The 65,391-nt window shown below is 43.1% G+C and overlaps 2 protein-coding genes across 4 annotated transcripts; one reads left to right on the top strand and one right to left on the bottom strand.

The window, feature by feature from the left end:
* Positions 1-7,718: 7,718 nt before the first annotated feature.
* PCTP (phosphatidylcholine transfer protein) lies at positions 7,719-17,511 on the bottom strand. Its single transcript, XM_053960413.1, has 6 exons — positions 17,299-17,511; positions 14,339-14,456; positions 10,712-10,791; positions 10,202-10,373; positions 9,475-9,542; positions 7,719-8,948 (listed from the first exon to the last, which is right to left on the bottom strand). Exons 1-6 carry the CDS (start codon positions 17,461-17,463, stop codon positions 8,883-8,885), a joined length of 669 nt encoding a protein of 222 aa, XP_053816388.1. The 5' UTR covers positions 17,464-17,511; the 3' UTR covers positions 7,719-8,882.
* A 42-nt stretch (positions 17,512-17,553) lies between these two features.
* Positions 17,554-33,057, top strand: TMEM100 (transmembrane protein 100). 3 transcript variants are annotated; one of them, XM_053960415.1, is made up of 3 exons: positions 17,554-17,644; positions 28,509-28,679; positions 31,837-33,057. In XM_053960415.1, the coding sequence occupies exon 3, from the start codon at positions 31,899-31,901 to the stop codon at positions 32,301-32,303; it is 405 nt and encodes a 134-aa protein (XP_053816390.1). In that variant the 5' UTR covers positions 17,554-17,644; positions 28,509-28,679; positions 31,837-31,898; the 3' UTR covers positions 32,304-33,057. The 3 variants fall into 3 exon arrangements, with proteins under 3 accessions (XP_053816390.1, XP_053816389.1, XP_053816391.1); XM_053960414.1 differs by lacking the exon at positions 17,554-17,644 and adding an exon at positions 25,747-25,884; XM_053960416.1 differs by lacking the exon at positions 17,554-17,644 and adding an exon at positions 28,177-28,193.
* Positions 33,058-65,391: the final 32,334 nt, after the last annotated feature.

The raw sequence follows: 65,391 nt of genomic DNA on the forward strand, positions 1-65,391 counted from the left end.
TCTTTCCTCACTACTAAGCTCTATTTACTGCCCTTTTCCAGGTGCTGCTTTGCCCTCAGTTACTTCCCATGCATGCCTTTCTGTGCCGAGGTATTTTTGCTTTCCTTCCCCTCTGCTACATTCCAGAGTCAGTGATCCTGCTGCCAGCTGACTCACCGAGCTGCAGATGCAAGGTCATGCTGTAAGACAATGAGGCTGCCAATTTAGAGCATCACCCACTGGATCAGAACACAGCAGTTTTGTTTGTCAGCCTCCTCAAATGATCAGGATTTGCTGTCTGAAGTCTCATATTCCCTGTGCAGACATTGGTTTGCTCTCTGGGTAACTACTGAAGCCAAATTTAGGATAATGCAAAATCTATTTATTTCTATCCTGAAGCTCCCCTTTGGTTCCCAAACTGGGATGTTCCAACTCATTCTGAGTTTGCTCCCTTATGAGACAGCATCATCAACACTTTGAAGAGATGGGTATTCCTGTACCTAGACTGTGCTGACGTGTACAGCCACTCTTCAACACAGGCAGAATCCACCCAGGGGAAAAGAGACAGGATTCTAAAGGATCTGCTGGGAGGGAAGTAGAGATATGGAGCAAAGGCAGTGTTAAAACTCTTAAGCAGTGTGAGAGGGGATGAGTCTCAAGTGCTGCCCATGCCACACAACTGTGAGAGGAGGAGAGGGTTATTTGCTTCTGCAAGTTTAATACTTTGCCTCTGTTTTATCCATAGTATTAACTGCTCTGCAGCAGTGGAAAATGCTGATAGTAGTTGAAAAATGTTAAATTATTTCACAAAAGTAAAAATACTTTTTTCCTCATTTTTCAATGACAATTGGAACATTGTGCCCATTTTCTGCCCAAATCAGATTTATTTTCCTCGCTGCCATACCTTTCTTAGCATCTTTCTCTAGTTCCACTTTATTTTTAGAAATTAACAATTGAAAAGTGGGCATAAAATGAGGTGGGAAAAGCTTAAATATTTTGTATTTGCATTTGAAACAAATCCAATAACTACTTTTTAATGCATGTTTTAAAACGAGTGAAAAATTAGAACTTATTTATTAATGTAGCCTACTGTATTACAGATTTCCCCAACACTTGAAAAAAAGTAATTGCTGTTTGTGGGACAACGAAGATGAAGTAGACAAAAACATCATTTTACTTAATAATCAGCAACTAACAGGGAGGAATCCAAAATGAAAGGCTCAGCATTTGTTCTTTTAACCCACCCAAAAGCCTGTGACATCAGAGTAAGCTTCTACTGCATTTGCAATTTCCTCTGATATCCCCAGTGAAGCAGAGAAACTGTGTGGATGTTTCACTACCAAAAATAGACCCCACTGTCCAAGCCCTCTGGGATTTCATTCCTTTGAACTCTGCTGGGAAACCACTGAAGGTGTTTTACTGAAACTACCATTCTGAGGAGTTAAAAAGGAACATTTTTTGTTTTCTTCCTTGTTTGCAGCTGTAAACAAACCTAGTCCCAAACAAAATAATATTTGAGTTGGAGCCTCTGTGCAAGGCAAGGGTGGAGCAATGCAGATTATTATATTGTTTTTTACCTTTCAAAATATCAGAAGAAAACAGGAAACAGCAAAAGTCAAAGCTATCTTATCTAGAATGCCCTAAGAACTTGATGTTTCCAATAATGCCACTGTGCTAAACTAACACAGTTTTACCACTTTACAAATCAGAAGATAGTCCCATTTCCTGGGACTCTGGCCAACATTTGTGTTTCTTCATTATTTGGCCCAGAAAATGAAAACATGCAATTTGCATATTTCAAAATATGTCTCTGCTAAATGAAAAAATAGACAAATGCCCCTGAAAAACTGCCCTGTTGTTTAAATTGAAGATTTTATTATAAAATAGACTGAATATATTTTATTAAATATTTTAAACAAAAAACGTAGTCTGTCTTCAGAATGCTCTTGCCCTGCTTAACACTGACCAACATTAATTCATATTTTCTACTGTCTTTTCAGTGCAGTTTTTATCCTTTCCCCTCATTTTTCTTAATTTCAACAGTTGCAAATTCCAAAAGATGTAATTCCTATTCCCCTATAAATACAGATCCACAGATCCAAATACATGTTTTGGGAAGGCAACCACAAATCCATGCAAGATTTTTAAAATACATTAAAATGGAGAAGCAGCAACAGACATAAAAATAATAGCTGGGCAGAAGATGATCCTTGAGAGTGATGTTTGTGCTCACTCTCTGGAGCAGGAAGCAGGGCCAGGTTGGTAGCTCAGTGGGCTACCATGTCAGAAGGTCAGATCACACACTAGGATTTGGGCTCATCCCAAATGTTGACACAGTATTGAAAGGGGAAGGGAAAGGGGAAGATATGTGACAGTAAAGGACATTGTATTCATCATTGTATTGTATTGGAAATATCCATCATTGGGATGGGGAAAGTCCACTATGGGATCAACACAAAGATTTGTTCTTCTTCTGTTGCTAAATATTGAATTGGGCTGGTAATAAGCACCAGATCTGGAGAAGAAGAGTCTACTTACTAACAGTAAATATCCCTTAATATGAATTTAATTTTAATTAAATGTGATTGAATATAGATTCCCATCTGACAAAAAGATAGTCCACCCTGCTAAAATTTTATGAGTGCTATTGGCTTAGCATGCTGTCCTTCAAAACACTGCCTTGATAGTTAAGGTAAAACTACAGGATCATCATGGAATTCTTAGATATTCTAAATCTGCATTTCATCTTCTCTTTTGATTACATCTCAACCTTGCCCAGTTGGCCCTTTCCCAGCTTTTAACCTTTCAGATATGATCTGCAGCTGCTGGATGCAACAGGAAATGAGCAATAACAAATGGCACCAGTAACATTTCTGGGAGTGTGCAGCTCAGCCTCAGTTTGTCTGCTCTTGCTGTCCTTTTCCAAAGTTAGTCACTATGCTTTCACTCAATAATGTTATTGCTTATGTAATGTAATGTAATGCTTATTATGATATTGTTTCACAACTTATTTGCTTATTATGATATTGTTTAACAAAGACTCAGAAAGTCTGCCTTCATTTAATTTAGTTTAAATTTTCCAGATTTCTCACCAATTTCATACCAATAAGAAAGCAGCCTACAAAAAGCATCTTGCCAAAAATGTCTATGCACCTGTTTTGAATACAGATCTTGATTGTAGGTTTTTCATACACTTGTGTGTCTCATTGTATCTCAGTTGAAGTCAGTCTGTTAAATAACAGCATTTGGAAAGAAAAGAATGCTGCCTTCTCAGGATTCACACTGTAATCTCCTAGATTTATTAATATTGAAAATCTTGTAATAATTCAGCTTCGAAGGGACATATGGGATCATCTCATCATCCAATCAAACCCACAGACCAGAGCAGCACCAAATTTGAAGCTGGCTCTAATTTCAAGGTCAGATAAATTGCCCGGGGCCTTGTCCAATTCAGCTTTGAGTATCTCCAAAACCAGAGATTTCAGAGTCTCTCAAAGCAACTTGTTTCATTGCTGATTATCATCACTGAGAAAAACTTCCTTTGTTTTGGCATAAAACATTCTGATATCTACTGGCCATTAAAAAAAAAAAAAGAAAGAAGAGCAAAATACAAGTTTGCTACACAAGTCATATTGTCACAACAAACTGGCAAGGATATTGAGTGTACAGAATTACAAGTCTGAAGGAGAGGATGGGTTAAGCACAAAATTATGAAACATACTTTATGCAAAGGAAGGATTTATGTGATGCCTATAATTGCATTTGGTGACCTGGTGGGTACTTCTAGGCCTGTCTTTGCTGAAAGACCTTAAAAGATCCTCAGATTACTTTTTTATTCTTATTCTCTGACTTGTTCCAAATGGATTTAAAAGTCGTTTTTCTAAATGCCTGACTGTCATTGTAGTGAATTTATCAAACTCATTATTCAGTGGTAATGCTCTCAACTTCATGGTTCCTAGAACCACACCTTAAATGTTATCAAGGATCAGTTTATTCCCGTTACAAGAAAAAAATGAGTGGAAGGCAACGTACACTTATACATGCCCACCTCACACTATGAGACAATAGGCCCTTCTAGTGTCACAGTAATTTCCTGCTGAAAGCATGTTCCTACTGTTTGTTTTAATTTGAATAGTTGAACAGCATCATGAGCCTTTCACAGGGTAAATGATTGGCCAGGCAATTGGCCTCTCATGAGATCCACTCAAACGTACAAATCGATTATAAGGCTTCCATGCTGAGAAAACACATTAACTTTAAAATGCACAGCAGTAGCCTAATCTCAATAAAAATATTTAAAATCCACTCTTAAAATATAACTCCAAGTTGCAGCTGAATGTGAAATATCCATTTCCAGGCAATTACACACAATTTCTATCATGCTTTGGAAGAAATGTATATGCACCAGGAATAATAAAAGCCAAACCCCCCACAGCTCTGAGTGATCAAAACAGGGAAAGACTTAAAACCTTCCAGGATATGCAGAAATGCAGTGAGCCTTGTAACTTCACATCAGGCCTCTGGTCACATTGTGTACAGCACAGAGGAACCCTTGGCCTTATGTGTTGTAGAAGAACTGCTTCAATCCCAAACTTCTCATTCTAGGAATAACATGATTCATTCTCATGGGTTTCTCCCATACATGAAGAATGATAAGTCTATTAAGCTTGGAGCAAAACCTGATTCTTACAGTCCATCACATAATCTCTTCTGCCTTGAGAGCTGAAACAGGCCTTAGAAAAATATTAGAACTTACAGGAAATACAGAGAGTGCAGATAAAGGCAAACTCACTTAAATCTTGATATTGCAGATACTTGTGCTTACACTGCAGGAACAACTTTCAGTTTAACCTGTTTCACAGCTGGGATGCAGGAAATTTTTCACAAGCTAAAATGAATATGTGTGTTCAAGACCTTTTGACATGGTTATTAAGGCAGGTTCCATTGAAACACTAATTCACAGGATGCAGTCCTTACTTTGGAAATTAAGGTTTCCAGTGGAGAGTTCCCATTTAAAGTGTTCCTGTCTCACAGCAGGATTTCACGATACATTTATCATTCAGATTCCGAATGAGAATGATTGTTTATGGTCAAGTTCTCAAAGAACAGGGAATACTGAGCTATTATGTGTGCAGATGTAATCCTAATTAATATGTTCCTTGGCAGTTACAGAGAAGAATGAATAGGATACTTTAATGCCAGTTTTATTTACCTTATTGATCAGGACTCCAAAGTCTACAGTTGTAAACAAGAGTGGTATGAAAAAACCCAGCAAAACCAATTTTTCTGTAGAGATTTGTTCTTTTTTATTGCTCTTGAAAAAGCATTTATCTTCATGCAGTCCATCTGGATTTATAACAACTCTGCTCCTGCCACAAGCCTTCTTTTCTATTTTGGAAACTAACTTCTATGGAAGTTTTCAGTGTCTTTTAACTGAGATGAGTGAAAACAAAGTTTTTTTGTCTGAAAGTGTAGTAGTTTGGTCAGAGAACTACAGTGAGACAGTAAATTTGGCTATGAATTATCATCTTGGTAGAGGAAGGTAAATCTGTGCTTAGGGAGAAATCACTCTCAGCTGAGTAACATTTAAGTATCATTAGATCCCTTTTGAAAATGTTCTTTGTACATAGAAAACTGACACAATGGGAAGCAAAATTGTTGCTGGGAAGATGGATCATCTACTAGCATGGACTAGCATCAGCAGTCTATCCCCGTCTTCCTACATTTTTTGTTCCACTAAATTATAAAACAGACCTTCTTGAGAAGTGAAGCATCAACCAGTTGTTTCCTGAGCAAAGAAAACTTGAGCTTCCCTTTCCATATCATCTTCTAAGAGGCAGCACCAGTGACTGTGAATCTGACACAATTCTCTATATTGACTTTGGGTTACTGAGAATCTTTCCCTTACTTTGTCTTCCAACTCAAATACATTCATTTTGCAGAGATTGCATGGAAAAATGGATTTGAATGGCTGGAACACATTGTGGAAGAATGGTTTATATTCATTTTGTTACAGCATCATTCCTTATGGAAACAGGGGATGGGGAAGCAGTCATTCCAAAAAAAAAAAAAAAAAAACCACCACTTCTTTCTGTGAAGAACATGCCACAACATGTTCAGTAAGAGCTGCTAAATTTAGAAGTTCTATATGAGAATTGATCCAAAGCTGTTGATGATTTATGCAAACTCTGATATTGCACTTCCGAGCAGATGCCTGTTTGTTGACTGAAACTACAGCATTTTTCTAGTTCTATTTGGCTGCTGAGAAAACTTCATTAGTCCCTGTTAATCTGTAGTGTGATACTTCCCAATCTGTTAATTGGGGTGGATAGAGAAGACGAGAGGCTCAGTTATCACCTAACAGAAATGTTCATTCTTTTTTTATTTAATCATTTGCTTACAACAGATCAGTAAAATAATAACTTTGCACTCCAGTTTTAGGCAAGCTGATGAAACAAAACCAACTTCGAGGTGCTACATTAACAAATAGCATGGGAAGAGGGTTTCATGTTTTATAGCCCTGTGCACCAGAATTCAAAATGCATGGTGACTTAACAACTTTCACTGCAGGTAAATTCCTGCTCAAGATATCCAGAAAGGCTCACATGATACATGTATAATTTATGGAAGATCAATATTTAATCAGTCATTAATAATGTTCTAAAATTATTTAAGAATGTCTTTACATTCAAAGACTGAAAATACCAACTCTTCCAAGTCACAATCTTCCATTCAGATACGAAGCTGCATCACACAGGCTGGAACTTTTCTTCCGTGGTAATACAAGATGTGTGTAGTAACCCAGACTTCAACTGAAGTGTCACTGTATATTTATGTTACTTTAAAAGCCCACGGGGAACTAAAGACAAGATCTGATGTCACTTTCATCTCACATCATTGCTTAGTTGCTGGTAAACAGTGGAAAAGCTGGGTTTAGTATCTGCTATTTAATCAAACGTGTTTTAATTTAGAAAGTTGAGTATAGCACAAGAAGCTGCCTGTGAAATGATATCAGTATGAATATGTGAGCAAAGGCCATGTATTCTACATGCTCAGTACGGGGTCTGCAGGAAATCAAATTTTCAGCAGGATTAACAATGGAGCCATTCAGCCTCCTGAGCTCTCAGCCTCAGCACACTGCACACACATGGATACTCTGTCTTGGTAACAAGTAACTAAGACAAACTGAGTTCATGATTATGAAATGCTTTCAGTCTTCCTCCTGCTTTCACTTCCTTAAAGACTAAACAAAATTAGATTGTCTGGAGAAAAAGAATTAAAAAATGACCTCTTTTGTATATGGTTCATCTCTGCACATACTCGGCTCACTAGGCAAACTTTGCTTGTAAACATTTCAACTCAAATTTTAAGGTAGGTTTACAATTACAGGTAAGTTTTGGACTATTGTGGCACAGAGGTCAGTTTTGTTCAGAACAAACTAGAAATTAAGTAGTCTGCATCACTGTTCCAGGAAGATCCATCCTCAGACAGTCTCCTTTTAAAATTTTGTTATATCATGTTGTGTAACACTGTAATATTCAATCCAGTGACAGTCTCCAAGTCAAACACATTGAAAAATGCCTGAACTGCTGGCAGAACACAAGAGTCCTGCTTAGTTCTAATCCAACTTTTTCTTTCAAAATCCCTTACACATAAGGCAGCTCACAGTATCAGCCTGTCATTTGTGACCTGCCCAGCATGGAACTCTTAAACCTAGGAGACAGAACAAGAACACTGCATGGGCAAAATAATGTTTTATTGGAAGTATATATTCACACAAGGTATAAAGGCAATAATTTAAATTGTTTATTTTTTAACAACACAAAGCTACTCCATTACCAGACTCCTTCAGAAAGAGGATTAGATTTAGGAAAAATGTAGAATATTTTAAATCCCTGAGAATAACGTCCTCGCATTCTTTTATGCACTCCCTGCCCACCCCCCTCCCCCTGCCCCTAAAAGGTGCTGGAAATTTCATTTCCTGCTCAGTTAAGCTTTTAGTGCATCACCATCCATTCTTTATATCAGCATGAAATTTAAAAATGCAGGCAAGCTCAAGTTCCACATCAAGCTCATCCACATTCAGTGGCAGGCACCCAGTTTAAAATTATTTCCAGTTTCAAGGTGGTATCCAAGCTGCTTTGTAGGTAAGGCTACTGACTCTGAAGATGAAACTTGTTCCCCTTAAATCAGACATGCAAGAAGTCACCTCCTCCTTTTCTTCTAGCTGGACACAGCTAAAGGTTTTTACATTTCACACAGAAATATGGAGCTGTGAATGCAAGGCTTTAGGCTCACTCTTTTTACATCTGGATTTAAGGGAGCTTAGCATCACAGACTTCTACTGCACATTTCTAGTAATTTACCTCATCCCTCAGCATTTTTTAGGTTTATATCAGGCAGAGAGTTTAAGAATGACAAACTTGGGTAGCAAAAGCATTTCCTCTGATGCAATGCAAGTTCCATTACTTTCAGTAATGGAGTTTCAGGAGGAAGCCATCCTGCAAGGTAACAAAGGCAGATCCAGGCATAACACATGCAGATAATTTGCAGTCCAAGTTCAGACATTTTTCTAGTAAGATTGTTGTCTCTTGTGCAAGGATGCAACATACCCATCACAGAACTCCTCTAGTTGACACCTGACAACCAGCATAAGCAAAGCATGGGGAACAAGACTAAACTTGAGTACTTTCAAAAGCTGCAGCTGATATTGGTGCTACCTTGACAGTGGCCAGCTCTTCAGTTGGAGGTGGAAAAAAATCTAATAAAACTAATGGCATAATTCAACTAAAATAAAATTCTTTCCAATATTAGAGGTAGATTTTTTTCCAGTGTAATATATAACATCTGCTCCTGTAAGAGCAGAGATCTAGGAATTAAATGATTAAGATCAATTTCAACACCTATGTGCTCTTAGAATAAATAAGGCAAGCTTTTTGTATATCCTTCAAGAAAGCAGGCACACCACTCTGTAAAGAGAAAGGCAGAAAAGTTATTCTTGCATAATGAAATCAGTAAAAACTATAAGCAAGATGAGAATTCCCATTATATAGATCAAGGATTTCAAACAGATACACAGTTCTAAGATCTAATATACAATTGTCTATGATACAAGTCTAAGATCTGGTACATAGCATCAAGCCATTCCTTGAACACTTTGGGAACAAACTGTATTGTTGAAGTTTGCTTGTCTTGAGGCTATTCATATATAGCCTGAAACACAGATTATTTGGGGTTTGCTGCAGAAATTTACCTGCCAGGTTGACAAACCAAAGGAATTTGACAGGAATTAAAATAAGTAAATAAATTAAAACCATTGTCATGAGAGTATACAATAGTGACACTGTAAATATGGGACCATGTAAAAGCTAGGAAGGCCAATAGATCTGTTTCAGAAAAAAATAATTCTGCCCAAACGTAGAAGATGGGTATGACTGCAGTGAATTCATTGTTTGAAAGATTAGCCAAAGATCATTGTCTGTAACCTTTCCTTACCTTGGCAGCCCAGTTGACCAGCCAGGATGGAATCATGCCACCAGGATTATCAAAATAGTACATATAGACTAGAGAGGAGAGAGAAGTTACCAGATGCCAGTTACCTGAGACTCAGCTGTAACACACTGTGACAGAAGCTATCAGTGTGCATCACTGAAGCACCAACTACCACAGTTCTACTCTAAATTCTGCACAAAAAATCCACCTTTTCCTGAAGTGAAATGTGAAGTAAATATAGGCATTCCCTGTTAACCTCTGGGAAGCTCTGACAGAGCCACAACAGGTATTTAGATTACTGCAAACCATTTTTGGCACCCTGTCTTATAAAATAAGACTGTCTTTAAAAGATTAATCTCAAGATAGGAGTCAAGCTCAAGGCAAACCCTTTAATCTATACATCTGTCAAACACAATATTTGAATCATTGCTGAGTTAAGAAAATTGCAGCAGAGTCTCCCCAGCTGAACTGTCTGGCAGGAAAAGAAGTAAAGACTGGGGGTGGGATGGGAGGGCAGAAGGAATTGGTCAGTAGACTATTCTTAACCACCCAGCCCAACTGCTAAATAAAAAGATTATTCACGGTAGTGCACTGCACTGGACATTTCCAAAGGTTTAATTCATTTTATAGTAACCCTTGTCTTAAAATTTCCAGTCCCCCTCTTTGTGTGTTTTGCTGATACATACATTCTTGGCTACATGACTTGTCACACATTTTCTTGACCTCTTACCTTTACATCCAGCCTTGCCATCACTTTCAATTACCAGGCTTTGTTTATAGCTCTTAACTCTGATAATACCAGGCTTCTCAGGGCACTGAGGAACAGCCACACTTTTTGCTAACACAACCCAGATCTTCCTTCCATGCACATCCATCTCCCGGCACTCCCGGATATAGACATACTGCATTGCAAGTTGAGGAGGCATGTCAAAACAATGTCAGTTTGAGGGATGAGGAGTTGACAAGTGAATTCCATCACAAATAGGCCCTCCTTCAACTCCTTCTAGTTTCTCATGTCCCTTCAGGACTCAATCCTGCAGAGCAGTAATTCAGCTATGTGAGCTCCAGCTCTGTGTGGGAAGAGGCACCCACACTCCTCTTCATGTCATATATATTCATGTAACAGGAGGACTGCAAGATCTTAGATCAGTGCAGCAGAGTGATGGAATCAGCTCATTGTTGGGATTCCTGGTGACCAAGTGGTAAAAACTGCAAGAGGAACGAAAGCTTGAAAGGATACGTCTCTGTTTGAAAGAGGAAAAGGGTACTTCACTTCCCAGTAGATTACTTTTTCACCATCATATGTTTCCTCATACAGTTCTACAGTTGAAAGAAGAAGACTGTTAGATATTTTTCAATTCTACTGCAACAGAAATATAGATGGGATCAAGAACTGCTCAGATTTCTGACATGAGCACATTTTACATGCAACCCTGGTATCAAAATTGATATGTATGTAGAATTTTAGCAGTAAAAGACATTAAGAAGGTCTGTACCAGGATTGTTCAGGAATCAAATACACAAAAATAGGTGGCCTGTTTTTCTGAGGCTATTGGATTAATTGGTGGGAAAAAAACACCCAAAAAAACCCGCCAAAAAAACCCAGAACATAAAATCAGAACAATTCCGAGGGCAGCAGAGTCAAATTCATTTTCCAACAGTTTGTTCATTCAAAACCTTTCCATCTCATAGCTTTTTCCTCACCTGTGCATGTTTTGCACAAGTCCAAGTCACAAGTACAATGTGCTTTTTCACAGGCATGTCATTACCCTTGTAAATTATACTGAATTAACATGGAACTAGGATGAGTGCAGCTTTCTAACACATGAAGACATCTTACATGAGGGATTAATGAATTTTGGAAAAGCTGTCAGGAATTTCACATGCAACAGCAAACTAGAATCTTGAGCAGGTTATGAGCCTTCATTACACCACCTTCAGTCTGCCTAGAAACTCAAATCAGAAGGCAGCAGAATATGAAAAAAGTAACCTAAGAATAGTGCCTAAAACATGGCAGTGACTCAGTTGGAGAGTAGTCTGGCATGAAGAAGAAAAATTAGCTCTAATCAAACCACATAGTCAAGGCTGAAAACCTATCTACAGCACAGCTTCCTTCCCTGAGACAGCAACTGCCACTATGAGGGCAATGGACCTGATGAGCCATGGGGCTGAGCCAGGGTGAACTCCTGCTGGCTCAGGGCCTGGAGCAAAGACGAGTGTGATCCAGAAAGGTGGTTCATCTTAACAGTCACAGTGGCCTTTTCTTCCTTTACAGCAGACTTGTGCCTGAGGTGCTCTATATCCTCCAGAGCCAGGTTTTTGAAAGTGAGGCCAGAATAATTGGTGATCTCACTGACAAGGCAAGAATGGTGCCCCAGATGGGAGATTCTTTCCCTATATAATATATTCCAAACCAGGCTTCTGTTGGTATGCCCTGCAGATCAGATGTCACCAACGGAAACAGGTTCTCCTCTTCTCCAGCTGGAGCAGTGCTGGATGCACCTGGTGTTGTAATAGCCCACAACATTTATGTTTTCCACCAGAGGTCACTGGAGCATTGGATTATTCACTTAACTTTCACTTCTAAACAGAGATTTCCTTTTTCAAAGGCACCATGACACTGTTTTAAAGACCTCAACACAACTGTTATTAGCTACCTCATTTACCTGTGTATCTTTGCAAACACAGGAAAAACACACAATACATAAACCACATCCCACCTGCATTCACTTCAAACCAGAATACAGTGCATTTTAATCAATAATCTGATTTCATTTGGCATCTCTACAAGAGATCACAAGTCCATTCTATCCATAATAGGCATAGCAGCGCTTACTGCTTCAACAGTCAGTTATTACTGTGAAATTGTTGGGAAGTCTGATCTCAATCAGGAAGGGGCTGTAATCAGGAATAGCAAGTTTCAGTATTGCTCAGGCCCAACCATTTTGCATCATGCCACAGAAGCACGTGGTACCTCAGTCACTACTCCACAGTTCAGTCACAACTTCCCTGCTGAATTGGCAGCTGCAGCACAAACCAGGCCTCAGGATATCCACATCTTGTGGATATACAGAAGCATGCAGAAGCCGTTGCCTTTTCAGCTAAAAAGGCAGCTGCTTCTGCTCTGGTCAGGTTTTTCTTTCAGTTCAGCAGAGAATTCTCCTTTGGACTGACACTTGCATGGCTGTAAGACACCAAGGAAAAAAAACAGTAGCACCAAGAGCAAGAAGGCTCTCAATGGAAGTTTTCTGGGGTTTCTTCCTAAATGTGAAAGAAAAAGCCCAGGCTGAACTGGGGTTACGTTTAAAACACTGGCTAGCACCCTCATCATATGTACCATCCCAAAAAACAGGTGGGCTTTTGTCAATTTTTAAGTAGGAAGGAAAGCATTACATTATATTTATGCCCTGTAAGAGTTAATTTCTTTGAAATGGTGGACTTAAAACACCAGCACAAGTATAAATTAACAGCTGAACAAACCATGGTCAGCAAGGATATAAATGTCAGCTCTGCAACATTATCTAGCTTTTAGTTTAAGGGTGTAGCTTCCCCCAGCAGCTTCCTTTCTTTTCTCTATGAAGGAATTAAAAAAAAAAAAAGTGTTTATTTAAGAAGCATTCATTTCTCCTAAATACACTTAAAGACTACTGAAGTACTCAACAGAGTATTTTTACATCCAATACGATAATGTTGAGTCCCACTCTCTTTGCTTCATTAATGGCAAAATGGCTTTTGCTACAAGAAAGCTACTGAGCATTTTGACAATTAACACTTCTTAATGAAGACACTACTCCTTAAATTTGACCAAGACTGATATGAGTTAAATTTATGGGTCTCTGTATCAATGCAGCCAATGGCATTATCAGCTATCATTCAACATGGAGCTGTCCTAAACCTAACGAGCACAATATTTAACAAGTCTTTGGTTTTTAACACTGCTCTTTGTTCAGCAAAACACTTGGACCACTTTTCAGTTTTACTGGCCTGCTCTGACTTCAAGCATAGGCTTAAAAAGAAAAGGCTACCCATCTTTAAAATAAATGGATTACTAGATATCTACATCAGCTGAACCCTTACCTTGTTACTGCTGACTTAAGATGTTTTAACACCATATGGATATCGAGGTTCAAGGCCCTTTTTCAGAGACAACATTAAATAAACTTAACTAAATTAGTTATTTCTTTCTCTGTGAAAGCCTGAAGTTACCACATATTCTCTCAATACACCCATTCCTGACTGTAAAAGGTGCCAAGAACAACCCATGCTTTCAGGAAAAGATATTCCATCATGCGTCAAACTGGTGAAAGCCTGAGGAAAAATTTTCAGTGAGATTAGCCCTTGAAATAATCTCCCCAAGGACAAATTTTAAGACTCAGCTCACGATGGTGCTAAGCCATCTTGTCTTGACTGTGCTCTCACCAAGGAAGTTTGGACCAGATGATCCAAGAAGTCCCTTCCAACCTTCTGTTCCACGATGCAGTGCTCCACTGCCATATGCAAAGATGCACAAAAAGTACTACCCCCATTTTTACCAAGACATCTACTAAAATTTAACCTAAGCATTACAACTAGAAGTTACAAGGTGCTCCAGCATAACCAGTGATGCCAATCATATGCTTTAACCAACATGGAAAGAATTCATTCCAAAGGAAATGGATCCCTCCACCAATCTCTAATGTTGAAACATTAGAGATTCCATATCAGTGTTTACTTGTATATTTGCAAAGTGCAACCTTATCCCAAAAGATATTTAAGTCTGATCCAAAGGTTCTGGAGGCAGTACCTTTGAAATACCTTTGAGGAACGTTTTAGTGGGAACAATCAATGTGGACTCCAGCTTGCTCTTACACTGCCTAGATGAGCTTACCTTTAACATACTGATCCCACTCTTTTCTGAAATCCAAGTCCATGTAGACATCTGCACACAATTTTGGGGGAACGTCAGCAAGACCACCAAAGATTTTATATTCATAAAGTCCTGATTGCTGTGGAAACAGAATGGAGAGAGGAAAAGTCACACAGGAAAGGGAAGTACTCTGCATCAGGGAGAACAGCTGAAGGAAGTTAGGTGGGGCACAAATTACAAATATGCTCAAGAGCTGTGAAAGCAAATGTTCAGAAAACAATATAAGATTCAGTCTTTAACCTCTCAACTTTTTGATCTATACATGAAAGTGTAAATCCAGCCAGCCTGACCTGCCCTGCACAATGGCTGTTCCTTCCCTTACACCAGTACCCTTTTACTTCATCAGGAGTTCCAGAGGGAGCGTGTTTCTTCACAAACACAATCCCCTTTTCATCTCCAGTCATCAGTGTGGACTAAATCCTGCCCACACTGAGGTTTACCAGAAGCATTAAATTCTTGTGGCAAGTTAGTTACGCTTACACATCAGGCTGGGATACAATAATGCTTTACAATGTCCACACTTATATACAATGCACTCATATCTGCCTTGAATATTTATCAGCTATTTTCTTTCAAAACACTGTATGCACTGAAGGGCTGGGGTGCAGGATATCTCCTGTTTTAATGTTACTTTCAACATATGGTAATTCCATCTGTGCCTATAGAGCAATATTTGTACTATTGTTAGAACGAGTTCAGGACTAAGTTAAAACAATGAGAGTTCAGGACTAAATTAAAACAATGAGAGTATTTCAAATATACAGTGTAGAAATCAAATCAAAGCATTCCTAAGGAAAGGAAAGGAAGGATTATACAACAAAAGAAGGATTATACAATAGAAGGATTATCTTCTGTTAGTGAATAGATGAATTTTCTTCTTTTCCTCGCCTTCACAAATCAACTCCAGAAAATGAAGATCTGAAGTACCAGAAAATAGTAATGTCAGCAAGAAGCTTAAGCTACTCATCTTCACTGTGGCTTCACTGAAGCACCAGTCACCAGCTTCAAACCTGAACTATTCAACATCTGTGTAACCCCATGCACTCATCATCTTCGTAAGAGGCATCAACAAGAATTGCTTTCTTACTGTAAATTTTCTTGTGAGAAATTTTTCTTGTGAGCAATTTACAGAAAGAAAGTTAAAACAAAAGTGAAATGCTTCCATTTTTCTGAGGCATGTCATTAGGAGAGTCAATCAGCTTGGCTGGAATGCAGCACTGAGCAGGAAGACCCAGATCTATTTCTGCAGCCTGCAGAGAAGGTCGAAAGACAAGGCAAAAAGAGAAGGAAACAGGAAGAATAATTGCTGCTTTCAGCTTCCTGGACTACTGTTGCTACAGGGGAGTTGCAGTTCAGTAAGTGCTAAAAGCTAATTTTTCCAGTAACAACTTTAAACAAAGACCCTCCTTCTAGAGTTCATCTTCTCTTGTAGCAATCTGAAGCAACTGAAAGACAAAACAGGAGATTTATTTCCCAGGAGTCACAATATTGGACTTGAAAAGGTCCTTTGCATCCCATGTAGTCTGTCCATCCAGCCTAAACTAGGGGCATCGTATACTACACAAAAAAAAAATCACAGACACCTGTAAATGATTTTTTTTTTTAGTTTCAAATAGTCCTTTTAGCTCTACAGTCCTTCTGTATAAAAGCACAAGAGGATGAGGAGAAGAAGCCTAAGCTTCTTTCCATCTCACTAGCTGCATTCATACAATAGCAGCCCAGCCACTGCAATAAGCCAGTGTTTCCCTGCCCATGTGCCTGGCTAAATCCAGCCTCCAGCTTCCCTAAGTTCCTTTCCCTTCATTCACTGCATAATGCATTTACAGGTCTGGGCTGAGCTCTGATCCTAAAGCCTCTACTTCATCCACTCCAGCAGGAACACCCCCAGCACCCTGAACTCCATCTACTCACAAATTCTTGCATGGATACCTGGCAGGCACCCCAGCCTCACCTGTGCTGTGAGCACCTACTGATAAGCTCGTCTTGCCATTGCCAGTCACTACATCCACACTGTAAACAGGGACTATTTATCACTGAAGAAAATTCCAAGGTCTATGAAGTGATGGTTTTTTCAAGAGGCTTTTTCCATCCCATTGCGCCTTTAGCACACCCCTGTACACTTGCTGGTTTTTTCTAACATTACCATGTCTGAAATGATTTCTCAGAATACAAATACAAAATTGTCATGCAAAGAACAGCATGAAGTCCAGAAGGAGCTGAGAGGAAGCTATGATCACCCAGTTAAAAAACCAGAATATTTTTATATATATTTCTTTTATATGGATTTAGAAGTCAGTATTGAAAAATAAATCTGTGTCAAAATGGAAACACTGTCAATCACAAGTCAGTTCCTAAGCTACTGAAACTCTTTAAAGAAGTTAGTCCCCCAAAAAGGGAAGAAAATTTCATTCCAACCCTTTCTGAACTACCTCCTGATTTTAGAGGTGGAAAATCAGTGTGAAGGGAGTTCTGGAGAGAGGCAGGAAGGGGCGAGGGCTCCTGGAGAGAGGATGCTATGACACGGGCGGGGCTTGGGAGTAGATGTTTAGGGACACGCTCCCCTGACCGCAAACCCCCTCCGAGGGAGTTCGGGAGGGTGGCACATCGAACCCCCGGGAGTTCCACATGCTCGCTTCCGCGGGGTCACTGCGGCCCAGCAGCTTTCCCATCAGCACTTAATGGCATTACCCGGAAAGCTGCTTTCTGCGAGCCTGGAGAAACCGAGCCCAGGCCTGTGCGGGGAACCGGCGGCTGCGGGCGGGGTCGTGCGGGCCCAGCATCCCCGCCACCACCGCCCCTATCTCCGTTACCACTGCCCCCATCCCCGCCACCACCGCCCCTATCTCCGTTACCAGCGCTCCCGCAAACCCGCCACCCCCGCCCCCCGGCAGCCCCAGGCCGCGCTGCCCCAGCCCGCCCACCTCGTGGTACAGCCGGTAGATCCGCACGCCCATGGTCTCCACCAGGAGCTGCCAGGGCCCCGCCGCGGCCGGCGCCGGCTGGTCCAGCTCCCGGCAGGCGGCCCCAAACTGCTCCTCCGAGAAGCCCCGCGACATCGGCTCCTCCAGGTCCGGCGGTGCCGCCATCCCCGGCGGTGGCCGGGCGGGCGCAAGCCCCGGCCGGGCACAGCCCCAGTCCCCGTCCGGCCCGCCCCGCTCCGCCCCGGGGCCGGGCCCCGCCGAGCTGCGGGGCCGGGACCGCGGGCTCGGGGTCGCGGCGGCTTCAGGGGACGGCCCTGCCCCGCAGGTGCGCTCCGTGCGCACTCAGGTTAGGCCGGGTCTCGGCGGTGGTGCCTTTGAGTGTGTGTGACATCAGCCTGGTGCCAGAACGGGGACAGGTCCGTGGGTGTGACGGTCAGGACCATCCCTTTGGGGTGTTCCCCAAGGACACAGATTGAACACTATGGGCGCGTGTATTTTTGTACGTCTTCACATTTTGACAGGCAGTTTTCCTTGTGGACTGTGCATATGAGAGTATTATTATAAAAAGAACCTGTAACTGCTGTCCAGCTGCTTGGCAGGTGAGCGTGGCCCCCGCCCACCCACCGAAGCCCAGCCAGCCTGGCAGAGAGGGGGAGCAGCAGGCTCTGGCCCAGGCTCAGGCTCTGGGCTGCGCTGGAGTGCACTGGGGTGGACAGGGTGGAAGGGGACAGAAAACCTTCACTGGAATGAGCTCCCGGGCAGGAGGAATCCACTGGCAAGGACACGTTTTGCATCTTGCTCAGGCTCTGCAGTGACACCACCTATGACACTCAGCCAAGCATTAAAGCCTTTAAAATGTGACTATGGCAGATTTTCTCCCAGGAGCTGTAAATCTGTTTTCATTACAGCTTTATTCTTCTAATTCCTGTGAGATTTTCCTGCTGAACACTGTGTCTTCAGAATAAAACAAACAGCTCTGAGCAGTGGGACGTCATCAAACCTACTGACTGGCAGTACCACCCAATGTATTTGGTGGTAACCTCTGTGCAAGGCTGGAATAATGTAGTGTTTCTAGCTTCCCTGCCAAGTGGCTGAGCTCTTTGACAAAGAGTTCACTTATGTCAGCTGTCCTTTCCAGTTCCAGTCAATTGGTTTGCAAGCAGAGCATGAGGATTTCTGGCTGACTGGTTTGGACATACAGGCTGACCCTCATCCTTGCACAGTCCAGAAAACTTTTGGAGAGAGCATTTTGGCAGAAGGCAAGATTGGATCTCACAAAATTCCTCCCAGTATGTAAATTTGATGCCAGAACTTGACCTGTACTATCTTAATAGAATAATGTCAGTAATGATAATAAATATCTGTTCATGTCTTACCTGTTCTTATCTCCCCACTGAGACTGCTGGGCAATCATTTCAGTTCTTTTATTTTTTTTGTAGTAATCTTATGTGCATTATTATTATTATTACAATATTGTTATTCATATTATTACTAATATTTGTACAAGATATATAAATTTTTTGGCTTATTTTTGTTCTTCCTTTAAACATTAATTAAAATGGCATGCTCGCAGTGAGCCCAGTTGGTTCTCCAAATATCAAGGCAATACATTTCTTATGGCTGATCCCTTATGAGTAATTTCTTGGCTAAGTTGCCTTGAGTGAAGCTGTGCTGTCCACCCAGCTTAGGAGCTGGTCTTTAAAATGGAATATGAGGCAATGGCATGGAGGTGAGACTAATTAATTTTTCTTGCAGAAATACTTCTTTACTAATGCAAAGTTTTTATCAGATTGCTGTCGCACGTTTAAGTCCCATTCTTTCTCTGAAACACGGCTCAGTGAAACTGAAAGAGCTTGTGGCTCATTTGCACAAAGGTGACTTTGACCCAGTATGAAAAAGGAGGAGTTGTGAGTCAAGAACTGATCTTTAACATGCAGCAAGGGCACGTGCCTGTGAGATTACATTATCTCCTTGTTTGTGCAAAGTGACTGAAGTGATCCCAGCTCCATGTTGCGTATTATTTTAGGGTCAGTGTTTTGTATTATATGGTTGTCTACATGGCATCAGTAAGTTGGCTTCAGCTGCCTGACCACTCCCTCTTTTCCCAGCACTTTCATGGAAAAAGAGATTTATCTCACAAGGCCACTCTAGGGACAAAAGCTTTCAAAAAAGGCATTACTGTGTGACCTTTTTTCTTGGTAAATAAGGAGTGGTGATTACTGAGAAAGCACAAGCAGTTCTGAGAGTTTATTTTCTGTTTTCATGTATGTTTACGTAAGTGTTATTATTTATCACTTGTATTTCCATGTGTTGCCCTTAGCTTAGGGATAGAAGCTGAAGCTTGAACTCAAGTCCTTTAGAATCTTCACTTCTGGGTAGTGGCTGTAGGCTGGGATGAGTTCAGGACTGATTTTCTACTGCTTTGCCCCAACACTGTGGGACAGTAACTCTGCTGGGCCAGCTGGGTCTGGGAACAAAAACCCAAAGGCAGCCTGGATGCAGCAAAATCCAGTCCCACACATGGATCAGGGACCCAGAAGTGAAAATAGAGGGTTACTATTCTGGGGCAATGAGGGGGAGTTTCAAAAGTGCCCATAACTTGATCTACATACTTGGTGGATCTCAGGCTTCAGGTCAGTTACCCTATAGTATAGTAGTTAGCATACCTGGCTTTCAGCCAGGTTTTCGGGTATGGGATGGTTTAGCTTTTATCCCTGGTGGTGTTTAAGGACAGGTTGGACTGGACTTTTAGCACCTGGTATAGTAGAAGGTGTCCCTGCCCATGGCAAAAGGTTGCAATGAGATGGGAAGATCTTTAAGGATCCTTCCAATCCAAACCATTCTGTGATTTTATGATTCTGTTTAGCTGCTGCTGCTCTGAGTGGGAAATATACCTCAAGACAACTTGCTGATTTGGGCTATCAGTGGCATTAACGTACCTAAATCTTCCACCTGTTTTTGAGAATGGAAATAAATCGGCATGAATTCCCCCCTAACACCTAACCTTTCTGCTACTGAAATCAGTGCTGGATAATCCAATGAATTCTGTGGCATGGAACAAATACCAGAAAACTGGACAACTCCTACATCAGAAAATCCTATGTGGCCAGAAGTGAAACCAGCAATGAATACTACATTGTTGTTTTCAGCCCCCGATATTTGTTTTGGATATGTGCATCCATATGTAGGAGAATGTTCCCAGCTATGTTGTGTTTTCCTCTATCTGTCTCTGTGTGGCACTGGTGCACTTTGAAAAATTCTTGAAGATGAATTAAAGATGTGGGATTTTGATGAATTCAACTGCTGTACAGACATTTATATACTACTGTAATTCCATTTCACTCAGTGCATTCCAAAACCTTTGCAAAACTGCTGAATACTCCTGCCTTACCATTTATACAATTTGTACATTTGCATTTCTCATATACACAGCCAAAGCAATTATAAGCTTCTGCTGCTGTTGCTTTATTGACTTCATCATGTAAAAACCTTTCTCACAAATTGTTTCATGACTTGTACAGTTTGCAAGAAGAAGATTCTTCATCCAAAAAGCTGAAAAGTAACAGCAGCATCTCCCATCACAGCCATGCATGTGTAAGGTAGTCCATATTCTCTTCTCTTGTATGAGTCAAAGGGAAATCTGTTTTTTCAACATTTTTAGAGCGCATAGAAAATATAGCCAGTCTGCTACATAGCCTTTTTATATTTTATATATTCTATATATGTTTATATATGTTTATATATATGTTTTTATTCCTAAGTATTTAGGCAGAGAGGGTCACCTAGGGTGATTTTTACAAAGAATTAGCACAAAACATGAGCTGCTTGAGCTGTAATATGTCGTAAATGGCTATTAAATACTGGTTTATAATGGCCTTCTTCTAGAGTTGAATTTAACCCCAAACTATGACTGTTTCTGTATGGAGTATCTGGTTTCAACAGAGTTCCACCCAAATAGAAGAGGATTCAGAGGATAACTGGAGTTCTGCAGTTTTTCTGCCTTCTGATACTAAGTGTTTTCTACCTTTGGTAGATAGTTTATTATGCTGGACTCCTGGTGTCAGAACCCATCTCTTTCATTTGCCCATGTTTACTTTTGATTTACATCTTTTAGCCACAGTTTCTCTGGAAAGTAACACACTCCCAGTGCAAATAAACTGGAGATAAAGACGTACAACCTGACGAAAGAGGGGTAATTTTAAATTTCACTGTAGGAAAGAAGGGATTTCACCATTACTTGCATGACCTAAAATGACTCATTCAAAAGATAAGACAGCCTGTTTAGATCTTCACTTGGTTTGGTAAATGCTTATCACTACCACACCCTCTACTTTCTTAACTTGTTTACATGGATGTAGAAATATTTCTAAACATTTCCTTTAGCAGGTGATGCTAAAGCAGATGATATATATGAAAAGCTGTCTTTTGTGGGAACAGTAAGAATTGGTCTTACGGCAATGATTCTTTTTTTTTTTTTTAACTACCCTTTAGGTCAGACACTTGACTTACTGTAAATTTCAGACAAGTCATCTATTATGTAGGAGAAAAGCTGTGTATTTTAACTTTGTGCAGTATTTTAGATAGATCTTGTGTATAAATTTCTCCTAAGGATTGTAGTGAAGTAGGACAAAGAAAGACTCATCAGACAGGAAGTAATTCAGCCAATGGCCTGTATAGCTTAGTTTAAAACTCATCACTTTCTACTGTTGGAGAGTCATTAACAGCTGGTTGAAACACTCCATGTTTGTTAGACTGACCGTTTGCAGAGGGAACAGTGTAAGCTCTTTATACTCCACCTACTGAGAAGGGAAGCAAATGAAATGAAAATGTCTCTTGACAATACCCACTAACTTGGACTAGTCACTTTTTCAGCTTTTTGTCTGCATTTCCCTTCATGTCTTTAAGCCCAGCGCAGGTGGAAAACCAAGAAAATAGATCATTCCTATTTTGAACTTAAATCTCAGATGAATCTGCTGCATCCTACTGCAATAGTCTCTAATAAAAATCCTGGTTATGGTGAAATTACAGCGCTGGAGTTTGCTCCCATGTTTCCCCCGACTTGGCCAGAAAGCTGCCACGGTGGCTGAAGATTCAGAGGTTCTGTAACCAACTTATGCAAGGTTGAGGAATTGGCTTCTTGTGGTGTGATGCATCCCTCTGCTAATTAAAAGCACATGTCCACACAAGGAATGTAGCTCTTCAAATGGGAACTTCATGTAATTATGAAAGCAGTAGGAGATAAGAATAATTGTTTTCAGTTCCACATATCCTGTCTTCTTCAGCACTGCAGGAAGATTAAGTGAAAGTCAAGGAAGGCAATAACAAAGTTCACATACACAGCAGGATAACTGATGTTGACCAAAGCACTAGTAGGATCTAATGGAGTTCAAAGAAAATTCCTTTCCATATTCCCAGCCACCAAAGAGATTTCTCACAGATGTTATAAGCACATGCATTTCATGAGCCTGAATACCCACAGAGTGGCTGGTTTACACAGCTATCAATCAACTGGGCTGTAAACTGTGTTCATGAGAGGGGAGCTACAGCATTTTATGTGAAATTATTTACTTCTCTGGCTTAACTGGCTTTGGGCTCCTTTTGGACTCCATTCCTCATCACAAAACACATACACTGCATGGCATGGTAAGGACAATTTATAATATATTGAACATGTTGAAAGGGCACTTTTTGAAAGTTTCAGGAAATGCAGTGCATGTGTGTGGGCTTAGGGATAAAATAAAAGGAAAATTCAGTAGAGGGTTAGGGAAAAGGTAAGAAAAACGAAGTGAATAGGGAGCCCACAATGGTTGTACTTTGCCAGATTAGTGAGTCACTGTTTGCTGTGCTGTTGAGGCCCAGGAGACTGTTAGAAACTCAAAGGAAGCCATGAAGTATTGCAAGTGTGTTTCAGTCGGCAGAGCAACTGCATTGCTCAATTTAGGAGCAGAACTGCTCTCTCAGTAGGCGCCATGAGTTCCAGAATCACACACGCTTCTTGCTTATCAGCCCAGCTTTGGGGCTGCACTTCCCTCTAAGCAGCTGTGTTTAGGCCCCTGGGAGGAGATTTTGTCATTTAGGGCAGGTCCTAAAGGGGAGCTATCACTGAAGTCTGGCAGTCCAAAACTGTGAACCTGTAACCCCTCACTGCAGCTGTTGCTCAGCCCTGAAGTTTCCTCAGCTGTTTGCCCTGAATTTCTACAGGTGCCGAACATGCTGCTCCGGGTGTGGCTGGTCCTTCTTTCCTTACATCCTTGTTGAGCTCTGCTCAGAACACAGCAGGACCTTAAAAGGCAGAGGTAATCAGTCATCCCTTTTTTTAAAAGGCCAGAGGGATGGTGCCCAAGTTGTTTTAAACCCTTCAATGCCTGAGTGCTATAAATCCATCCTTCTAGGGGAGAGCACACTGATCTCTCAGCACTAGAGGAGACCTCATTCCCATCACTTTTTATTACAGCTTCTAGGCTTCACAGCAAGGAATAAGAATTGCATGAGGTCTAGCAGAGTGTGTGACTTTTTTGCCTGTTGTTAGGGCATTTATTTGTACAGAAACATGAATTCTAAGCCCAGCTTCGGTGCCTGTTTAGGTGTATTAGAATAGCTCCTAAAAAATCAGTTTCGTGAGATATCTTATGTAAAACTTTCAGTATTTTATGTAATACTTTCAGTAATGAAGTTGGCATGAAAAAATAAGAATGTACTAGTGGAGCTGTGGATGATGTAAGCCTGAGAGGGAGGTTCTCTGTCAACATAGGAGGATCAAATACTAGACTGGAAGGACTAGAGAGGAACTGATGTAACAGGGATGGGGTGAAATTTAGGTCATGCACACATGTGCAAACAGCAAGAATTTCTGATATTAAGTGAAAAATGAAACTGATACTGGAGAAAAAAACAGACATCCTGAACAATCAGAAGAAAATTATGAAATGTTAGTATTTCTAGTAGGCCAGGAAAATACTTGCACTTCCATGGAAGAAGTTGGTAAGGCATCTGAAAAAAATGATTGAAAATAAGCCTGAGAGAGTTTAATTTCTCCCTCTTAGGGCGTTAGAGGGTTAATTGCCAAAAGAGAGAGTAGCTGCTTCAGCCAAATGTTTACTTGTCCATGTATAATTGTCTATGAACCTATTCAGCTAAAAACAAGGTTCCTAGATATCAACAGAATAAGGCTTGTATTCTCCAACAGCAGGAGTAGGAAACCTGGTTGTTTTCGAGGTGGAACTTGTCAAGTCTAATAAAGATATTACAGACACGTCTGCCTGTATTGGGAAGGACCAGGCAATGGTCTGGGAGATCCTGCCTAATGAAGATCCCCTCAAATCCAGTTTGTTTGTCATTTCTGCTCAAATGCTGATGTATTTGATGGGAAAACCAGCAAGTGGGGGGAAAAAATTGACAGTTTCTTGCATAAAGCTGTGGAGCTTTTCCAGAACCTGGTTGATTTGTCTGGAGGAGATGAACCCTTGGCAGGGTCTCCGTCACTGGGCAGTTCTTAACAACACACAGGATGAAATCCTGGCCCCTGTGAAGCTGATGGAAGTTTTGCCATTAATTTCTGTGAGACCAGGATTTCATCCTGGAGTCAAAAGTACATGCATGCTTTCAGAGACAGAGTGGCTAATTAAATACATCTGGTGTACTGTTCTTTTATCAATCATTGATAAAATAGTGTATTTTCAATATGAACTTTGGTTTAGCTTAACCGCAAAGTTCAAACATGTCCTTTTACCAGACTTAAAAGCATAATTTGTCTACTTTTTGTCTGAAGTAACAGAAATCATGGTAAAAAATTAACACACACCCACACCCATCTTCTCCAAACCCCTGTAGTATTTGATGTGCTGCAGAAATTAGTAATTAAAGCTTAGAAAAGCCAGTTAAAATATTTCTAAATGATACATAAAACTTTATCCTCTAAGAATGCCATCCGAAGCTATGTTCCTCCTTTAATTTCTGAGCAGTTGAGCTAGGAGTTCATCTGGATTTCGGGAGGGACTGTGCTTTCAAGTGACCCAGCACGGCCACCCAGCGAGCTCAGGACAGGTACTGACCCTTACCCACTCTGCTGCAGCCGGGATGTGCCCGAACAGCCGGCACGGGGCTGGGCGCGCAGGAGGGCAGAGGGGGCTGCAGAGGGGGCTGCGGGGGGGGAAGGGGGGGGGGGGAAGAAGAGGCTGCGGGGGGGAAGAACGAGCTGCGGGAGGGAAGAAGGGGCTGCGGGGGCAGTCCCTGCAGGACGCTCCCCCGGCCCCATGTGTGAGACTGCCGCGGGCAGGGCGCGATGCGGAGCCTCCCCTCGGGCTGCCCCCGCCGTGCGCATCCCTGTGCGGGCTGTGAGCAGCGCGGGGCGGAGGGAGAGGCCCGGCCCCCGGCCGGCCCAGCCCGGACACCCGGCCCCCCCGCCCAGCGCGACCGTCCCGCTGCCGCCCCGCCCGCCGCAGCTCCCGCCGCTGAATTTGCTCCGGTCCCTTAATTGCTTCGCTCTCACCGAGAACTTTGTTTACAGTCCCTTGTGCGGCGAGCTGCATCCCCTCTTATGCTGGCTGCGGGCTGGTGGCCGCCGCAGTCCCGCCCGGCGGCCGGGAGGTAAGGCACGGCTCGGCTTCGCTAGGCACGGCTCGCTATGGCACACTAGCCCATGCTATGGCACACTGGCCCAGCCTGTGGCAGGGACTGGCACGGCTCAGCTCGGCACGGCACGGCTCGGCTCGCTGGCAGTCCCGAAGCCGCGCCCCCGCTGGCTCCCGGTGCCCGCGGGGCTCTGGCTCCCGTGCCCGGCTCCACGGGGTGGCCGGGGCTGCTCGGGCTCCGCTGCGGCACGGGGCTCTCCCCGCTTACAGCAGCCGCGGGGGCTCGGCAGGCGGAGCCGCTGCCGGTGCAGGTCGGGTGTCCCGCGGAGCGCTGCTTCCCCGGTACCGCAGGGCTGTAGTGCACAAGGCTTTCCCCGCCTGCTCGCCTCTCTGCTCTCTTGCAGAGGTACTCGGGGACCGGCGTGACACGGAGGATTTTAGCCCAGGTGTGTGTGTGGCGTGCAGCAGGCGCGTTTGAAAGTTCTGCAGTTGGCACATAACAAAGTTGGTTTGTGGAGGGGTTGGATTGACTCCCATCCTACACCTCGGCTATGTGGGGAAAACGAAAAAGGTGTGAGAGTTTAAATCTGTTCATGATTTCACTTAAAAACTTGGTGAGAGAAACTTATTGCATCCCGACGCAGCTGGTATGGAGGCAATGTGTTCTCCTACCTCTGTAGCTCAGGGCATGGTCCTGGAGTCTTGTAAGTACAAATTCTGGTTGTGTATTTTCCAGAAGCATTCACCTGGGGCAGAGCTGCGGGATTGTGTTGAGGATTAGTATATTCTGTTGAATTCTGAATGAACTCAGGCTCTCTTCTTGGGACAGAAGGACTCCTTAGGCTATTTTCCGTAGTTACTTTAATGCATAGCCATAGTGTGAAGTGTGAGCATTATGATTCATTGGGATTTTACATAAGCAAAAAAGAGTGCATAAAGTATTGTGTAAGATAGAAAGAGTCTGGTCCAGAGCTTGAAGGCGGAAAACTCAAATGTGTCCCACTGGTTATAAGTAAAATATGAAAAAGAGGAAAGGGTTGTAGTGGCTCTTTGCCCTTGCACAGAGATACTCCATATGTGGGAAGCCTCCTGAGAGAGCACCACATTGAAATGATTCAGAGTTAAAACGATGAAAGCTTCATTTAGAGATTTCACGTGTTTCTGCTTCTCAGTTTTGTGGGGAGAGAGGGAAGGAGAAGGGAAGGAATTACATCTCTAAGAAGTTGCTCTGTCAGAATTTTTTACAAAGACGTTAATTTAAAATAAAAATATCTAAACTGTGTGCAGTCAGGGATAAATATAAATAAATAACTGACAGAGCAATTAATCTTTTCCAAGCAAGATGCTGGCAGAGTGGCTTAGGGGGCACAATTGCACTGGGAAGAGCTTTCAAACAAATGTAACCTTGCTGGAATCCAAGTAGAAGTTGACTGCAAGCACATTTCAGAGGTCTGCGTTTGTTTTAATGAAATCTAGATTATTTATCTGAAGTCAGGATTTTTTTTTCTGTATTTCCCTCCAAACTTTTCAGAAAGTTAAACTAATTGCTAGGTCCTGTGGAAAAGAATATAATCAATGAGATAAACAAGTAGACTTCCTTATTATTAGCTAACTTCAATAATCAGCTGAATATACTTTGGCAGCATCACAGGCTTATTCCAAGGATCTTCTGGAGAACAGCAGCAGTTTGTGCCGCAACACAAAATGTTTGTGTTTGTGAAATGTTAGCAGGGTCTAAATAACTTAAAAACAGAAAATCCCTTAAAATGTATCATTATACAAACCTACTCTCATGAATTTACTCTCATCCCCACTTAGGACTCCTGCTTCCATGTTGAAATCATCTTCCGTGATCATGCACTTCTAGAAAGGGGGTCACATAAGACTAGCAACATAAATCTGCTGCTTTGTGAGTTTTACCCAGCTGCCTGGTGATTTCACAGCTGTTTCTGCAGTTGATAACAATTTCCATCGCTCTGCTTTCTGCAGAGTTGTCACTGCCCTGCTGCAGGGTTTGCCTTGGCCCTCTTGGAGTTACAAATCTTGTTTTTGAAAATTCAGTAACAGAAATGAACAACAGTAAATATAGTGGAGTTGTGTTTATTACAGAGAGTTCTTGTACTGTGTAAGTCTGCCCTTTTTTTATTCTGAGTCTTTGGGATTATATTACTTAGGTTTTCTAATAGTGGAAGAGATCTAACAGGTTTTTTTAGTGGTGTGTTGTCATAGTTCACATAGGAACAGGGAGATGGAATGATTTGCTCAAAGAAATTGGACACTTAGAAGAGACAAACTCCCATGTATTCTGAATCATTATTCACACAGGTGAAGTGAGCAATAGAAATTAAGTTAAATAAGATTTTTATCTGCAGTATTTCTTGTGCATTGATTTTTCCTGCCTGGCTCTTTCTGGGGACTTGACTGGGTTATGATACTCACTACTGCGACGTCACATCATCAAAGGAAAATGTTACATTGGGCCAGAAATGGGTGGCTGTTTCCAAGAAAAGAGGCAGAAGCCACTAGGAGAACATCTCCTGCTTTGGTTAGGTTAGGAGCAGGAGTCAGCCCACAGCAGAAGCTTTACACTCATGACTTTTATTCTTAAGAAGCTCAAATATTCAACAACTTTTCTTGTAGGAAACTTCCAAGCTAGAATATTGTCACCTCCAGTTCATCATTCAGCAACATCTGACACTTCAAAGCCTCGAGCAGCTCTTTCTGCCTTGAATTGTCATACAAGACATCTTCAGCACTCTTCCTCTGCTTTCTGAGCCAAGGATCTTTTACCATGGATTTCTCCCGGATCTGGTAGGTGTGCATGCTGATGGATTTAATGTCTTTTTGATAAATCTAAGCTTACCCTCACTAGTGGCTAAAACTTTTCTCTCCCCTTATCCAGGGTTAGCCACAGATTGCCACAGAAGCACATTCTTCCTCCAACTCAAAGTAGCTCCTTAAGATAGTACTTGTGGTATGATTAGTGAGAGGATGCTGGTGTTGCTGGGTATCTTTGCCTAAATTTCTTGCCCTGAAACTTGAACCAAATCACCTGTTGGCTTAAGTCAGAAGTGACTTTGCTGGCAATGAGGATCCAGAGCCCTTTTTTCTATGGCTGGATACCTTTGCTTACACTTCAAATAGGTTCTGTTGTTTATTTCATTTAATAGTATTTCAATAGAGAGTTGTTTATTTGTTTTATATGACTGCCTGCCTTCTTACATCCTATTCCAGACAAAAACTGTGGTCCTCAGAAATTAACAGATATTTTGCCATTGACTTAATTATGATAGATTAGAATATTTATTTTTATTCCTGTTAGATTTGACTGTATAAATATATTTCCTTTCTTCATAAATCTCTGTACAAGAGGTCTAGGAGATTTTCATGCTCACTGAAGATGCATCTGAACCAGAGGGACAAGGACTTTAGAGACAGGAGTAAATACATTTTGATTAAAGGTTAACATTTTTTCAGAATAATAATGCTTATTATGGACTTCTTCAAGTTATTTGGCAGTTTCCCTATTTCAGTGACTGTGAGAGTACTTGGACTTTTAAATAGTTATTACAGTATTTGAGCCAATAGACCTTTTATATGCAAAATATTTAAATTTTTTTCTCCCTCAAATTTGATAATAAAGTGTTACACTAATTGAATGGTAAGATCAAAAAAAGGTGACATTTGGGGATCATATTCCTATGTTATGGTGAACTTCTGTAACATTTTATGGATAAGTAATGCAGCAACATAATGGCACCAGTGTACATCTCACTGCTAGGTCAATCACTGTTGAAAATGCAGAACTTGGGCTCAGATCCACATGGGAACAGATTGATGACACTTGAGAGCAAACCCATGGCTTTCCTGGGCTCTTTCTGTCTGATTTAAAAAGCATTTAATCGTACATTATGATTCAAAGAACAAAGCTACCGAACCTAGGAGAATTTAGGATATCAAAGGTGTCAGCACAGATATATTTGCTTTGTCTGAACAAATCCCTTTCCTGCCCTTGGAGATACAGAGTACTCACAGAAACAGGCAGAATCATTGAATGGTCATGGTTGGAAGGGACTTCGGGAGGTCATATGGTCTGACCCCCCTATTGCTCAGCACCTAGGCAATGCTGCCCAGGGCTGTGCAGATGGCTTTTGATTATCTCCGAGGGTGGAGACTCCAAAACTTCACTAGGTTCCAGTGCTCAGTTACCCTCACAGTAAAAAAGTTTTTTGTGATGATCAAATAGAGTGTTTCAGTGTGTGCCTGTTGCCTCTTGGGCTGTCACTGTGTGTGCTTGGGTGTGTTGTGTGTGCTCAGCAGGGACAGGCTCTTCTGGCAGGGCTGAGCCCACAGGCAGCTCTGCACAGCAGATACAACAGGGAGCTGAGCACTCTTCCCCAGTGCAGAACAAAAGCTTTGGCAAACCAGATCTGGGCTTTCCTTCTCTCTTGAGGGTTCAAGGGGACTTTGTATACAAAAGCTCTGACTATATCTAGCATTTAGCCCGTTTGTGCCTGTATTTTTTCAAAAAAGAGTGAAATCCTTTTTCATGTAAAACCCACAGTCAGTTGTAGGAGGTACTGAGATATAAAACCAAGGGCTCTCCACAATGAACGAATATATCTTAGCAACAAGGGTGGAGTGGTGGGAAAGGAAAAGGAGAATACAAGTATCTGGCAATTAACTTCCTAGTCACAGATGTGAAGGTGATAAAAGTGATAAAAGCATTACTGCATTGCCAACGCTCTTCCTTGTTCTCTGCGTATCATGCTGCTCATGAAAGCAAAAGCGGCACAGCCCACACCAGAGTGGTGGAGGAGTCCTGGGAGTCCTGTCCCAGCAGGACAACCAGTGGTTCCCAGTGGTTCCCCAGTGTCCCAGTCTCTGGAGTGTGTGTTGGGGTGCACTGAGCTGGGTCCAGGACAGCACATCTGTGGCAGCCTTGGTGTTGGCAGAGCTCACTGCAGGCCCCAAGAGTGACCCCACATCACCAGAGCCCCGGAGACAAGGCTGAGCTCTGACATGGCAGCCTGCAATGGTAGAGAGCTATGGGCTCCTCTTGCTCTGAGCAGGTGGACTCTGATTATTCCCTGGGCCCAGAGCTAAAAGGTATTTGTGTCCTGTGCAGATGCAGTCAAACTGTGCATGCTGTCAGGACTGAGAGTGTGTTTACAGTCTGGAAACAGGAGGAAAACAGCCTGCTGTATCTGAGATGAGTGAATATGATGGTAAATCTCCCTCCCACAGTAACAGGGATGTAATTTCATGTATTTACAAGAGACCCATTGCTTTTGCATGAAGCCAGTGTAAATAGCAAGCTGTCAGTCTGGCATTGATATTCCTGTAACTGGAGGTTCACAAGCCTTGAGCTGAGCCGAGTAAATCTGTTTGCATCCCCACTCCCCCCACATCTACACCTTGTCATGACCATTTGAATTTTTTCCCTAAGTAGCACTTGCACTGAGAAAGAGCTCACTGTTCATCCTGGCTTTTGCTGGGCTAGTACTTGACCATGTTATTGTGATATGCAATGGAGCAAATCTGTGTAATGTGTTGTGTGTAGGTGTATAAAGAAACTGTGTGAAAAGTCTGTGAGCGAAAATCAAAACAGTATGTGAACTTCACCTCTTTGTGAGAAAATGTAATGCCATTGAAATCTAAATTATGTCCAGAAATACTGACTTTAGGATGTAACTTAATGTAGGATTTGGCCCACAACATTTTAATGTTGATGTCTGTCTTGGTCTGTGACTCTCTTATTTCCAGAACTTACATACATATTGCTGAATACTGTAGGAAATTATTCAGATCCTTCACAATCAGTCATGTCACTGTTGAACTTGTGCATAAATCCTTGTGAGGTCTGAATGTCTGGTTGTTTGTGATCCCAGGGGGATATTTCTGTGTCCCCATTTGTCTTATAAATGATTGGTAATTATTGGCTGAACTCATGCTCTTCTCTCCACAGTGCAGCACGTGCTCAGCAGAGCCTGCTCTAGCCTAAGAACGGGCTGAGTCAAGACAATCAAGATGACAAACGAACCTATCAAAGAGATCCTGGGCACCCCAAAGCACCCCGATTCTGTACCCACAGAGAAGAGTAACAACAATGACTGTGTCATAACCACCATTCCTCTGGTCAGTGAGTGCCAGCTGACAGCAGCCACGGGGGGAGCAGAGCTCTCCTGCTACCGCTGCACCATTCCCTTCGGCGTGGTCATCCTGATAGCTGGCATTGTGGTCACTGCCGTGGCATACATCTTCAACTCCCATGGATCCATCATCTCTGTCTTTGGGCTGGTCCTCTTGTCCTCAGGACTCGTTCTGCTGGCTTCCAGCGCCGTGTGCTGGAAGATCAGGCAGCACAAGAAGAAAGCAAAGAGGCGGGAGAGCCAGACAGCACTCGTGGCAAACCAGCGAACCTTGTTCGGTTAAAGGCAGCCAAGAGAAGGCTGGACAAAAGGCAGAACCTTTGTAAGTCAACTTGGCTATTTATCAGTAGGAGAGACTGCAGGTTTTAATTTAAGTGTGGAAACAAACTGAAATGAAAATGGAATAGATTAAGAAATACTTGTAGCAACTCCGCAAGTGCTCCCAATGTATTTCTTACTGCAGACTTGGTAGTGATTCTTTCCAAGACAGAGGAAACCCCATTTTTCCTTTCCAGAAAACTGCATCACATAGCTGCAACCATCCTAACTGCGTTCTCCAACATGCTGATCGTGTTGGAAGGGGAGTGTGTGGGAACTGAGAAAATAATTTCAATTGACTTGAAATGCCAGAGGTCTCCTTAAAACACTGACATTTGACCAAGGGAGAAATCATAGCATTTGAAGTGACTACAAGCTTATGGCCAGAGTATCTGGGACTTAAACTGTAGCTCAAAAAAAAAAAAAAAAAAAAAAAGGCAATAAGAACACATTGCAAATTCCTTAATAAGCTGATTCTTATATTTTATGTAACTTCCCCCTCCCAATACCTGTGGTACTTTCCCCCTTTTTTAAACCAACTAATATTGTTTCACTATTGAATAGAAATCAGTAGAAATGTATAATTATGTTGTTTAACCTAAATAATGAGGTATGATCATAGCTTAAAACGTGAGACTTTTTTTGTAAATTAAAGTGGTCAGGTTTAGCACTTTTGATTATTTTGTTATAAAATTAAAAAATAAATTTCATTAAAATAATATCCAGTGCTGCTAGAATTTTAGAAAATATTTTTATTGCTATCAAGGTAGCTTGTATCTTCAACTCTCACTGCTTTATATTTCTGCTTTTGTAGAACAACCCCTGTGACAAAAACTGTGAACACAAGTACTGCTGATCTCTTACAAAAACCTCTGCAGCCTGTGGACTTTGGCTTGATAGTCCAACCTTCTGCAGCTCAATTAACAACTCTGTTATTGAAAAATCATAGCAGACAGTTCTGCAGACACTCACTGTCACAGTCAGTTTGAGACATAACTATTAATAATAACTTGTGGAAGCAAAGCTATGTGTAGTGTTTGCTGACTGAGCTTTGGGATTACAAATCCTCATGAAAAGCAGGTGCCAGGTGTCCCCCGCTTGTGGCTGAGGTGTTGATTCTGTAACTCTTGTGTTGTAGAGGTCTTACAACTTTTCTCAGTTAATGCATTATTGAGAGGCTCGTCCCAAATTGAAGCAAACTAGAACATGATTTCTCTTTCTTGAAGGACAAGTGGTGCTGAACTGAGTCACAGGTTTGCACCCCGGTGTGTATGAGAAGGCAGAGGGGCTGCATGGAGCCCTTTCCATTTTTTCTTTCTTTTCCCCCTTATTTTCTCCAGACTCAAAAGGGCTGGGTGTGATTTTTGCTTTCCACTACCAAGGTGAGACAGGCCTGTGTCTTCTCTTCGCCCTCAGAGCCTCTGGCAGCCGGGACAGTTTTGGTGATGCTGCTGCAGAGCCCACTGCCAAAGAGGTCCTGCAGGGGGTTCCTTCTGCAGCTCATCCTGGATCCCTATGCTTCTCCTGCTGAAGCCACACAGGAATTCTGGCTTAGGTGCCACCATTTCCTCTGCCCTCCATGGTTTAAGCTTGTTACATCCATAACTTATCCCTGGATTTGCAAACTGCACCTTGTGTTTTAAATAGAGTGAGCTATATGTGCAAGAGGGGATGTTTGGGGTCAGTATTTGCGTTGCCACACTCCATGGTTACCAGACGCTATAATAAAATCACTTGCATCAGAGGAAAGCTGACAACACATTTTAGCACTTCCATAGCCCTCACTTAATCACGGCAGGAAGCTTTCCTGCTGCTAGGAGAACATGTTGCGTCACCAGAACATCTGACACCGGTGTCCAGTGTCAATCACTTTGCTTAAGGTCATTAAAAATATTAGGGTGTCCCCTTACGATGTACAGGTTTTGCATGAGTGACAATTCATGGGAAATGCATAGCATGATAAATAATGGAACAGGTGGACTAAAGTGGTGTCTTTCCTGTTTAAAATGAGAGAAGTGATTGACATCAGCAAAGCTGGATAAGCTAAATAGAGCTGTTCATCTTTTTCCCTCCCTGGGAACACAATAGTTTTTCTGACTCCTTCTTTCCCCTCCCCATTTCTTTTTTTGTCAGTGGAATTTTGGGGGCTGCTGAGGAGAGATCTGCAGGGGCTGTAGAGATGCAGTGATTTCCACTAAGTGTGTGGCAGTTTGGCTCTGTGGTTCCTAGGCTGAGCCCAGAGCAGGAGCTGCCCACTGCCCTCTCCAGAAGTCTTTCCCACACAGGGGTCCTCCTTTGGCCATCACTGTGATACAGCTGAGCTTGCTGTGAAAGGAAGGGAGAGGTACAAGGTGAGGCTCAGCTCCAAGTCAAAAAAGAAAAGCCAAACTCAGTGGAATGGAGACAACGGGGGTTTTGGAGCAGTTTTTTTTTCAGGAAGGGTAAACAAGAGTGAGTAAGAATTGCTCTGCTACTACTAGAGATGATTTCCCTTTCTGTATCTCTGCTCCCTTTGACTTTTTCAGTGCATAGGCAAGGACGCGGCAGAGTTCCTGGACCTCCCTCTGCCTTGGTAATTGTGGGCTCCCGGGCATTACCCAGCCTGTGTGCAGAGACAGACACATTGCAGTGATCCTGGATGTGATCCCTGGCTCAGCAAAGCTTCAGGCACACCGTGGTCTCCTGCAGTACCACCTAACTGGACAGGCTGGGAGGCCTCTGGGTGAGAGGGGCTGCTGAGCTCAGCAGCATCATCTGTGTCCTTTAGAGATGAGGTACATGCACAAGCATATTACACCAAGAAGCAAATGAAAGGCTGTGCACAAAGCTTGTTTGTCCTTTATTCAGAGGAGCAAAACAGTAATTTTATGGGGAGAATTCCAGCACCTGATCCTGGTGTCCTTCAGGAGCAAAGCAAAGGTTGTGAGCAGTTCAGACTGAGATTTTTATGCTGTTGAAGATGTTTTAAAGGTTTCATTGCTAAGTGCTCCCATGGTAAAACTGACTTTTTATGCTGTTGAAGATGTTTTAAAGGTTTCATTGCTAAGTGTTCCCATGGTAAAACTGACTTTTACCCTGTAATTAATTTGTATTAATTTTGGGCCCGTCTGAACCAGTGGTAGCATCTTTTCTGACTGACCAGTGATGATACCCTACCCATGTCTCACAGTCTATGCTTTTTTCTTCTTGTAAATCTATTTATTTCAGATATTTTCATTACTATCCTCTCTTTCTGTACATACCCAGGAACAACACATCCTTTTCAGCCCTTAAAGCCCAACCAAAATTTCTGCTTCAAATTTTGAACCCCATGACTTAATCTGGATTCATTTGGAGTTTCATGCCTGGATGCTGGGTGCTGCAGTGCACCAAGTCTTTGATGCAAAGCCATCTGGAACTCCACGATTGCTGTTTGGTGTTTCTCATGGGAATCTGAGGAGCAGAAGGATGCAACCCTGTGGAGATCAAAGTGACTTTCCAGTTCAGAAACACCTTCCCTTCTGGTGTGAAAAGGCTTTGAATGCCACAAATGGTGTTTCAGTTCTGGGAGAGGCTGGGTGGGAGCTGATGCAAATTTTATTGTCACAATTGCTTGTCTATCTCTTCCTGAAAACCCTGGCAGCACTGCACAAGCAAAACTGCTCTCACAAGGATAGAAAATTATCTAATAGAGGAATTGCGCTGGTGCTCTGGGCAAATGTTACAGTGAACTTAAATAATAATTTCAAAACCTAAGCACAGGAAATTGTGTCTGTAACTACACCCTGTATTGCTATTGTACACAAAGACAGTTATAGCCTGGGACAGTATTTTAGAAGAATAATCAGATTGGTATGACAATGCTTAGATTTTGTTCAAATCAAAACGCCCAATTTACAATTCCCCAGTCATTTCACATGTTGTGTTTTGTACGTGACTCTGGCTCTAATACCACAATTTTCCAGGTTAAAAAAAAAAAAAAAAAAAAAGAGAGAGAAAGAAAGGTTAGTTTCACAGACTTGTGTCAAGAATTAAGTTTCTCTGCCATGGACACTTGAGAGAGCTCCTGTTACCAAACACCAAGTGTACAGTATGACTGCAGCTCCACAGAACAGGAACCAGCTTGGAGTGTGGAACGAAGAGAGGCCTAAGAGTCTCATCAGCATCCGGAAGAGTCAGGCCAGGAACAAGCCCTCTGGAATATCCCATATTCCTGCCTCAGCTTTGCTTATCCAGAGTCAAATCCAGGGTTACTGCTCCTTTGATATCTGAGATGGAAGCTGGTGCATATTATTAGCAGGTTTCACCTAATTTTTTTTACAATGGGCTGCAAAATAAGAAGAGAACAATATTGGCAGCCATCATTTTTGCATAGATATTACCAGTACCTCTGAACATGGACAGACATAATTTTGCTTTTATATTTCCAGTACCTTTGTTGCCTGTAGCTTGTATGACATTTTAGCTATATAAATGTAAATATTTGCCAGTCATGAAGGGCTTTTATATATTGAAGTACATTACATATCAAGAACTGCACTGTATGATGTGAAAACTATAAATTCTGGCAGAAATCTATGTGTAGACTAAATCTTACAGGCTAAACCATGTGGGAGAACAATGGTCTTAAACTGCAAAATCAACTTGAATTTTTGGCTTTTATTCAGATTGTTGATGTCACTATTACTATGACACAGGCCTAATCCTTCCTCTTGTGAGCAGCCAGTTGGAGTCCTATTGTCCTGACTGTGCATCCTAAAATTTGCATTTGTAGCAAACATGGCAATTTTGAAAAACACTTCTTTTGGATTGATTGCTTTTCCTCTTAACTCTTCTTCTGTGTTTTCTATACTAATAGAAAAATTATTACATTTTAAAAACAGAAAAAGAGGAAAGAAAGAGAAGAACATACAACTGCAGATGTTGGACACTGCGTAGAGTAACGGAAGGATAGTAAATGTGCCTTGTTGATGGAGACTAAAAATATGCAAGTCTTGTTTCTGATACATCCTGGACTTTATCCTCAGTTTCATTCTTACAAAATGTCTGAAGTCCCCAGGTTAACCAGGTATGAGGTCTTAGATCCTCACCTCATATTTATTTTTTGTTTCCCAGGAACCATTTAGCTTAGTGAAAGGCACATTCTTTTACCATCTTCTGCAGCCTGACTGACATCGACTGCCCATGTGGGATTTGCAGAGGCAGTGTCCCCATGGCTTTCTAAGTAAAAAGGTATTCAGCCACAGTCTGCTTTTGATGGGGTGGGCACTGTGCAGAGGTAAATATTTCTGTGCTGCAGCAAGAGATGTCAGTGAATAATCTGTGACAAAAACATAAATAACAGCAGAGCAGCCCTTCACTGCCTCTTCTCAGCCACGCTCCCTTTCTATCTGAAGGCCCGGGTTTGTGAACAGAGTTAACAGCTTTCCTGGAAAACTGGCCCATGACATGATTTCCTTGTGAACTCCATCCACCTGTCATGTTAGGGCTTGGTGCAACGCCAGGGCTGGCAGGAAATAATAGGCAGCAGGATGCTGGTGTGTGTCGATGGCCCTGACCCTCCCATTCCTGAACATGAATAAGCCTCGGGCTAACCGGGCGTCAGAGCTGTGCGGCTCCGGGCCCTGGGACGCGCATGGGAGGGAGGCGCAGCCCCTAAAATAACATCCAGCCAGCAGAGCTGCAGCCCAGAGCGCTGTGGGAAGGGATGGTGTCACATTCTCACTGCCTGCTGCTCTTTGTTCTCTGCCCTGCACCCTCACTGCACTGCAGAGAGAAATCTGCTGCTTCACACAGTAAAAAAGACAAAGTAGGCCTCCATGTGAATTAGCTGAGATTCCCCTGAACAGACTTATTTCCCTGGAATCAATGGGATATGTTATGGATTACCATCTCTGTTGCCACTTCTGCTTTGCTTCTATCTAGATAATTTCATTCTTTGCCCACCAACTGATGGTGCTTCAAAGAACAACCTCTGCTAGCATACAAGCAGAGGACTTTTCACTCTGGATTGCAAAATGAACTTGTAAAGAAACGTCCTGATCTCTTAACCATTTCTCTATAAACAGTTTTCTCAAGAAAGTCTAATGACTGGGTCTGGAAGAAAATTGTTTCCTAATCTGGAGCAAAAGCGGTACAGCAGAAGTTTAATGAAATGCAGGCTTGGAGCAAAGCATCCTGTCACCCCTTTCCCTTTTTTCCCCAAAGGCAAAACTGCTGAAGTGAGTAATATAACTCATGTGAAAGATCATAAAGATGGTTAAGTTATTGCTGATGTTTAAGCTCTTGCAAAATGAGTGACTACATGCATATAGGACCAACACCTCATCAGTCTTTTATGAGAAAAACCCCAACAATTTAGAGAACAAGCTGCTCCTCCCTTGGCAAAACCCTAAGGTTCCTCCATCACAGCAGCTGGACCATGATAGGTGTGGTAGCCTCAACCAGCTCCAAGTGTTGTGGCAGACACAAACTATCAGTGTTGAGCAACAACATTCACATCACAGTCACCGTTTTGCTCATCTCCTGCCCCTCTGTGTGCTGACATCAGTGGGGCTAAGGTGGCTTTTCTGAGCAGCCACCTCTTCCTCACTGCAGCCTGGGCTGCTCCATGCCGATCAGGACTAGAGGGACTACAGACACAGACACAAAATAGTGACCAGAAGTGAAAGCATGAAGCCTGGAGCTCAGGATGGGACAGAAAAATCAGGGAGAATCCATATGGCCATGTGTGTTTAGCTCACACTAGTCTAAAGCAGAGGACTGAAGCATGTTGGCAGCTAGCCTGGGGAGGCTTCTCTTCCCTGGCTGTGTGAAGGGCTTTCTTTTCCTCTGCAGAAAGCAGAGGACAGCCAGGAGCTCTGGGCTCCACACTAAGCATTGCCACCCCGGAGCATTGGCTGCATCACAGCCTGGAGTGGCTGATGCACTTCTGGCAGTGGCTTTGTGGGACTGCAGAGGAGCTGGCCATTAGATCATTTCTTGTGGGCCACCAACCAGGCACTCAATCAGATGGTGTCAACTTCCACTCTGGTCTTTGGTCAAAATGGTCAATAAAAGCACACCCCTGGTGGTGGTAAAACCAATTGTGCTTCTGTGGAAGAATTACTACTCAACAACCTTTGAAATACAACAGGCTCCTTCCAGTCAGAGCTACAAAATTTAAAAGTGACCCCAGAACTGGCCATTACTGAACAACAAGACTGCACAGGAACTGGCAGCCAGACATTCCCCTGCCTGCAAGTCATGTTCTACAACTGCCTGGGTTCCCAGCACTTCTCCAAAACTTTGCTGTTTTTACAGGACTGAGATCTCTTAATCCACTTGCTTTTGGTGTATTTTCTGTGTTCCCAGCCACTGCTGAGCCCACCTTTGTTACAGGCCCTGCAGCTCTGAGCATCCCCTGTCTCTCAGAGTGATGGTGACGAGGCTGCCCAGGGCTGCTGGCAGAGCTGCCTCCCCACGGCACCGAGGTCCTGAGAGCCGAGCAGGGACACAAATTTGGGATATTTTTGAGCGCCATCTACTGGAGTTTTATCTGTTTTCTAATTGCACAGTTTGAGTGTTTATATTCACATATTGATTGAATAATTCAACACTCTGTGTTCAGATGTAGGAAGGCTTTAAAATTGCCAAGAATGAGAAAGGAAAACTTCTGCACCCTGGTGCTCCCACCACTGAGAGCATCCCTCAGCCTCACAACAAGCACTCACAGCAAGTTGTGCTCCTATGGTTCTGATAATCCTTAATTTCCTAGGATGACAGATGTATTCCAAATGCTGCAGTTACAGCTGGTCAGAAACTCCCAAGGGAATAGTCTTCCACTGGAAAACTATGATCTTGTTAAGTCAAAACATTTCACAGAAATGTAAATTTTATTGCTTCTTCATTTTTACAGGAAGTTGTAATCATTGGATTACCACATTTAATTTTCAGTTGCATTGTATTTAAAAAATCAGAAAGAGCAGGATAACACAAAAGATTTTCATCTTGCTGAAATGAAATATGCACAAGTATGAAAGCTCTGTACCTAAATCCATGCACAGATAAACTCCTGAGGCTGTGATTTGCATCCTTATTTGGGAAGGTAAGAAAATGAGAACAACCTTGGAGTTTTTCAGGCAATGAAATTCCAGACTGTGAAGAGCTCTGATCACTGAATTTTATTTCTCTACTCTACTTGGTTTTGAGAGAAAATAGCCTGACTTGGGAAATTATTTCCCTCCATTTCTGTCCCATTGCTGATACTTTGCTAAACCCTAATTCTGTCGACGCACTCAGTTCAGCAAGACTGTTGGCAGTTCCAGTTTCCTGTAGCAAAGACAAACCTTTTGTACTTTCTCCCTTTGGGCAGTTTTCTTTTTCCCAGTAACAGGAGTGTGTGAGGCCTTTCCAGCTGGGAAATGCATGTTGCAGGCGGCAGGGCCAAGTGTACAAAGAGAAAGGAGTCTCGGTACAAGTTACGACACCGACATCTGGCAGATAGATTTGACGTCTCTGTCACCTCCTCTGCTGGACAATGCTCTTGTCCCCAGAGTGAAGTCTTTGTTAAACGCTGGAACTCTGAAAATGTGACTGGCATCAGCTTTGCAGAGCACTTGGAGAGTTCTCATCCGTGCAGATCTGTCTTTGAAAGAAATAAATGTTCTGCCATTCTCCCCAGCTTCATGTCCTCAATGAACATCAGGGTTTGGGGAGCCAGCCTCTGTTGCAGAAAGCTGCAGTGTGGTCACAGGGCAGCAGACCTCCAGTTGGGCTGAGGAATGATTTGAAGAGACTGAAGCACAGAATTGCTTGGGGGAGGAGCTGCAAATATTTGGTCTCCAAATAACTTGCAAAAAGTGGCCAATTTTGCCCAGGAGTTAGAGGGATGCTCTTCAGACTCCAGCCCTGTTAGCCCCTGATGTTGGCACTCCACCTGTGGGGGATGGCTGCTATTTCCATCTCATTCAGCCACTCTTTTTAGCTGCTTTCGGATGGGCTTTGTGCAGAGGGGTCATTTCATCACAGGGACAAGACTGAGCAGGAGCCGTGTGAAGGACATCCTGCAAAGTGACTCTTCACTTGCTTCCCTGCTCAAAAGTGGCAGTGGGAGGGTTGTTCTGTGGGTATGACAGTGCTTGGGGAGTTGCATTTAGTTTCTAGATCCTCCAGTCTTTGTGGGGTGTGTGGAACACAGCCCAAATGGTGATTTTTGATCTGCTTTGCTGGTGAGTGTGCTCATTGAGGTCAGCAGAGCCCTTCTGCATCCCCTGCACATCATAGACAGAAGGAAAAACAGCGTAAATTATATTAAGTAACTAGATTTTTCTTTTTTTCTAGCAAGGTTTAAATCCACCTTGAAACAAAGTTTTCCCTTTGGGCTAGTGCAACAATTCAGCTGAACATAAGAGATGTTATTAAGCAATTTTTGGCATGGAAGACATTAAGTACCATGAAGTCAGAACCAAAAGCTTGCAGTTCAGCAACATGCATAGCATGAAATTACATTTCTGAACCTGTGAATTGTGTCATGGTCAGGACCCATCCATGTCATGGACCCTGGCCATCTAATAAATGGAAGTTTTATATTAAAGTCCCATTAAGCATTACAAGTGTCCTAAAGTGATGATGGAATGAGAGATTAGAGAGGGGCCTGTGGCAGAGCTGGCAGCTGCTAATGGAAGGCCTTGAAGTGTAGAGAAACACCCCAGGCTCCCCACAGAGGAAGAACACGTGCTAGAACATCAGCTCATTTATACGGTTTATAAGTCTATTTGTAAATGAACATGTACAGCCACATAGTGGCCTCCTCCCCTTGATCACTGAGCAACCTCGATGCCAGAAAGGGAAAAAACAAAAAGCTGTGTTTTTTTTCTTGCAGGGAAATCGTGATTGTGGGCCCAAGAAGAGAACTCAGCTCCGATCTCTGAGTTTGCTTTGTCTTGTGGAGAATAGTAAAAGAAGTCATTATGTTTTAATAGCATCTCTTAAATACTGATATATTTCCACCATCTTTTTTGATTTATGATTTTGATTTTTATATTTTATATATATATATATATATATATATATATATATATATATATATTATATATTATTTTGATTTTTATATTTTTGATTTTGATTTTTGATCTTTTTTGATTTATGAAGCTTTGGTCTTTGAATAGGCAACTTTCTCATGCAAGGGCTGTGTTTATATAACACAGTCTTACCATATGGTGTTGGAACATTTTGGCAGTGTTTGTCAAATACAAGTTTGTGGCTCAGGTTTCTGGATAATTCTAAAAATTCCAAGATGGGCTTATTAGCTACACTTTCCATGAGACACTTTTTCCTAATTGACTAAATTAATTTAGTTTGATTTAGTTTTGTCAGAGTTATTTTTTTTCAGACAATATTTGTTTTGTTGTTTTTCACATCTGTTCAATTAAACATATTATCCTTGTGCATATAAGCTGTCATCCTATTATGCCTTACTCCTCACTAAAAGTAGATGATCTATAAATATTAATTCTCCAAATTTAGAAATGTGCTCTGAGCAACACACCTATAAAATTATATAATATAAAGAAACTACAGTGCTTACTTTTTTCTTAATGCACCAAATGATGTCTTTATCTCACTGGTGATAGTAACCCAACATTCAGATTTCCATAAACCCAAGACTGTAGCCACAGTTGTTTAAGTGTTGACAACTACTTTTTAATTCTAAAAGGAGTTTCACCTTCATAACAACTTTATGGAACTGAGAAAAGACATTTATACCTATTCTCTAAATCAAAACAGGAAACTGAATCTGTCACTGGATCTTTCCGTGCTTTCTATAGGTGATACCCAAAGTACATAAGGAAAGAAGGTTCATTTGCCACAAGCATGAAATGGCACTAGAGGGTGTTAAACCTATTCAGTGTCAAGGAATTCAAGCTTCAGGGTTTTTTCTTTCTGGTGAAAGACATTTGGTTTGAGGTCATCAATTAAGGCATCAAGAAATCCAGCAGAGCCACAGTCTGATTACAATTTAATCACATTGCAGGGGAACTGCACAGTAATCACACTTGTCATTGCCACACAAAAGGTTGCTGTGAGCTGTCCATCTTCCTATCACCAGCAGGAAACTCAACTTCCATACTGTTTACAAACCTCTCTTAGGAACTCTTGGGCCTAAATCCTAAACAAACTTCCTCAATAATTGCCAGCAGAATAGCACAGCATGGAGACTTTATCTCTGGAGGTCCATTATTCTTTAAATTGCCCTCTCACAGAGTCAGCCCCGGTGTCTTCAACAATTCTTTTGTTTGTTCCCATGCCAGAGGTTCTTGGTAGTATCACAATGAGCTGCAAAAGTAGCTTTTCCAAAAACTAGTATTTGAGTGCATCCAAAGAACAGCCGTCAAGCTCACTATCCAATCCCCTTATTCCCAGGCCTACGTGTTTGATTTGGAAATCATTGAATGCATTTGTTGGGATAAAAGCCACAGAAAGGGCTGGACTTTGGGACTTTCTGCTGTTGTGGATTAAGCAAAGAATCCAGAGATGGGTATGGCTGAACTGCGTTCTGATGCTCTGCTGGACCAAACTTGAGCTAATGCACGTGGTTCCTGAACCAATCCCTGTGTATATTCTTGTACCTCTGCCCTTCAGTGACAGCTCAAGTGGCCAAGTAGAAGGATGCAGAAGTCTTTCCAACCACTGTGGTTTGTACAATGAAGGCTTCACAGTTCTTGGTCTCTCTGATGAATTTTTGCTGCAGGCCAGGGAAGGGATTTGCATGCAATGAGAATATTTTTTCTAAGTTAAACCAAAATACACTCTTATTTCAAGGAAGGTTTGGAGGACAGCCATGCACATTTTGAAATCCCTGGACCAGAATTGAGCCATTAAAGCAGATATTGCAGGATGCAGGGCTTTCTACAACAAAGGGAGGCAATGGATCTCTTGTTCATTTTGGGCCCCAAGAGTAATGTTTCATTACTCTCTTTCCAAAACAAAAGTGGAACTAATTGATTGCTTAAAGTTGCTTATTCAGGAACATTCCAATAACATCCCACCTTGTGCTTTGGCTTCTGTAATAGCTTTTCCCTGAGCTCCTTACAGCAGGGTTCTGCCTTTTGCTGAGTTAACAACAAGCTCTCTAGAGTATTGATTCTGGAGGCTACAAGGAAACTGTAAAAGGGGACCTGGACACAAGACACAGCACACGTGAGACCTCAGCCAGACTGCTGGGTATTTGTCAGTCTTAGATTTCATGTTGAAGGCTACAGAAGCAGCATTCAGAATGTCCACTGTGCCCATTGTAGAGGTCCTTCTACAACTCCCCATGAGACAAATTCTCTTGGGCTTTTATTTACATCCCTGTGTGTTAATGTGTACCTGTGTGTGTACACATACATAAAAATCTCAATCTTTAATGTTCTTCCTTTAAGAAATCAAATAATCTTTAGAAGTAATTCGTAATAAGAAGCATAACTTTCTTTGCACTTTAGAACTAGCAGTTGATTAACTGACTGATGGGTTCAGTTTCAGAAGCCAGTGTCCTTAATTGGTTTCTAATGAACCCAAGTGCATTATGAATGTAATTTCAAGTCAGCCTGAACTCCCAGTAAGCTGAAGGCTCTTACTGAGCCCAGTGGGATATGCAGGTTTGTGAGACTGTGGTATCTTTTATTTCTTGTTGTCTGAAAGAGCTGTCTCTGTAATTGTTTAGTGAACTGAAAAAAATATGGGTTGAGGATTGAGAAGGAAAGTCACTAAAATGAAGGTGGGTTCTGTGGCTGGGCTGGTGTCTGTATCAAGTTTGTATGTTAATAGATCTGGAAGAATGTCACTAAGTATCTTGTTGCCTGGCCTAAGCAATTATTGGTTTTGTTGGTATTTATTAAGCCTCTTGGTGCACTTGGAGTTTGACTTTAATTCAATTATCTACTGAAGAAGAGAAAAGCAATTTAGAAAATATTCTTTACCTACAAGGTAATGTTTTCTTTTATAAAGATAAGCATACAGGGCACTTAGCTTTGATGCTAAGTAATTTTTCCTACAGGATCCCTTATTTGCATAACAAGATTTAGTTTTATTGTTTAGTATCAGAAAGCCCAAATTATTCTGGCTTTCCCAGAGAATTGGTACCTGTAATGCACTGTGCTCTGGGTTGAGGAAGCCAATGTGATGCTTATAAAATCTCCAAATTATTCTGTATCTTTAAAGTGTTCTGGGAGGATTACATCCTCCACAGCCATACCTATATGTGGGAAAGAGAAATGTAACCAATTCCCCTGCTGACCTTTATCTTATTGTGTCTATTTAAAACAGGAAAGGCATGCCCATTGGCTCAGCTAATACCTTAAATAACTAAAAGACACCCTGCTCTTCCCAATTCCTGACTACTTCCTTGTTTGTTTCCCTCCTGGCTAGCAGCAGCCTGTATATATATTGATATAGGTATGCAAATTTTCAGTGCCAGACAGGGCTTACCCAAGAAAACAAAACAGTCTGTAGCTCTTCCAAATCCCTGTCTGAGACTCCTCACCTGGGCTCTGTTAGATACTTTTATTTACCTTATTGAGTTTTTATCTTTTGATAAGACACTCTCTTGCTGCCTTTAATTTTAAGCTAGATAGAAATATGTTTTATGTGTATTTTTTTAATGTACGTATATATAATCGCTTTTGGACCTTTCCAGCATTATATGCAGAACTTCAGTGTAAACCTAGATTTATTAACCATGTTGTGATCTTGAGCAGTGCTCTCGGTATAAGAAAACTGGAAAGCAAAGGCAGCTAGGGGAAATCTTGAGGGAAAATGTTGATGTTTTAGGTCTGTCCATCTGAAGGAAAGGCCTTTAGTGCCTTAGTTGCTTACACCAACATACCTCCCACTTTTAAAGGTACTTTAATGTACATATAAGGCATTTAAGGATTTAAAAATGAAAAAGAAAAAAATTTTTTGCTAAAGCCCCTTAGGAACTTGGTGCTGTTTTGATCATCTGGATCCTCAAGCCCTTCTGTGAAATCTGCAATTTGCATTTTGCCTGAGGGATCTGGGTGAAGTGGTAAAATGAGCTGAGCCTGGAACCGCTGAACATCCTGATGTATGTCTGGAGTTTATTTCAAAATGCTCGAGTCAGATGCTCTTTTGTCAATTCCTGGCACACCAGGGAGTAAATATGGTCACCTACAGGAACTGAATTAATAAAGAGTCATATGCCAATGGATCTGGGAGTCACTGGCACAGCTTCTCAAATCAGAAGAGCTGGGGCAGATGCTGAGTGCAGGGTCAGGGAACAGCACTCCCTGTGCTTCATTAGCTGCCTTTGGTGCTCGTCCATTTGGCTCCTGTGGAGATCCAGCTGCTTTCCAGGGGCGAGCAGCTGAGTGGAGAGACGGAATGGCAGCTCCACTGCAGTGGCACGGGCAGCTGGTTGCTATTGCAAATGGAAATGTTTGGGGTTTATTTATCAAGCGTGTTCGTGAGCAGACAAAAGGACAGCTCTCCAGTCGTTTGTAGTGAGGCTTGAGCACTGTTTACTGAGGAAGGGAAGGCTGAGGAGGGACTTGGTTATCACACAAAGCAGGGCAGGAGAGATGACTGGAGCGTTTGGTTTTGCCTTGGCTGATGGCTGGGGGGACTGTTCTGTTGCTCCACAGCTGCTGTTGTACCTGTGCTTGACTAGCCTGGTGTGGGGGGACAAATGTTGCTTCCAGGATGCTTTGCCTCCTCTTACAAGGACAGCACCTGCAGGGAGTGGCTAGGGAAGGGCAGATACCAAGCAAAAAGTGAAGTTTTTCCTATTTTCCACCCATAAAGAAAGTGAACCCAGCCCTTCATCCCTTCTGTTGCTGCAGCCTGGCATGCCCTCTCTCACTGCCCTCTTACAGGATTTTTCAACCACCCCTTTAACCACCAGAGGCTGCAGAAGTGCTGGCCAACAGCAACCCCGAGCCTTCTAAGCTGCTGGTTCGCATGGCAGGGCCCAGGGTGGGTTTAGGCATGTCCCACAGAGTCTGGACCTCTCCTGAAGATGGTAGCAAACAATGTGTGTGACTTGCCAGGCAAACATGTGGTGAAACTGCCATTATGAAACACATGGTTTTGAGAAAGGAGCTTACTTGCCAGAGTGACTGTTTGGGAGTGAGTCAGTCGATCAGCCCAGATGTGAGACCAGTGGGAAGAATCCTTCCATTCTTGGGTAAAATCTCAGTGCAATTCCTGTTAGAAATACCAAAAACTTGCAAAGGCACTTACATAGATACAGTCCCTATGCTCTAAGGCTGGGAAAAAAGTGATTGTGGAGTTAAAGAATCATCTCCACCTTTATTACATGAAGGAAACATGGCAGGGGATGAAAGGAAGAGCTTTATTTGCTGTTGAAGATGATAGATTCCATGTGGCAGACAACATCCAAAAATATGAAGTCACTTCCAAAAAACACAGCTGTTCTGTGGGAGCTATGATTTCCATATGCCTGGGCTGTCTGAGAACATCTTGGTGGCAGTCTCAGAACAGGAATGTCATCATGAGCACTGCTGAACTTTAGAGAGGACTGGATTGTTTTCCTGGTAGTGCCTAGTGACGCTATTTTGTAACGCTAGCCTTTCGGAAAAAAGATATTCCCCGAATTAGCACATTACGAGTTCATTTAATAAATGTTCTGCCTCTCAGAGAGATTAAACCCACTGGGCTATTGCTCTAAAGCTTTAATAGGAACTTATTAGAACTTGATTCTCTTGAAAGTTGCATTCTATCTTAGGCCTTTGGAAAACTGAAGAGATTACTGGATGGAACCCTGGGAATGGTGTTGTGCTCAGGCTCATCTTAGAGGGGTGTGTTACCCTCCCACGGGATCATTGCTGTAGCAGTAAGTCTGCCTCTGCTGCAGAGCTACTGCAAGTCATTAGGGTTTGGCATTGGCTTTACCTTCTCCTGTGTGTTTTTATAGCTGCACAGCAGAATCTCACTCTGAGGTAGAAGACAGTGTCCTCTTCCCCTTGCAAGCTAAATTCTGTAATCATAACATTAATGTTTCCTATCATTTGAAACAGGCCTGGTATTCAGGTTTCATTGTAGGGAAAAAAAAATCCCCTTTAACTTTTGCAGTAGAAGAACAGTAGGATTTTTTTGTTAGAAACTTGGGTTAAAATAATTTTGTCAGCCACTGCTCTGAAAGATTGATCGATGTCTCACAGATCCAGCTGCTTGTGAGGTCTGAGCAAGCCCCAAAAGAGCCTGAGCACACTCTGTGTGTGGGAGAGGAGCCTCTGCTGCTGTGCAATCACATATGTCAGCTGACACAGGATATTCCAGCCTTGGACAAATAAATATACCCGAAATGAGTAGCCTAGTGAGGTAAAGTGGCAGCTTTGGGGATGAAGGTGGTGAACCGCTGGAATGGAATACACACTGCAGTGCTCAGGGGAGGAGGATGGTGTGGGCTCTCTGGTGTCAGTAACGTGCGGGTCGAGAGGTGTTGGAAGGGAAAAGAATGGCCACAGTGTTCTGTGGGGATGGAGCCAGCCCAATTAAGTATGGTTTGCTAAACTGCTGACAAGTCTGAATAAACAAAGTTTGTGTGGACAGGTCTGAAGCTTAGAAGAGGTCATTGACTTCAATTATGGTTCAGCAGTAGAAAAATCTGAGCTAGGGGTACTCAAAAGGTTGAAAGCTGGATGCTCCCAGCCCGGGGGGATATTTGGACTCTCTGGATGCTACTAAGCAGCTTTCCCTGCCTGCAGTGTCCATCAGGTCACAGCCCACACTGGGTTGTCTGGGCTCTGTGCACTTCCCCTGGAGTTATGTGGGCTGGCAGGTAAAACAAAAAATAAAATTGCTCAGTAAACTTACAGTCACATCAGCCACTCCTGAGTGATTTTGCTAAAGTCACTTCTGAGAGCAGTACTTCAGAGGAAGCTTTTTGGAGGCACTGTGGGATGCTCTTCAATTTGCATCTACATACCAAATATAAATAGTTTAATTGTTCCAGAACTATTAACAGCCATTTTAAACATGCCATTGGTGGACCAGGTCAGTTTTCTGACTGTATTTAATTTGTCTCCATCATCCCTTGTTCATATCCTGTGCTTGTTAGCAAGGCCTTCAAGCTGCAGGGCTTATATCAATATTCATATTTTTCCCTTCATGCAAACAATGGAGAACTTGAGCAAAAGCCCATCCACAATGCTGGGAATTTCCTACAGAGTTCAACGGACTTTGAAAATAGCTTATAAATTATCAAACTTTTTCAATTAGAAATGTTTTTTTATGAATGTAATCTGTGCAGGGCTAGGAAGAACTTGTTTCACTCAAATCCCTGAGCTGCTTCTGTTTTCTTGACTCCTCCTCAAACTGCTAGAGAACTTTCCAGCATGGGATTAGCTTCTCAGAGAACAGCTTGTATCTAAATATTTTTATTTTTTAATTGTGGATTTGCCCCATCAGCTCTAGAAACTGTAATGATTCAGGAAGATGTGGACAGGGACGTGCTGGCCACTTGCGCTCTGCAGCCCTGGAGTGCTGCATGTTCAGTAGCAAGCCTTGGCTCACAAACTCCCCCAGCAGGAAGCTTATAATGAGAGTTATTGAGCAAGAAACAGAAAGATTTAAACTAAAGTCACTCCTGACTGAACAGCTGTCTGTGTTTTTAATTTGTGCTATCATGAAGGGATAGCGGTAGTGGGGAGGAAGTTTTCCCTCCTCCTTGCTGAGACCATCCCTGACCTTCAGGTGCCTAATCACAGCCTTTTACTGCTCCCTTCTAACACTTCCCCATCTGCAGCATCTCTCTTCTGAAAAGTAGAGAAGTGCTTTAAAATTGTGATTAATTGTGAATTTAATTCCCCCCCCCAAAGAAAGCTAACCACAGTCCAAGCAGAGAGAAGAAATGACTGGCCCTGGGAAGGCTGGATACTGGAGCTCAGTGCTGGGAGGCAGAGCTGGAACCCAGAACACAGAACTCCTCCTCATTCTCTTTCCTGATGAGAGTATGTTTCTTGGAGGCAGAATGTGTGTGTCAGGATGGACAGGAAGGGTGGAAATCTGGCCCTGGAACTGTACTTGCCAGCTCTTACCATGAATTAATTGTGTTTGGCATGCCCAGCAAGTACTCATTGCCTTGAGAGAATACAAATAGGATTTTGTAAGACTGGACTATCCCAGCTTCAGCTGTGATACTTCCTACCCAGCACTCCAGCAGAAATCTGCACTCTACTCCCCCACACACCTCTTTTTTTTTTCTCATTTTTTCTGTTGTTTTTTTTTGTTTGTTTGTTTGTTTTTGTTTTTTGTTTTGTTTTGTTTTGGTAGCACTAATGATTTTGAACTTGATGCATGCCTGCTGCCACTGTACCCATCGCTGACTTCTCTCTGCAGCGTGCCTGATGCTGGCTGATTAACTCCTTCCCCTCCAGGTGTGGCTGCATTTCCTGCCAGATCTGCCCATGCTGTAAAGTTCATTAAAAGAAACATGGAGCTCTTTAACATAAAAGCCCCTCTGTTGGTGTTATGTGGATCATTAATGTGGCATCTAATACCAAGTGCTGCTGCACTTCTCATATTCACAGCATTGCCTTGAATTCCTGCCCTGCAGAAAGGTCAGCATTTCCCCAGCAAGTATCCCCACTGCTTGGCTGGGCAAAGGCTCAGAATCTCCAGGCAGTGTGGAAGCTCCTGCCCAAGCCAGCTGCCTGCCTTCCCCAGGGTGGGAAGGGCATCCTGGCTCTGCTGCCCCTTGCAGATGATGACAGTTCAAAGAGGAAAAGAAATTATTTCTATCTTGCATCAAAGCTATAGTTCCTGGGTGATAACTGTGTCTTCTCCCCAGTGTACCCTGTACTACAAGCGGCTTCAGATAGAAAAACTAAAAATCCCACCAAAAATCCAACAGAGGATTTTAAGAGGGGTTTTTATGTTAGAAAAAGGAGAGGGAACTGTTCAGGCTTCAGGCTGGTAGAAATCCTTTGTTTATCGAAAGAACAAGAAAAGCTGTTGCTCCCCTTTGAGAGTCCTCTGTACCTGGGAATTGCTGCAGGCTCAAAGCTTCCCCTGCTCCTGCACTGGCATCTCTGCCCCATAACAGCTCACCTGGGGCAGGGGTTTGGTCTCAGCAGCTCTCAGCTGGGAGCAGATTTCCTCCATCCTCCTCATATCTGTGTGGCTTTCAGAAAACCTCATTTGAATGGAAATCTTCTCCCAAGGAGCAAGCATTACCTTGCTTCTCTTGGCCCCTCTTCTTGGAGGAATGGTGTTAAAAATGTACCTTTTCTGTTCAGGAAGATTCTTCCTTCTTCCTTTGTCTCTCAGCCTCCCATATGATGCCCTGAAGGCAGCAGTGCATGCTTGGCATGTAGTGCCTGCTCTTCAACTCCTTAATGTACATAGGCATTCCTATGGGATGCAGCATTCACACTGAGTTTTGCACCTGGAAGATGTGGAAGACACTTGAAAGTTAAACCCAGTAGTGGGGAAGTGTCTGTGCCCCCTCCTGTGACACCCATATCTGATAAGGGATGATTTCTTGGCTGCTCCTGTGTCCCTGGGGATGCCTTCCACAGCTTCCTCGGGAGCAAACCAAAATCCAGGGACCAAAACCAGAGTGGAGGTGAGAGCTGTGTCTGGCTCCAGCACACATGGGCCATGGGGTCTCCAGGAGCTCAGACTTTCCTGCTGGGCAGGCTCCTGTACGAAGGGAGGTGCTGAGGCCATGCTGTGTGTGACTCCTGACCCTGCTGTGTGTGACCTCTCTGCTGCTGCCACACTTCAGCAAAGTGGCTTTAACCTCTGATCTGGGTGACTTTTACTGTCTAGACTGGGGGGCAGGTACTCTATATTCTTGTCTCTTGAGGTCTTGCAGTCCCCTGGGGCAGCTATATCCCCTCTTAATGTCTGTGCTCACATCCAGAGCCTCAAACCAGGCCTGACTCACCCAGCCCCTCCAGAGTCCAGGCTGCTTCTATATAATAAATAAATCTATTTTCTTTTGCCTAGAAAGGAAAAGGCCTGAGGGCTTCCTAAACCCAATTGGGCAAATTGTTTATTGTGCGAATTTCAATAAGCGTTTTGAAAAGGAAGTGGTCTGTAAGCCCTGATAAACATTGTGCAGTAGATAGCAGTGGGGAAGGGTTGTGGTTCCATCTGGATGTACACACAGCCCTGGGCCTCTCCTGGGTCTGTGAGAACAATGAATTATATATATCATGATTTACAGGGCTGGCTCCTGGGCTGCTGACATCAAATCCCACAGCCACGGGTACCAGGGGCTGTTGGGGATGGATTCTGGTCTGGCAGGACCTGTGTCTGACCTGGGACAGCAAGGATGGCAGCTCTGTTGGTCAGGGAACACACTCAGTGATGCTGTGGCTGGCTCTCCCCCAGACTCCGTAACTGTGTGAAAAAAGGTAAGCGCTGAATGGGGAATAAATACAGCCAAATATTGACCTGCCAGCCCAAGGTGGGTGTGTGTTTCTTGCCCTGTTGCCTGTGCAGGCTCCCTCCTAACACAGCCACAGCAGACTGGGGATCTTCACTTAGAGCTGACAAATCCTGAAGACAATTTTTTTTCTTTTTTGCCTGGCCAAGAACTATTTACATAATTATGTTCTCGAAGAGTTGAGTTCCAAATAAAAACATGATTTCGGATATAAACATGCATTATCTTCAGAGCATTAAAAACTCCCACAAAGTAAATTTCTAACTCTAATAGCTTGAGTTACTGTGTGTTTAGAGGATTAATAGTCAGTGGAGGCAAGATGGCACAAGTGAAGTTACAGCAAGAAAAGTTCAATATTAAAATTACATATAGTGTTTTCAACAAAAGATTGCCCTTTTTTTGTCTTGTTAAGAAGGATCATCAGACTTAGCTAGGGGTTATATTCTAGGACTAGTAGATGCTTATTTCAGCAATTGTTTTTCTACCAGATTTATTTGTTCCTCATTAAAATGTAGGTAATCCCTTGTTTTAACTAGCATCTTAAAAGGAAAAAAAAAAAAAAAAACAACAACATTGAAACAAAAAAACGAAAACTGGAACTGGTGTGGCCAGAGCAGAATCTCATCTGGAAAATATATGAGAACCTCACAGGATGTTGACTTGTCTTGGCTCTGAAGTCCTTTATATAATAGTTTCACTCTTGTATTGAAAATTATACATCATCTGTATTCCAGCGTTTTTTTCCAAGTCTTTCTGGAGAAATCCCTGGATATTGGTCAAGTTCTCTTGACAGATGAAGAGAAAATATTTAGTGTGCTAAGATCTTGCTGGGATACCTTAAACCATGAAGTGCCCATTCCTGTTAACCCATATTAAAGTACTGCCCTTCACTGTGTGCATCCCCACTAATTCTGGTGAAACAGAATGAGCAGAAATTATTCCTGTGAGTAAAGCTGGAGTTAGGCACAAGAATTGCTTTTGGAGGAGGCTGAAGGTGTGTCTGATGCAGCTGCAGAGGGTCACGGTGCAGATCACAATGAGCTAATAGGAAGCTCTGCAGTTTCTCTTGGTCCACATGAGAAGTGTTTTTTTAGGAGTGTCCTCTCCAGAGCTGGGGAGCCACAGAGGCAGAATGCTTAACTTGCATTTTGGAGGTAGAGCTACAGCTCTCCTGGGGTAGGGGTGGGAGCACTGCAATCAAGACTCCTTCCCTCAGCGTGGTAGGAGAGGCAGAGGGGAAATTATTTTCCTAGTCACTCCTAGGAGCTCTGTATTTCCATGTGAGAAAGGCAGGCTTGGCAGGTCATGCTGCCAGAGCATGGGCTGGAACAGAAACCCCTCCTTAGCCTGTTTTGCAGACAGGAGGTACTGGGTGGCTGCAGGAGCTGCTTCAGGGTATGACTTTTTCTGCTTCACAAACCCAGAGTTCTGAGGATGCATTTGTGCACCAGGACACTTTAGTGGAGCCCCACAAAAGCAGTCACAGTCCAGAGATGGGTCAGCACAAGGGCACAGCCACCACAGTGAGCAACAAATGTGAGCATGAGTGTCCTCTTGTTCATGGAGCTCACAGGAAAGGTTGGAAAGGTTGGGGAGGAGGTTTTACTGTCACAAATGTACTCATGAAAAAACAGGACTGAGAGACTGAACAACCTGCTAGGGGGTAAAGGAAATTATGGCCAAGTGGTCCATGTCCCCTGAGTGCCAGCCCAGCAGCGTGGGCACGAGGCAGCAGCAGAAGGGAGCAGAGCTGTGCCACCTCCCTTCCGCTGCCAAGCGCTGCCAGGACTGCGTCCTAAACCCCAGGGGTGGCTGCAAGCCCCGCACTGTGTTTGTTGTGGGGTTGCTACTGGAGTCTCTGGTCCAAGGGAGTTTCTCAGGCATGTTGGTGAGTCATCTGATACAGGAGGAGCCTGAGACAGGAGCTCCACGTTGCCCCTCACCCAGCAGTGGATCCTGGCCGGTGGCTGCTATTTAAATCAACAGCAGAAGTGTCAGTGTATCTGTGACATTTTTTTCAAGATGGCTGAGGAGACCAGGAGCTGACAAATGATTCTTCCACTTCTCCTGGCTAATTTTGGATTAGCTGCATTTACAAACAGGTGCAGAAACATCCACAGGTCCCAAAATTCCTCAGTGTGTATCTCTGGGGTTTCCAGCACCCAAGCCTGTGGAGGGCAGAGCAGTGACTTCAGGTGTGTTGGTGTTCCATCCTCTGTCACATATCATTGGCTGTGATTTTAAATGCCACCTTGGCTGATCTTTAGAAGGAAGCAAAGCACCTTCTGCCCTTTGTTGGTGTGAACTGTGGATTTTGCTCAGTTTTGGCCTGGTGCTTTATGTCAAGTTGCCAAATACACTCTGGATTTGACCCAGCAGGGAATTGTGCTGGCCACAGCAGCACAGTCCCAGCAGAGTCTGTGGGCACAGAGGAAATGACCCTTGATGCAGCAGTGTTGAGCTGGAGGGAAGCTTGGTGTGGTGAAATGGATTTTACCATGATAAGGCATGTCCAGGAACAGGAAATCTTCTGGTACAGACTCACAAGAGCCTGTTGCTCCCCATTTTCTGCCAAGAGAGAGGAGGCCAGCACCCACTGAAAGGTTGGATGCCCCATCAGATGAGGACTGTGAGGCTTTGCCCCAGCATGGAGCAGGAGCAGAGCAGTGCTTAGGGACATTCAGCTGCTCCCTCAGCCCTCTGCCGAGGTGTGTGTGTGTGTGGAAGGTGCCATATCTGCAGCACTTTCTAAGAGCCTGGTTATCTCTGAGGCATTTCCAAAGAAAATACTTAATTTTCCCAGCTTTGTGCTGGCACAACTTCTGTGGAAAGGGAAAATTACAAACAAAGAGAGCTCCTTTTCAGAGGGCTTGGTGCAGACCACAGTGCTGTCCCATGCTGCTCACATGGCTGTCACTGCTGGTGGGGACCAGACAGCCTTTACTGAATGGTTGCAATTTAACTTGGGGTTTTTCCCCACTAACTCTGTGCCAGTGCTTTCTGTCCCTACCTGCTTGAGGGAAGAGGCAGTTGGGTTTCTTGGATATCCCCGAACCTCATCTCTAATCACTGAGAAGAAACATCATTTCCTCAGGGAAAAGCAGTCTGGTAATTTTTCATCTTTTATCATGATTCCCATGATACCCATTTTGGTATTTTTTAAGATTTTAATTTTAAGTCCCTATAGATCCACATCACCTGCAGTCTCTTCAGGTTTGTGAGCCCTTTCTCATCAGGGTAGAAGCCCTGAATAGCATCTCTTCCCCAGCATCCTCCCTGGGCTCCTGGTGCTCTTCTGTCCCTCAGCACGTAGCATGAATTCAGTCCCTGGGTGAATGTCACCAGTGTAAATGGCAGGGAAAAGTTCATCAGTGGCTTTTCTAAAGAAATGTAATCTGTGAAATGAGGCACTGTGAGGCACTAACAGAGGGTTTATACATGTGGTACTGAAGAATGGCTGTTGGTCAGTCTGACTTCCTGGACCTCAGCTGTACATGTGTTTGGGGTAAGGCGAGAAGCACAAAATACTCTGCAATCAGGTCTAGCCTCAAACCTCAAGATTTAATGTTAAAGGTGAAGATGTTGACAAGAATTCAGAATTTTGGGGAGAATACAATGCCTTTGACTAGCTTGTTTTCCCTGCTCCTTTACTGGGTATTGATTGAGGGAATCTGAAGGAAACCAGTGCCCTAAAATCAACATGCTGTCAAGTAACAACACCATGAGAACAGAGCTCCTCAGAGCTGCTGCAGGCCTGAGCTGCCCTGGGAACTGTACAAGCCTAAGAAGTCAAAAGTATTGACCTGAATAAAAATGAGACCATTTTTGGCAGCTGAAATTTAATGTGGAGCCTGGATAAAAGACTTTCCAGTTCACTGGGTGTAAATGTGAATAACTTACTGTTTCTTGGCTGAAATCACGGTGTTAAGAGCAGGCAGCAGCATTACACTGCACACTTTTCAGTGCTGATTTCAATTTTGATACAGTCCCAGTGGGACTATAGAAAACTCTGCCCCATTATGTTTCAGAACAATGGGATCACTGCAAAAGAAAGACATCAAGTGTGAACGTGCCAAGCGGATTCCTTTCCAACCTCAGCTTGAGCAAAAACATTCAGGAGCAAACATCCACAGATCTTGAGGTGGGCAGAACCAATATTCAGATCTGTGTGATGTGATGTTTTTTGGTCTTTCTTTACATTTGTAACCTAATTTTTGCAAGGATGACACATCATTTTCTGGGCTTCTGAAATGCCATGATGCATTTGCCAGAGCCCTGAGCTGCTGTGTGTGCACTGAGTACCTGCAGCACCTTGGGGAGGGGTTGTGGGCTGGAATACTGATCCATCAGGTCCTGTATCCAGTCATGGTCACTGTTGTGAAGGTATAAATTAACTTTTAATGATGTTTGGATGAAGATGTGCATTTATACCTCCATGGACTCTTTCTGATCTCATGTCTCACTGCCCTGACTTCCAATAGCTGAGGTGTCACTCAACGGTAGCCTTGTGACTAAAAGTCAGATTCCTCTTCCTGTATTCATTTTCAGAGAAGTTAACAGTGAACAAACGACATCATAGGAAGATGTTCAACAACTCTTTGTAATCTCTGAGTTGATCCAGTTGTTGCCATGCTGTCACCTTGGGGTGAGCCACCAGGTGCAGTGGCCCCTGGGACAGGTACTTAAGAGTCTCTGACAGCAAGAGAGAAACCAGTGAGAAAGATGTAAAAGCTTTCTGAGTACAAGCCATCCTCGCTGGATTATATCAGGAAGGTAATAAATGCTTTGGAGGGGTAAAGCACCAGGGAGAAAGAACTGTTTAAACAGGGCAACATTGGCACAAGAACAAATAAGTGTACGCTGGCCATAAATGTTCTTGGTGGAATATTCTTGGAAGAAGGACTCTCTAGCCATCAGAGAGTATTATTTCATTCAAGAAGTGTGGGAAAGAAACTGTTGGTTGGGTTTTTTGCCCCCCTAAGATGAAGTTTACTGGGTGGATATGAACAATTATGTGTCTGCAGTGCTGAGGATCCCTTCCTGAGCTTTGCTCCTATTTCAAAGGATAAAGGTAGATTTTTGTCAGTTAATTTTTGTAAAGAACCCCCTGTGCAGTTCCTTGAAAACCCAAGTGATAGTAATTCCAGCTTTGGACAAAAGTCTTTAGATTTCCAATAACTTTTTGAGTCTATTCAGAAGAATTGAGAGCAGCAGCCAGAGAGTGATGTACAGCACATCTAGCAGAGCTCACTGGCATCATTCTACACTTTGCTTTTCCAGTGCTAACACTAGCAAGTCATTGGAAACTGAAATTTGCAAAGAAAACCATGTCAATAGATAATAAACTGTGGGGAGAAGTCAGTAAATCCTTCCTGTCTGATCTTTATAAACCAAATTATGAAATCCTCATCAGAGGGCAACGTGGGTGGTTAACACTCAGAGCTGGTATGGCTTTTCTGAAATGTGAAATTTCATCCCACAGTGGGACACAACTCACAGGTGTGTCTGTGTGCTCCAGTTGTACTGGAATGACTCAACAGGAGGCACACAAGAGACAGCTGACTCTGCTTGCTGTTGCAGAAGCTTCTTCCCTCAGCATCATCCAGGAGCTCCTTTCCTCACAGGAACAGCACCAAACTCAGCAGGCACATCTCAAAAGTTCATGACTCTGTCTCTAGGTCACTTTGTGCTTCACATCCTCCTAGTTCAGGCCCAGGGACACGTCCACATCTCCCCGTGGACCAGTCACTTTCTTTCTTGGCTCTTTGTAACCCATAATTAGCTTCCGGGCTTTTGGCAGAGCAGTTGCTAAAGGGGTCGCCCAATGTTCCCTCTGTGCCTTGCCCTGCCTGCCCAGATAAGAGTCCAAACATGGTCTGCACTTGTTTTTTCCTCAAAAGAAGCCTTTGGACTTAGGCTAGAACAGGCCGGGACTTTGACAAAACTAGGCTTTCAAGAGGAGGGGGAAAGTTTTCCACTTGCTGAAGCTGAACTTCTGTGCAGGAAAATGCTGTTTCCAACTAAACTTTCACTGTAGCTCTTTGATCCAGAGTGGAATTTCTGGACAAAATTAAAGTTCACGTGAGGCCAGTTCTTTTGCTGTCTTTCCTCAAGATGTTTGGCTCCTTTGAACCCTTTGTTGCATCGTGGAGGCACAGCTGTGCCTGGGGATCTCTTCTTCAATCTGCTCTCAGCTGCTTTTTCCCTTTCTTTGGCTGGCAGTTCTCATTCCTCTCATTGGGATGAGTTTACCTTCATCTGAAATTTTCTTCATGCTCTAATTCTTCTAATCTCAGCTTTAGGAAGTACCCGCTTTAAGACAGGGGGAACAAGCACTGTGGAACAGAGGATGTGGAAACTAATAAGTCTTGAGGTAAAATCATTGATTGCAGACTTCCACCCCAAATACCTCCCTGCTCCATCCTAAACAACTGAGGCTCAGTAGGTTTTCTTCCTCTTTATCTCAGTAACATATTTGGAATTCCCATTAAAGTTCATCATTTCTCTGAGTGTACTCTAGCAGCATAACTATATCAACACCACACAACTATCTAAACTAATAATATCAGAAATACACAAAGAATTGTAAACAGGCGGGTTTAAATTAATTTAAGCAATCTCTGCTCCAGAGAACCAAATGTACAAGCCATTGCAAGCTTTTAGGAAGACTGATACACTGGAAGATATTTTGGTGTGCCTTTACAATCAGATTTCTTCCCACGATGAAACTGATTTTACTTCACCTCCTGCCTCTTTGTATACTTTCTTGTAATGATAAATGACCCAGCCTCGGAGATGTTTATAGTTCTCAGTTCACTGAGGATGGAACAGATGGCAGTGCTCACATCTTCCAGTTGTTCTGAAAATGCTCTTACTGGCTGTGGGGAAACATTGTCAGGAGGTGATCTGTGCTAATAAATATTTTTAGGATGGAGATGGATTTTAATTAATTTTTGTAGCCATGTTCCCTCTTCCTCTCTCCTTTTATTTTCTTGTTTCTTTTAAAAATTCTTTTTCCCAAATGTGCTAAAAGAATAAACCAAAAGACACTATATAAGCTATAAGCACATAAGGAAATGAGCCAGAAAGTGATAGGCTGAGTTATTAAAATCAGGTCATACCCTGAAGGAGATTACAGCAAGATGAGCCAACATAAATATACACTATATTTCTGTCATATGTCTTTGTTACCCTGGGTGGCCTGCACTCAATTAACAGGGCAAGGAGAGAGAAGTAGAATACATGAGTGTTACAAGATCCTAATCCAGCTGGTTGGAATCCAGTTCTTATTAACCAACTAATTTATATTCCCTCTCTGAACGAGAGGTTGATGTTAGTCTGCTGTAAATTGGGGGGTACAACTATAATTCTGTATTTTACTGAATTCAAGTCCCACAGCCATCAGCCCCTTCTCCTCCTCCCTTGCTGAACGTTCCTAATCCCCTAAATAACAAAAGGGAGGTTTTCAGTGAAACAAGATAAGAAAAGTCATGCTAAATTAAATGCAAATCTTGCACAGCCCATGTATTTCATGGATTTTCAGACCTTGATCCCTTGATAACCTATAAAGGAAGGCTTGCAAGGGTTTTGGAAGGAGATGCACAATGCTGGAAGATATTCATATATTGGCCACAAGTACAGAGAGTGTTATCTCTTAAAATGTAGAGCCAAATTCTGGTTTTCATTAAACTGGTGAAAATATGGAAAACACTGCTTGCAGTGCCATCACTCAAGATTTGCTCTTGATTTAATGAGAAACAGAATTGGTTCCAACATTAAGCCATCAGCCCACACAGAGTTAAGCTCTGTTGTTAGTCTGCATTAATGAAGGTAAAAGCCTGAATTTTGCTTGGGGCAAAAATAAGGGCTGAACGTGATCTCCTCTGTGTCAAAAACTCCAAAGATGTTGCGCCTAATGTGGCACCTTTTAGCATTCTGTGGAAAGCATGGCCCCAGCAAGGTTGCTCTAGCACAGGAATAAACCAGAGATGCATCATCCTCTGCAAGGCTGTGTTCCAGCAGCAGCTCAGGGCCAGGCTCTGTGGAACGGCACCACTCACCTGGGGATGGCTGCCAGACCTTCTCCAGGAGGGACACTTTGCTTGTTCCAGGGCAGCTCAAATTCCGGAGGGACTTGTCAGTTCAGGGAATTTAGGAGTTTACACCCGAGAGCAGCCTGAGGTGAGCATGTCCTGCAGGGGGAGGGGTTGGGTGCTGACACAAATCAGGGCTGAAAGGAAGCAAAGTCTGGCTTCCCAGAGGGGGAAAATGCCCTGCAAACGGGGGTGTTTTATCTCAGTTTGTAAGTGCTGTGTGGGAGGGGGCTGGGAGCTGCAGCCTGCAGGGTTCCCCTTGAAACAGCAGGAATTGCAGCTGTAATAAGAGGTGAACGCTTCTTTTATCCTCCATTGCAAAAGCCAACGTGTTGGCACCACAGTTTCCTGTTTGAACCCTGGCAGATCTGGGAAAAGCTGTTTTAATAAGCCCAGTGAAGGCACTGTAGGAGTTTGGGGCCACAACAAGCCTCATGCACAAATTCCCTGTTCTCCCAGGGAATTTGCCCTCCTGCTGCCAGCACTGAGGGCTGGCTCTGGGTAGGAGCAGGACAGTGGGCAAGGGAAGGCTCTGCACTCATCCTGCTCCAATCTGTGGCTGTAAAAATAAACAAACACATGGGGTTGGGGAAGAACCCTCCACAAACATCACTCCCTTGTTTTGCTTTGCCTACAAATCTAAACACAATATTTTCTCATTCTTGGGCCCGTATGAATTTCTGACAGTACAATTGGGGGCTGGAGCACATTGTCTGGAGGAGCTTACCAAGGAAATCGAGAGTTTGGTCAGCAATTGTAAATATCCTCCCCTAACTGAGTTTGTTTGTTCTGCAGCGCGCACCGGCGTCAGGGGCTGTGGGACACCCTGGCACCAGGTTAGTGGTGGGAAAGATCCGCTGCTCAGATAAGGATGGGAATAAACTCCACCCACAGAAATGCCACAGAAAAATCCGTGATTTATCCATTAATTGCTTTAAGGGGTGGTGAGAGTGAGTACAACAATGGGGTATTGACAATAAAGTGCCTTGTTGGCAGGAAAAGGGCTTTCCCCTTGCTCTGAGGCTTTAATGTGCTTGTTGTTGGAATTACAAAATGTTTGCAAGTCCTGCACTAGCTCAGGGATGCAGAATGAAAGACAAGGACCCAGCAAAGAAAGCAAATGTTGGAATGGGTGTTTCCTGCTTGGAATGAAGTAAAATGCTCTTCTTGCTGTGAAATGCATCCAGCACCACAGGCTGGGGGTCTGTTTGTCATGGAGTGACACCAGGGATTATTTAGGGGGTTTTAAGGTTCTTTTTGTGACCTGCTTCTTATTTGTGATACCCTGGGTACTCAGCACATGGAAAGAATGTGCTCAAATAAGAAGAAGTGCTTAAAAATTGCTTGAGCCTCTTTTAAGTCTTGAGAGATATTCCTCAGTCACAGGGCTTTCACTCCATTCTGTTCTCACAGACTTACATGATGCTGTACACTGTCTGCTGCAGAGGCTAGGAAATTGAGGTATGATTCAAGATGACAAGCATCCCAAAATCCTCAAAGATCAAAATCCTCCGCAATGGCCAAGTCTTGGGATATAAGTGATCGTGGGCCAGTTAGTGCTGCACTGCTGAAATCCAGGCTGAGCCCCCCTCCTTGGGCATTCCCAACAGTACCTCCTGCTTGTGCTGGCAGTGTGGGATTGCTTTGCCTGTGGGAGAAAAGGAGCTTTTTTTCTGTGCTCTTTGACTTCAGGTGCTTGCAAAAGATGGGGGTGCTGCAGGACAGGGCATGCCAGGGGACACTGGCAGCCAGCAAGGAGCCACCTGGCCCCACACATGGCCAACCCATGGCAGCAAACCCCTCTGTGAAGGGTTTTCTTCCCACAATCCTGTATAAACAGTTTCCATGCTGATTAATACATTAACAAATCAAACCCAGCTTCAGCGGAGTCACTAGGGAGGAGCTAGGTGGGATGCACCACAAGAAATGTCCCTGGGGCTCTTGGAGCTAGTGCTGTGCCATCCCTTTGGGTCCATCAGGGTGCTCGTGCTTCCAGGTACAGGATGTCAGGGCTGAAATGGTTTTTAAAGAGACTTTCTCTATTTCACTGTCAAGCAGTAGATAACTTTTTCAGTGCTACAGAAGTTGCCTTTTGCATGCAGTGGGTATCAGGCTGCAGTTCAGTGCTAAGTCACACTGTTTCCACAACCAGGCAAGAAAAAATTGTACTCAAGAGATGTTTACCTATTGGGAGCTTAATTTCAATATATGTTCCCTTGCTGATGAGTCAGAGGTCCAAGTCTGTTCCCCATTGCACAGCATGAACCTAGAAAGCACACCAGATGCTGTTCTCCATTAAACAAGGTTATGCTGTGAAAGTGAAGTTGTTCTAAATTTGCCAAAGTTGTATAATTGAGAGCAGAATAGGGCCTGGCAGCTGAGCTGGCAGCAGTTGACTCAGTGCATCTTAACCAAGGAGACTGTGAGCAACTGGCTGGGTGTTCTACAGCCACTGGAAATGTTCTCCCCCTGGTGCACAAGGTGACTGGAAGATGCTTCAGTCCTATGGTTTCTTCAAAGCCCTCATGAGAGACTTTGATATGATGTTATGTACATGCGCTTGATCCCAAAACAGGGATGGGAACCTATGGAAGTGGAGCTGCAGAAGGCCCTGTAGCCATTGCCATGGGCAGGACTGGCTGGTGGGTTTGCTGTGCTCAGAGAGCAAATGTGGAGATATCTGAGCTCTCAAAACCTGCAGCATCCACAGGGTGGGCAGAGGTGCAGGACAGAGCCTGCTCTGCTCCCTGTAGCACTGGTGGGACTCTCACAAACAGGAAATAGATGCTGATGCAGATCTGATACCGTGGTGCTGTGCTGAGAGCAGATAGCTGAGGGCTGGGGGAGAAGAGGCTGGGCACGTTGTGTATCCACAGTTCCAGAGGCAGGGCTCTATTGTTCTGTGCTCTGCAGAGGCTGTTCCCTGGAGGATATCCTGTCTGGACAACTCTGTGCCAGTCTGCTCTATGGTGGTGGAGGGGCTGGATGGTCAGCCTGGGAAGAATTCAATAATGCCTTGTAAAAGCAGTGATTTATCTGCAGCAGTGGTGAGTGAGCAAAGTCTGAGATTTTGCCCCTCTTGCTGGGTTTCTATCAGTGTGCCCATTATCCCTCTCCTTGGGATATCCCTACAGGCTGCCAGGCACTCAGTGCCATGTATGTGTGCAAGGATGGTTCGCTGTGTCCATCCCCACTGTCTCCTGTGGGGAGCACAGCCACAGAGGGAAGCACCCAGCTGCAGCAGAGTGAGGAACACCAACCCAGGGTCTCCCTGCGTTCTGGTGCACTTTGGAAAATGCTCTGGGAAGAGCTGTTTATTCCAAAGGAACTGACTTGTGAATACCCTATCTCTGACTTAGCTAGTCTGCTTTGCTGGATATGAAAAAAACCCAGAATATTTAGTTTATCATTTAAGCTAAATAACACACCCAGTTGTTTTGGACATAGAATTCACAGAAGACAGGATGGTTTTGCTCCTGCTGGCTGCTTCCAAGAGTGGTTTCAAGCATGGTCCTCAGAGACAGCAGCTGGTGGGACTCTGGGAAATTTGAGCTCCTTGCTGATCCTCTAACTCATCCCTTTGACTCTGGTGCTGCCATTTGCACCAGCAGAGATGTGTATGAGGGGATCTGGGGGGTTCCCACTTGGGAGGTGATGGTTGGGATGGGATGGGACAGGAACAGGCCCATGTGGGATAGCAGCAACCAGACTCTTCCCATCAGCTCTCTGTAAATACAGGCAATAGTTTCTCATGCATCTTTTTCCAGTGAAAAGTACAGATTTGTAGATATCAGGATGTTTTCTGAACCTATGTTGTATTTTGCTGAAGCTTTTGTTTAGATTTTCAGGTTTTCCTCTAAAAATAACTTCAATGACCTCTTCTAACATTCTCAAAATTAAAGTGGTGCCCCATTTTAGAACAGAGGTGGAAATAGTTCCAGCATTTCCTCCAAATGAGAAATAAACTAAAAAAAAGGAAAAATTGAAACCTCAAAAATGTGAAAAAAATGGAATTTTTGAGCTATATTTTCAGTGAATCAAAAATAAAATTTCAATCTTGCCTCCTCTTTTCAAGTGGAGGTGCTGAAACTGCCAGGATGGAGCTGCTGTGGCTGTTGGTGCCAGCAATGCCTCTGGGATGGGAAGGAGAGGGATGAGCCTTTCATTTGCAGTGTAAGCCTCATATTGTGAGTCAGGTCACGAGGACAGGGCAATGCCCATCACTCCATCCCATCAGTCAGCTGTAGAGCTGCAGCCTCAGGGATTTTGGACTAAGGGCAGCAATTTATCTGCCTTTCCACACCTTCTCAAGTCAGTGGTCATTAAACTCGAGTGACCTGAGCCTGCTCTGTGAGCTGGACTCCAGTTCCTGAGCAAAGCCAGGGCAGTTGGAAAGGATTTGTTGTATTTGCAGTTATAAATCACAGCCCAGAGCTGAGCTGCCCCACCAGAACTTTCCTTGTGGCTCCTTCCCTCTCCCATCCAGAAAAACAGATGGTCACAGTCCTCCCCTGCGCCTGCAGAGCCGCACCACAAATTACATGGGGGTGTGAGTGGGGAAGTCAGGCTTGATCAGCTTCCAGATT

This window comes from Vidua chalybeata, chromosome 19 (assembly GCF_026979565.1).
Source record: "Vidua chalybeata isolate OUT-0048 chromosome 19, bVidCha1 merged haplotype, whole genome shotgun sequence".
Lineage (NCBI taxonomy): Eukaryota > Metazoa > Chordata > Aves > Passeriformes > Viduidae > Vidua > Vidua chalybeata.

Excerpts from the sequence above, each read along its gene's own strand:
- PCTP (XM_053960413.1), bottom strand. The coding sequence starts at position 17,463 with ATGGCGGCACCGCCGGACCTGGAGGAGCCGATGTCGCGGGGCTTCTCG. Across the intron at positions 10,374-10,711 it reads TTCCTCTTTCAAACAGAGAC|TATGTCTATATCCGGGAGTG; the intron begins GTATCCTTTCAA and ends CTTGCAATGCAG. Across the intron at positions 9,543-10,201 it reads TGGCAAGGCTGGATGTAAAG|TCTATATGTACTATTTTGAT; the intron begins GTAAGAGGTCAA and ends TCTCCTCTCTAG.
- TMEM100 (XM_053960415.1), top strand. The coding sequence starts at position 31,899 with ATGACAAACGAACCTATCAAAGAGATCCTGGGCACCCCAAAGCACCCC.